The sequence below is a fragment of the Dermacentor silvarum genome, chromosome 1 (assembly GCF_013339745.2).
Source record: "Dermacentor silvarum isolate Dsil-2018 chromosome 1, BIME_Dsil_1.4, whole genome shotgun sequence".
NCBI lineage: Eukaryota > Metazoa > Arthropoda > Arachnida > Ixodida > Ixodidae > Dermacentor > Dermacentor silvarum.
The window spans coordinates 54,661,502-54,733,590 of NC_051154.1; the positions used below are offsets into that span (position 1 = coordinate 54,661,502).

The following is a 72,089-nucleotide window of genomic DNA, read 5'->3' on the forward strand; positions in this document are numbered from 1 at the left end:
ATGTGCGACAGTTTCACGTTTGCCCGGGCACGAGCGGGAGAAGCCTCAACATAAGTTAAATTTAACATTCAGTGGCGTATTTTGTCTTATTTAGCTGTTGTAAATAAGGTGTTTATCTTTTCTCTGCCCCGGTTTAAACTAACGCAGATGAACGAGATGGACTTTTTTTCAGAAGCAGTGTCACTTGCGCACACATTGCCTCTGTAGCTTCCCCTTCATTGCCACAGAAAGTTGTCGGCGAGTATAGCCTCCAGCCTTTATCACGACATCTATAGTGCATTTGCCAGATGCCTAATATAACAAACATATGCTTCTGGCATAAACTTGTCATTACACAGAAACATTTGTACGTAGCAACATATTTGGGCACAATAACTTAGTATGATGGTTTCATATGCCTGATGAAGGCACTTGCTTAATTGCTGTCTGTACATTCTTCACAACAGCAGGCTTGCCATCCCATTAAAGGAAGAAGAAAAAAGGGCTATAACATTATTGCCTAAGCCATCACATAAACTACTGAAAAACATTATACACTAAAAAAAACTATATGCTGAAAGAAACAAGCAAGCTTTCCTGAACATAAAATAGTCACCAAAGCAAACACAAACAGCACTCTTTCGTGTATATAAAACAGCCACTGGAGAAAAAACTACGTGGAAATTGTGTTTTGGGATTAAAAACAAAAAAGTATACGAAATATTATGAAAATAAAACACCAAGCAACAATCAATAATGGGAATGACATTGGCAGCTAAAACAATGCAAGTCACCTGCTTTCCTAAGCTGAAAAATACAACTAGTAGAAGGCCAGCTAGTTGAATCGAATTGAATTCTGTGGTTTTACGTGCCAAAACCACAATTTATGAGGCAGGCGGCATAGTGGGGGGACTCCGAATTAATTTTTACCACCAGGGGATATTAACGTGCCCCCAATGCACGGGACACAGGTGTATTTTTCATATCGGCCCCCACCAAAATGTGGCCACCGCAGCCAGGATTTGATACCGCGACCTCATGCTTAGCAGCACAACACCATAGCTGCTAAGCCACCAGGGTGGGTGCCACCTATTTATACTTGGTTACTCATCTGTCCCATTAAAGTACCTCTGTCTACACACTGGGCGATCTATGCATTAGACCTCTTGTTTGCAATGTCCTACTCAGGTGAGAAAAATATTAAAGCATGCACAAAATTGCAACTGTGAAAAAAAATTGACATGCCATCATAATGTAGCATTTCCACATGATATGCCACAAATATATTCATACCTAGTTATAATGAAATGGGCTATAAGAAACTAATGGACACAATGAAGTAATCACAATTACCTGCTGTATTCCCATAGAAAGTCGTACATTTAATATCGTTTTAACACAGCATCCAATACTTCCGCAAATTGTCAGCTATCTGGAGAACTGGCCTCGCCACTGCACTCTACAGACAGTGCCGACTCCTTCACTCTGTAGCTCCGTCTTGTGGTTGAGAGTCGTGCACTCTTACAAAGGAATGAAACGCAAATAGCGCAGTGTGTGGCTTGTGGCACATGTAGGTAGGGTGCTTTGGTAGATGTTGCATCGTCTAACCTATAATGTTCTGTGGTCTAACCGCAGCCACAATAAACTGCTGCACAGGCACAGTCAAGGCCATTTTTCACATTCTGGGACCATATTTTATAAATATTTATTCGCCACTCGACACAACATACGGTAATAGAAAATGAAATGAATCGTTACAAAAATACAACTTCAGGGGCAGTATTATGTAAGGATACTTTTTATTTTCAATTTTTGTTGCCCTACATTATTGGGTGGCTAGAAGCCAGGTCTTCACTACTGCCAGTATCGGCCACTTGCTGCGACGGGAGGTACAAAATGAATAGAATCAAAGTAAAAGAATCCTTGCATAATATATCCCTTTCTGCTCTAATGTTCTCGATGATAGCTCAGTATATCGACATTTCGTGAATATGCCGGCAATGATGAGCATTATACGAAATCAAATCCTTGCAGAGGCCCACCAACATGCTCACAACATGCTGTACGACTTGTTGCGCCGTTAGTTCTGCACGTACAATGACACCAAAAATGGTTTAACATGTACTGCTGTATTAGAGAAAGCAGTCATGTCACCGATGAAGATGCAGCAGAAAACAACCTCTCGAGGTAAATCAGCGATGCACTACAGACGTTTGCATCGGCTTCTGCTTACCCAGTGGCAGCTCACTGCTGCCCCTGTTATGTATTTTGAGTTCTGCCAATACTATCACATGCAAGAGCAAAAGGAGAGGGTGAGGAGAAAAGGAGCCAGGCACCGTCGAAGGCCTTTCATTTGCTTTTGGCATGCACACGGTCACATTATTATTGTCGGTGGGCTGTCCTCACTAGTGCACGCACCCCCCACTACAAAGTTGTTCCCCCTGGGAGCGGTTATCTACAGGACTTTCCAGAAGGGCCCATCTCTCCCTTCATTCACACTTCTTTCTGGGCATGGAAATCGAGCTGCCAGCGCAAGCCAGTCTCTTCTGCAAGGCCACAAGGGAAGTGAGATTTTTTGCAAGTACTAAGTGCAAACAATGCGTCATTATTTAGTATACTTTGGTGGCACCTCAGGACCCCAAGGAGACAGTGGGGACACCAAAGCTGGAACTTGGAGTGGTCCATAAGTTCAGGGCTTGCCGAGGCCTCCACATGCCAGGGCCGGTATTTTGTAGCAATGCGTTATGCTTTATCCTATACTAGTTTTATCATCCACCGCTCACGGCCGGCTGATCCCGTTGATAACGTGAGCGGATCGTCACTCTGACCACTGACCAAGCACAAAAAGGCATTAGCATCGGAAAGGCATCGCTACAAAATACCGGCCCAGGAGTATATAGGATCGCCTGTCCACTATCGTGGACAGCAAATCTTGTAGGCAAACAGCCCCGGCACCCTCCAGCCTTGGGAGCCCCAATCCACGGACCGCCCTGGTCCCAGCTTTGATCCCCCCCCACTGCCCCTTGGGTGCCCTGGAGATCCTGCACCGCCGGCTTTATTATAATCTTTGGTGCTTTCCCAAGGCCTCTCTTTGCTTGTATTTTTATTTTCACATGCTAAATGATCTCATAGAGCCAAGCCACAAAGTAACCGTAAATTCCTTCGCATAAATGAAGTGCGAAAAAAGGAAGAGACAAGGCTTTCTGAAACGTACTGTAGAGAACTGCTCCCCCTCCTCCCAAAGCGAAGGGCAGTGCACACCATGCTGAAAGCAGACAGTGCGACCCTTCACTGGAACAACATGCACTCGTCCCTGACACCACCTCCCCCAGAGAAGCACCAGCGGTATGGCCAGCGGCGGGCTGGTAATGTGACCACATGCGCGCCAATAGCACTCGAAGCCTCTTGGCAGCGGTCGCCTCCTCCCCTGCTCCTTTCACTCTCATACATGGTACATCGGTAGAATTCAAAATACATATCCCTGCTGCCCCTGCAGGCAATGTCAGCTGTGAGGGCATAAATCTGTTGTAACAAAGTAATGAATATAATGAGGTAATTGCGGCACCACCTTCAATTTCCTTATAACAAGGTTTTACTGTAGTGAAAAAGTATGAAAGATTCAGACAATATTAAGTGCAAAGCTTTGATATAGGGCCTAGAAATCTACTGCACTGGAGTATCACTGCCAATATATAGCTTGTGAGCAACCTAAGAAAATGTCTTGAACTAATTTTCTCTAGCTGAATCTAGTGTTACTGTCTCTCCCTTATAACGCAAAATGTGCTTTCTCATAGGTCACACTTGTTCCAACAATTGCACTAAATGAGCATGAAGAAATTTCGACATTCAAGCTGCAAATGAAATTTTTATCATGTGCAAATTTGCAAATACAGAAGCAGTCAAACAGAGAATTATGCCAGTTCACCAACTCTCTGATGGATGACAGTGCACATAACAATAAATTGAAAGAATTTGAAGAATGGCTGCAGTGCTGCACAGCTGTGCACAAAGCAGTGGACATGTAAGTAGCAGAACTGATTTTTTTTAATTATCGCGTTCAACAATCCAAGACAGCACAAGAGTTATGAGAGACACCATAGTGGAGGGCTCCACATTAATTTTGACCACCTGGGATTCTTCAATGTGCGCCCAAAGCACAGTCCACAAGTGTTTTGTGGGTGAAATGAAAGGTGGGTGCTGTGACGGAGAATCTAACCAGCAACCTTGTGCTCAGCAGCAGAACCCCACAGCTGCAACACAAGTGGTTGGGACACCAGGGACGAGGGCAAGTAAAATGGCACACTTGTACTGGTGGCAAAACGCCTCTTACAAAGAGTGTCATGTCACAGACAGCTTGAGCGCTCACCTAACAGCAAAATGCTGTTAACAACTAGGCAGACATGCTAACAGAAGAGCAATGCAGATGATTCAGCAGGTATATATATATACAGTAATGATGCAACCGTCTGGTCTTGCATGTTTAAAAGGCAACAGCAATTTGCAGGTGGCAGAGATCGCATCAAATACAAGACATGGCGGCCATCACTAAAAACAACAAATGAAACAAGGCCATGGTCTATTCAAGGCCATGAAAAATGCTTATTCATGGACCACTTATAAAAGTTATGCAGCAGTTCTTACAAGCCATGGTACTTGCACCTTGTAGCTTTTAGGCTACTATTCTGAATAACAACACGAATGTGTACTGGACTATATGAAACATGCTGTTCCACACTCTTCGACAGCCAGAGTGAATGTAGGTTGACAATTTGCGGATGTATGATTAATAATGCAGGAAAATATGTATGTAACACATTACAACCAGAAATAAGACATGTTTCCTTCATGATTTGCATGTAAGGTGGCATTGGAAATTGTCCTCGTCTCAATGCACTAAAAGGTGCCTCCAGAACAAAGTTAAAGGCAAAGCTGCATTTTTATATGCACTGGCATTTATGAGGGCCTGCCATCACACATCTCTACTCCTTGACTGCAGTTTTCTTTTTTTTTTTTAATGGTCAAATAATGCAATAAAAGACATGCAACTCACTCACGATTTCAAATCAAACCTACACTGTAGATCTGAAACTACCTCTGCAGCACCCCAATTCCTCAAAAAAAAAAAAAAAGACAAATGCATCTATTTTCAGTTGAAAAAGAAGGCAGGCACATTCATCATCTTAGATACCTGGTGCAGCAGCCTGTAGAAGGCATATATAATAACAAAAAAAAAACTTTAAAACTTTATTAGAGCACACAGGAGCAATATATAGTCACCATTTTTACTGAAAGGAAAAGAAATAAACCTCCTAGACCTAATCCTACATCACCACATTGACTGTTTGGGAATATACTGTGTACTGATATCCAGCACAGAGGCAAGTGTCTGGGGTGAGCACAACTCACTTCAGAGCATCAAAAAACTGTCCACCAAAAAGGCAGTATCTTGTTGCACTAGAGCATGATCTCAAATGGTGCTTATTTGAAGACTTATTTGGCCAAGTTTGTACCATGTGTGACAGGCATGTATAGTAGTGGACAAAAAGATATATTTTGCATTTTGGGTCTTCTGAGCTAAAGTGCTCAGAAAGTCGGTATTGTATTATGCCAGAGCCCTAGCCTTGCACGATAGCCGCTTGAACACTCTCCACCACATTATTTGCACTGCAAAGCCTACCCACCATACACACAACTTGCGTATTTCAAGAACTTATCATAACAGAACCATCCACATCAACCAGTATGTCAGAAAATATGAGCACGCTAGAGAGAGAATGTATAAAGATAAAAGGGAGAAGTTAGCCAAGCGAAAGGCTTGGCATGCTACTGCAGGTTTAATATATATATGACAAGGAAGAAAGAAAGAGAAAAAAACACATACCGTATTTTCGTTCGTATAACCCTACCTTGCATATAACCTGCACCCCTAACTTTGAACTCCACGAAAAAGAAAAAAAATAACCTCGCGTATAACCCGCACGCGTATCCGAAAAACATGAGGACTAGGAAGTTACAACTACGCGCAGTCATCATTTCATTTTCAAAACAAATTTATTTCAAAACGACTGCCGCAACGTTGTCAGTGCTGTCATCAGATTCACTGCTGCCATACGAGGCTTCATCGCCGCTCTCAAAGACGTAATCGTCTTCGGAACCATCTCGCAGCAGCTCTGTTGCCGATTTCTTCAGCAGCGGCTACGATCTTCAGTCAGAAACGGCACCTGACTCATGCGAAAAGCATCTAACCAGACTATGGATGTGGATCTGGCTATAACCTGTGTTGGCCTCTTATTGGCTTAACACACGTCAATGCCGATAGACATGCGGACAACGCGGACTCTGTACGACAGGCCGCGCGTTGCCGTGAAGCCGACCCCCACCCCCTTCCTTCGCGAATCTTCGCAGATAACCCGCACCCCCACTTGTTAAGCAATTTTTTCCAATTTTTGGTGCAGGTTATATGCGAGAAAATACGGTATGCACAAAAACTCATATATGCAGGCAACAGTAAGCACCATTAAATTAACAAAGTGGAAACAAAGTGGAAAATGGACCTATATGGCACCAGCAATTACCAACTTTTTTTCAATCTGCACGTCCCTCTGGCTGCACGTCCCTCTGGCTGCTTGACAATATCAAAAAAACAAGTGACAGCTTAATAACATAGGTACATGCCTGCCAACTTGTAAACATTTGAATTCATAAATATTTTGTGGTGCACATGACAAGGTGTGTGTGTCTGTGTGGAAGGGTGAGGGTGAGGAGGAGTGCGGGGGGGTTCTAGAAGCACAAGTTTTATTAAATTTTGCCCTGAGCGCACACCTTTTATGGGATACATACACACTTTATTAATGATGGTTCATTCACCTTTAGACACAGCACACAAGCAGCTGCAAAGTTGGGACAGCATAGATGACAACAACTTTGCTGTTATCAATATCGCATACTTTAGGAACTTGTCTGAATAAACTTGCTAGAAGCAAGTACCCCTCCGTCATATGGCATCTTGCGCTGCCACAAGAGGACAGCACAAGTACCATTGCAATTTATTTCTTGTACGCATTTTTTGCAATCTTATGCTGCCTAATTATTCAACACCTTAAAATTTTGTTTTTTTGCAAATAGAATCTATCATTTGACAACTTGATGCAACATTCCTAAAATCGTAGAAAGAGGCTAAATTTGTAAACTTTATGAAAAATTTGAGAGTTGAAGAGTTGGCAGGTATGTTGGTATATGTACATATATCTTCTTGGTTCACTACCATAATATGTAGGCATGTGCAATGAGGGTGTGCAATATTAACATAGTGTAACACCAGTTTAAACATGTAAGAAGATCAGGCCAATCTTTCTCCAATTGTGCAAAAAAAAATATTGGTGCAGTCTATGGCCTTAATGTTTAGGTCATTGCTCCCATTGCAAGAGCATTCCAGCCCTACCGTATCAGTCCTATGCTCACCTGTGTTTGCTGACAGTAAGACAGGTCTCTGATCTCGCTGCCAATAAAGTTAAGCAATTTCAGTTCTATTGTGCACAAGATGATAAGCTCTGGGGCAACAGGAAAAGTGTCCTTCAGAATTTTACAACAGGATGTACACACATATTTGAGATAAATTAGTTTGTTGAAAATGAAAAACGTTGCAAGCCATGGCAGGACAAGAAGCAGCTTCTCACTCACAATCACATTTCCAGGTATTACGATGACATTATGCATTAACTGCCTCAAAATATCACAAAGGTTATACCAGACAGCGCACCCTTTCATGTCCTAATGGCAGACAGGTTTTTCTGGTTAATGACATCTGCACAGCCAATACCTTTGGTCATCTGCCAATGTCTTCATTGTGTTTACACACTCTTCTGGAATTCCAGCAAATATTCGGCAGTAATTATTCCAGAATTCATGCAAGTACCGTAACATGCGTACCACAGCTGAGTGGCACAACATTAATTATAGTGGTGAGCATAGCTGCATGAAAGTTACATGTACGAACTGACAATCAAACTTCGTCCTTAATCACATTTTGCAAGTGTAGTGGTATAGTCTCAACCAATGTAAGTTTACCCTACATTTAATACAGCTGAATGGCACAACATTTGCTCCTGTGAGCTAACAAATTTCATGTGCAATTTCAATGTCAGGCAAATCCATCAAACATGCAGCTCAACTAAATTGTAATAATTCATATTGAATTATTTATCTTGGGCCTACTTTTTCACACTATTTTTAAGCACGGAGTACTGACCTGCTGGTGGTCATATGTCAAGTGCATAAACTTGAACCACGGGCAGTGACTCCCTCACATTCACATTGCAAAAAAAACTTAAAAAGGAATAATACACCTTTGCCACCATTTTACCTGTGTGCATTGCTCCAACATTTACATTCGTACATTGTGGTTGCCCTGAACTTCAACTAAATGAAGAATCATTGCACCTGTACCCATAAATTTCCTAACAAAGACCTCATAATTATACAACAAATGCCTTTCAGTGTAGATCAAACATAAACAACAAACAGGCAGTTCGGCAAAACCAGGACGGTAAATCACTTCGGTGGATGTCAGGATGCAGTCTTCGAAAATACCTGCATGCAGCCACGCTTGACCCAGGTTAAGCCAACACTACTAGGCGAGTCCTCCACTGTTTCTTCAGCAGTTTCAACCTGTGTCACCGAAAACACCAAACAAATCACTGTCAAGTAAAAGCTCTTTCCACAGATGTCTATGTTGACACAGAATCCTCTCTCATAGAAGCCGCTTTTTTTTAACAAAGAGAGGCTTCTGGGATCTTGAATGTGGCGAATAACAGTCTTCTGAACTGATTATGGTCACAACTCAGTGTCATAAGGATATCGCAATCTTATAGGGCACCATGCTTCAGAACGCCCACTCATGCTGAGGTTGAGCACCAAAGTTGCTCATGAGATAATGTTGACCAATAAACTTGGCTACTACAGCAGGCAGCAGCAATGTTAGGTGCGATCCTGGTACGCATATGATCGGTACGAGCCGACTGAAAAAGCGTCCTCCATCTAAACCGAGCTAGGAGTAGATTAGGTTTTCTTCTAGTTCCTAAACATATCAATTGTCTTCAAATTGATTAAGTCATGCACAGTCCAGAAGACTCCTCTTATACAAAATCTTTCTTTGTGAACACAAAACCACAGCCATTCACTATTATGGTCAAAATATAATCCTGGTGGCACCACCAAATGGTAACAATATGCATAATGTTGCAGTCAGCAAGCCAACGTATCGATGCCGAGTGATAAAACCAATATTACGGTTGCACTTTTGCAGCGGTGTAGAACATGTGCATGTATTTTACTGTTGTTCCCATGCCTCATATTGGCACGGCAAGATACCAACGGGCCCTCAAAATCTGCAGGAGACCCTTCACTGGCTCATCAGAGGCACCTCACTTGCGTTTCTTTCGCATAGACTTGAAAGCCATTTTTTTCCGCCAATATCCGCGTGTATGCTTATAATGAATATTGGATATAATGAAGGTATTTTCGTGGCCGTTATAACAAGATTTGATTGTATCTGCTAATGCACACGGACCTTGTCAAGAATGTGCCGCTGAGCCACACGTTCCTCCACAGTGGAATCCCATGGTAGAAAGTGTAAGGCATGGCTGTCATCTGTGGCAGGGCTTTCATAAAGACGCTGCTCACAGCTCGCCAGGCTCTCAGCAACCTTGAGCTTGAACTGCTCCAAGTTCTGCTCGTACCTGCATAATAACGCGATTGTCAATACCTCTAAGTAGCCAATACTTGACTGCTAAGCTTTAACGACACAGTTTCAAGCACAGCATAGTTCATTACCAGAGAGCCAAATGAGAAGGAAAAACAAAGGCTGGCCAGCTTTTGTGTTACTGAAATCTGAAAGAACTTCAACATGGCTGCAACTACACATTTACACCACACCGGCACACAAACTAATTAAAATTCATGATCAAGGTAAGGGCTCTTTTCACTTAAATACCACTAAAAAAATTGTCGCACCTGTGCCAGTGCCATTGCAACACCATAGACTTGCAGCAAAATGCAATGACGCTGCACTTGCGCAGTCAGCATAGTAAACATGAGCTGAATGAGTACAGTAATCATCTTGCACAAAAGTGTCTGCTGAAATGACAGAACACAGCTAGACATAACCTCTAGTCTTTTGACAGCAGCAAGAGCAACCAACCGGCAACTGGATGATGCACAATGGCTTGGCAGCCACTCAGCCAGCACTGAATTATAACTATGATTTCTCATTTAATCATAAAACAAAATCCACATCGCTGTAGCAAAATCTGACCTAAGCAAATAAATTTTTTTTCACAATTTCTTTTTTCTATTATTTATAGGCAAAAATGTACTCGTACTGCAAAAGTGTTGTACTTTATACTGGTAAGAACTGAAATTCTTGTGCATATTGATAAAAACAAGTAGCCCCCTTTTTCCGAAAAAATTAATCTGCAACCGGGCCCTAAAAACTTTCAAGTAAACGAAAGCAGGTTAACATGTTAATCTTAAAATTTTCATGCTGAAGGTAACTAAATACTGTTACATAAATAAGTCAAGTCACATATCACTGCCCTCCTAACACACTGTATGCGATGCTTAAAGGAGTAATACTGACACGAAAATTTTGTGTCCAGATTTTTTTCATTTCTCTCTCTCTCTTTTTTTTTTCTTTTACAGGTAGCTGTCACCACCATAAGTACAGTATAGTCTCAATTCCTCTAGAGCAACATAAATAATTAATCACATCACCTTTCACCCGACCCATTAAAAACACAGGCCAAGTGCAGCATGGCTTTGGATGTGAAGCAGGAGGCTAATCACATCGCCAAAACAGGAGCCTGCTGTCACATAGTATAACAAACAAGTCAAGCACACATCAGGTCATTCATGTGCTGTCCATACAATGACTGTATCACCAAGAGCTGCCAAATCGGCCCTTTCAATTGTGTGCTTCTCTTGGAAATGCAGGGGGACTCTGCTCTCTCATCCCATCGAGTGCTGAATGGACTTTGCTTACAGCAGCACAGTCATAGTGTATCAGCATGCGTCAGTGGTATCTGGTACCACAAGACTACCACCTCAAATTTCGGTGATGCGAACAGTCTTCCGCTTCATGCTTTCCAAAACTCGCCACCTGTAGCCCAGCAGCAATGACGTTGCGCTGCTGAGCTCAAAGTAGCTGGTTCGATCCCAGCCGCTGCATCCATATTTCGATGGACGCAAAATGCAAAAACGCTTGTGTACTCGAATTTAGGTGCACGTTAAAGAATCTCCGGTGGTCAAAATTAATCCGGAGTACCCCACTATGGTGTGCCTCATAATCAGCTAGATGATGGTTTTGGCACGTAAAGCCTCTGAATTTGTTTTTTAATGCTGTCCAAAGCCACGCTTCCCTTGACGTGTATTCTGAACTGGGCACATAGAAAGCTAATAATTATCTGTTGCACTCTGGAGAAATTGAGGATCCGTAGCTTAATTACTGGGTCAACAGCTATGAAATAAAAAAATAAGAAAAAAATTTCAGGTCACTACTACTTAAAGAATATAATGAACCATGTTACCTGAGTGAAAATAACTGACCAGCTGAACGGGTTTATACTATTGCCCAATTCCCAGCTTGTACAGCTGTTTTATTATATATATATATATATATATATATATATATATATATATATATATATATACACACTTTTTTCTGTTTTGTTGCAGTCTTATCTGGTTAATATTAAGAAGTGAATAATAATCTAGTTATACCGGTTGAACCTTTCCACTTGAGTAGTAAATGCCCGTGTGAAAACATGACTCACAGTGTGGCCGCCTCAGGATTCAGAGGCGTTTGAGTCTCAATCTTGTAGAAGGCACGTCGTGCACAGAGCAGAACTTGCCATAAGAAATTCACATTTTTCCTGCATAACAAAGCATTGTTCAATATTAGTAGTGTTTCCAACAGTTCTTTTGTTCTCTACAGAATAAAGGCAGGCTTCTTACAGCAAGAAATTAAGCTAACCTGTAACCCTTACTTCTTGGTAACTCGCATCTGTTTACATGCAATTTCTTATTTCAAGCACAAAGGAATGAGTTGGACGTATGATTGAATAGCATATCAATATCAAATGGGCCTTTAACAAAGCTTAGGGCTAGTAGCTTCTGTTTCACCAATTAAAAAAAATGAAGACTTCACCCTTTCAGCGTCACTGACGTACCCCATCCATTCTCCACTCTCTCCAGTCAGATGTGCGCAGTAACACAAAGTTGGCAAGCTTCAAGGTAGTTCGGCCATCAGTTGTATAATCGTAGAACCATATTTTTTCATCTCTCTGGGTTTGCTCAGTGTGTGTTTTTGTTGGCCCGCTGCAGAACGCACCCCTTCGTGGACGTGGCTGCACCACGCTGAGCACGCATCCTCAGTTGGGAGGGTTTTCTCCCGAACTTTGCGCACCGCTACCAGGGCGATTCTCTGTTCAAATATTTGTGCAGTAGCACAAGGCCACCACTCTCGCATGTTTCTACTATCTGTCGTACGTTTTGTAGAATGTCTTTATTTTTGTTTTTATTTTACCTTGACATGGTGGTGCTATCGCGGAAGCGTGCATGTCCGAACAAAACTACGTAGGAGATACAAAACAAAGATAGGAATGTGAGGGTCATGCTAAGAGTGCATTTGCCATTATCCGTGACATTTTTTTCCCTTCTGCATAACCAAAAATAAACAATTGTGTTTGTTTTATAATATCCGAGAAAAAAAACAATGCTATTCCTTGCAACATCAACAGAACGGATTGAAACCCGAGCTATTACACCTGAGTCAAAGTGTCAACAAGCCGTAGCATCACTAGGCACTCTCTCTATGCACCAGTTAAAAGGGCCCTGAACCACCCCTCAGGCTTGGTGAAAAAACACAGTCCGCAGATAGCATACGCTGCTGTGCACATCTCAGCCAAATTTTAGCAGTCGTGCAGGGCACGTGGATCTCGCAAGCAGAGCATGAAGTCACCTTTCTCTCACACACTCTCTTTTCAAACGAAGCCTGCTCCTCACTCTTTTCTGGACGCTTCATTTTGTAATACAGCCGATTCCCATACGCCGCTGCTATGAGCCAATAACTGACATCAATCAAGAAGGGGGTTTGGCTCAGTACGCTTCTTCCTACTGTTACTGTGTACGCAGTTTACTCACGCAGGTTAATAAATAGGCTGAAGTCAGCGAAAATCTGCTTTCGAATTTCGATAATAATTACGTACTTCCAGAACAGCCAACTATCGTTTGCTCGCGCTCGGCTGTGGCTGCCTGCATAAGAATTAAACTTTGGCCACCCTGCTTATCGGTCTCGTAGCTGTCAGGTCTCACTGATTTCAACTAGTTTTGAACACTCAACTAGCCTCGAACCACGCGAAACTAATTGTCAGATCGCATGCATGCTTGCCAGTGCACTCTCTCCTGGCCGCTCATGGTTAAACGCCTTGGCAGACTTCGCTTCGTAATGAGTTACTGATAGCGCTTCAAAATGCGCAAGTTGGATGTGGCTACTATCCTTCGGTCAAGCTGGTGCAGGACAAAGCCGGTCAGAAAAACGTGGCACAGCCAGACAGGAGCATATGAATACGAGTGCACACACGAAGCAAATGCTGCAGTTCCATGTAGCTGCGGTCTGCTATGTAGAGTAGATACCACGGCCGCCGCAGGGTGCAACGACGAGTCCACTGGTTGAGCGCACTGCAGCTCACTGAGGACAACCGCGTTTGGCACGTTTGGCGCATCATAGGTCCCAAAATTGGAAATAGTGGCATCTAAGTGAACAACCGAAATCAAATTTTAACTGCGCGCCAAGGTGGCGTTCAGTAGGCGCAGCATTGCAGGCACACACCGTTCCACCGTAGCCTTCGCAGTGCAAATTCAAGAAGGAGCAGATGCACCACGAATGCTATGTTTGACTGCCAATAACTCCGCTTATGCTGAACGCATTGAAGAACTTTTTACAGCAAAGTATTTCTGAAATAGTCTAATTTAACTTCAAATGCATTTCTTGACTTCGATAAAAAGTGGTTCAGGTCCCCTTTAAGCAAACCATGAGTAACAGAGTTGCATAACTTACTTCCTTTATCAAATTGTTTACTGCATTTTCTTCTTTAAAATGCTGAACTTCGTTGAATTATTGATTGTATGCAGAATCTGCAAATGTATGACAACTCGGCACTTTATTCTACATAATTGCTGACTTAAATAAATTAATAAAAAGAAAATAATTTTGACATCCATACTCTTCAAAACAACCTCAGAGTATTCAGAATGGTAGACCCAAAAGGCTTTGTCTCAGCCAACTGAGCAGTGCGCCACAGCTTCATGTTTCAATTCAGGACATGCCTCTTGAGCAGATAAGCCCAAAGCACTCTATGACTAGCTCTGCTACTGGTTTCGTAAGTAACAAGCATGCTTTTTAGCCTGACATACCTCCATTTAAGAAAGCTACGCTTGATTTCCAATTCCCCTGTAATCGGGTCAATGAGTGGGTGGAAGATGGGCGACTCAAACACCAAATCCTGCACCAACAAGAAAGAGAAAAGGGTAAGCAACTACATGTCAGTGCTTTTAACAACAATCACAAAAGAAACGAAGAAAAACATTCCCAAAATGTGAACCAAGAATGAAACAGGCCACTGAATTAAAGAATGCTTTATCAATACAGGTTAAACACAACACAGCATGGCATATGAACCTTAGCTTGCTATGCAAAACTTCCTCTGAACAAAAAATTCTTTTTAGTATTGCACTTCCTAGCAAAACAAACTCTGCACTCCTGAAGTGAAAATTTACACGTTTAGACTCACTGAACTTAGGTAAAGCGTAATTTGTGCACGGATCAACACAAAGTTAACAAAAAAAAATGATTTGCCAATAGGAAGGTATCGTACAATTCAAAACACAATTTAAGAAACATACTTTGTACATATATGTGCTCATTTGAGCATAAAAGTGCAACACTGAAAAATAACTTGGCAAGGTGTAAAAACATAACTTGCATCCTTCTAAACTGTTACATTCTAAAATATGCGAGAAAGTTCACACATTAGTGGCGCCTGAACTGCAATTATTTAACAGATTTCACCTTGACAATCTTTAGACCAAGTTTACAAATAGTTTCACCTAACAACAAAACTAAATGCAACCTGTCACATATAAGTGCAGCGGATTTCTGTTAATTCATCACTTGTTCGGACGTTTCTCCAAATGTAAACAGTTGCATTTAGTGGAAGGTGTCCAAGCTTTATAAATAAGATTCAGCATTTCTGTTTAAGAAGAAAAGAAAAAAATGCCAAATGTTTGTTTTTTTCTCCCTAATTCGGCTTTAAAGGCTCCCTGAAATGGTTCGGACAAATTTTGTAGACGTGTAGGGTACAGCTACAGTAAAACATTCGCGTCACAGTTTATTTGAAGTGCCTCATATTAAGAGAGCTACAGACGATTACAAGTTACCTTCCTCCCTAGCCACGCTTTTTCTCCTCAACTCGTTCACCGAGTGATCGGGGCTAAGCTCCGTCTTCACTGGCTCTACGTAATGATGTGACGTGGTGTCGTCTACTTCCGGTTGTCTTGGAGCCAGCACGCGAAGGCTCTCCAACCTCTCCGCTAGCTGCCTGGCCGTCGATCCCCAGCGAGAGCGATCCAAGCAGCGTGTGTTGTGAGCGTTCTGTCGCAGCACCGAGCGTGTCCAGTATTCCGGTAACCACAGGCAAGCTGGGCATTTTGATGCATGGGTGGAGGCATAAACTAAAGCCCCTCCATACTACTACCGCTGTGATGAAGGAGCTTTAGCGTAGACGTACGTGAGCAGCCTGATTGGCATGCACGGTCTAGTCACCTAGTGGCGCAGAGCTTAACCAGCCAAACACAGAGCTAATATTGCATTAACCAAGTGTAAAGCATTTTAAACATTTAAAAAGACAATGAGTTCAAGATTACGCTCCTGCCGAAAATTTGCACCTGCAGCAAAGTAGAATACACTTGGTTACTGCTAGGTCTTCCAGGTAAGAGAGAATTCGGGGTAGGATTTCTAGTCCATAAGGACATAGCAGGCAACATTGATGAATTCTACAGCATTAATGAGAGGGGAGCAGTTGTCATAATAAAGCTTAATAGGAGGTGTAGAATGAAGGTAGTACAAGCCTACGCCCCAACCAGCAGTCACAATCATGAAGAAATAGAACAGTTTTATGAAGATGAATTAGCAATGAGGAAGGTGCAAACTCATTATACTGTAGTAATGGCGAGTTCAATGCAAAAGTGGAGAAAAAGCAGGCTGGTGAGCAAGCAACTGGAAACTACGGCATCGATTCTAGGAACACTAGAGGACAGGTGTTGGTAGAATTCGCGGAAAGGAATAGGCTCCGAATAATGAATACCTTCTTCAGGAAGTGCAGCAACAGGAAGTGGACCTGGAAAAGCCCTAATGGAGAGACAAGGAATGAAATAGATTTCATACTCTCTGCCGATCCCAGCATAGTGCAGGATGTAGAAGTGTTAGGTAGAGTAAAGTTGGTGAGGTCTAGGATTTCTCTCAATTTGAAGAGAGAAAGAATAAAATTAGTCAAGAAGAAACAGGCCAACCTAGACGCAGTAAGGGTAAAAGCAAGACCAATTCAGGCTGGTGCTCGCAAACAAATATGCAGCTTTAGAACAGGAAGATGAAGATAACATAGAGGTAATGAATCAAACCGTAACTAGGCTGATCTCAGAAGCAGCCATTGAGGTGGGAGGTAAGGCACCAAGGCAACCAGTAGGTAAGCTCACCCAAGTAACAAAGGACCTAATAAACAAACGACAAAGCATGGAAGTGTCCAAATCAAGAGATCAGATAGAATTCGCTTAACTGTCAGAATTGATCAACAAGAAAAATTTAAGTACGGGATATTCGAAATTATACTGTGGAAACGGTTGAGCAAAAAATGGACGTAGCATGAAATCAGTGAGAAGAAAACTTAGCATAGCACAAGGCAAGATGTATGCACTCAAAGATAAGCAGGGTAATAGCATCAGAAATTTTGATGACATATTAAAAGCAGCGGAATTCTATACTGACCTGTACAGTACCCAGAGCAGCCCAACTACTTTCATTCGAAGTAGTGAAGAACAGGATACAGAGGCTCCTTCTATAACTAGTGATGAAGCTAGAAGGACCTTGCAAGACATGACCCGGGGAAAAGCGGCTGGAGAACATGGAATACGTCTATACGTAACCACGCATAGAAAATGGCAGTGAACCCTTCTCTCTCCTTTATGCTTCCTCTACTTTCTAGTCACGTGTTGACCTTGCATGCTGCGGCTATGGCGCAGAGGGAAGCAGCGGCGCTGTCCCAGGCCGGCCAATGAAACGGCCAACGCCGGCAAACGCTCGCTTCCTAATAACGGTAGAAAACGAAACTTCGTGGAGCTGGCGCCGGGCCGGCTGGAGCGGCGGCGCCTGCACGGCGGCGCGCGCACGGTGACAGTCGAAAGTGAGGGAACTACGAGGGAGGGCGAGGGGAGCCACCGAAGCGGCGGAGTTGCCGAGGCGAAATCCACTTCCCTTTCGCCCTCCTCCCTCACATTCCACGATCTCCGCGTGCGCCCTTCGCCGTGCTGTGCCGGCGCCGCCCGCTCCCAGAAGTTTTGTTTACTGCCGTTATCGTGAAGCGAGCGTTGGCCGGCATTGGCAGTTTTGTGGCCCTCGCTCGCTATGCACGCCGTGATATTTCAAGACTCGCACTCAAGGTTCTGGTTTCAGCCTCACTGGCTGTTCGTTCGCACCACGTGCCCTTCTCCTCCACTTCGTCTCTCTTTCTTTCTCGAACACACCTTGGGGCGCCATTTGAGGGGAGCGTTCGCCATCTCCACTGAGTTCCGTACTCCCAGGCAGCCGCATTGTAACCGGTATTTCGTTTCCCGCAACTGCACTATAAGCGATACGTGTATACATGGAGTGCTATGGGAAAATTAACAGGAGTATGAAAAGACCACACTATATCCAGTCCTGCACTATAAGCGGTTACGTTATAAGTGGTCTATACTGTATATGGCTTTCATAGATTATGAAATTTGAATCAGTAGAGATACCAGCAGTCATAGAGGCACTGCAAAATCAAGGAGTACATGAGGCATACGGAATATCTTGACAAAAATCTACAAGGATTGCACAGCAACCTTGGTTTTCCACAAGAAAAGTAGAAAGATACCTATCAAGAAAAGGGTAAGGCAAGGAGACACAATCTCTCCAATGCTATTCACTGCATGCTTCGAAGAAGTATTCAAGCTCTTAGACCGAACAGGGTAATTGAAACCAAATTTACCAGAGAGCTCAGATAGTGGTTAGCATGCAGCTGCGAGCCTCAATGTGCTCTAGTGAACGAGCCTGTCAAGAGAGAGAAGGGAGGAAGGAAAGGCAGGGAGGTTAACCAGACTTAGTCTAGTTTGTCAAGATTGGGCATCAGCCTGCTCCCTAAGCAATCTTTCTTCTTTTTCTTCTTTGTGTACATTTTGCCTGTGTCTGCGAGAAAAACTAAGAAACCAGGTGGTACACAGAGGGGTTCGAGGAGCGTGACCCGAGTTATTCAGTATTCACATTGCAGCCACTGCGGTGAATGGAGTGGGCAAGTTCACTGACAATAGCGTGGGGTTGTACCTACCTAGTCATTATTTTCTATATATATTTGTGTACGCGCGACTAAGAAATAAAACCAGTGTTCAGGTCGACACCACGGCCTTTCTGTTGCCAGGATCGTCGCCAGGATGAAGCCGACAGGATCAACCTAAGCAGCATCACGAGCACATTCAGAAAGGTGATAAACATCCCTAAGTACACAGGAGCAAAAGATGACGTCCCTATGGACAAATGGCAATGCTTCTTTGACACCAAGGTGACAACCGCAGGATGGCTGGAGCGTGACAAATTAACCAACTTCAGTGATTACCTAGAAGGTGAGGCCTTCTGCTGGTATTTGACTGAGGTTTTCGACACCAATGAATCATGGGAAAGCATCAAAGAAAGCATGCTCAAACAATTCGCTGCGCCAGTCGGGGATCCATTCCGCTGGTTCATACATTGTCGCCTGAAGGGAGGTCAACTAATCAAGCAGTATCACGAAGAGAAAGCACAATCCGCCTGACTGACTTGAAGGATACCCACATCGTTTCAGGCTTGAATAACGATGTGCCTACAGAACTGGAGATGCATCTTGCTGCAAAGACATTCTCAACGCCAGCGAAGTGGCTTGCCGCTGCACTAGAAGCCAAGTCATCTTTGCAACGTGCCGACATTCACCGTTCAGCAAGGCGGGCAATGGTAGTGTGTAATCCTGATGTGAAGCGACAAGACTCAGCAGGACTGCCATGCATGCCCACTGGTGACTGCAGACACTGTGCTTCAGCTAGACTGAGATGACAGCTTCACAGGCACAACAAATGCCTTCGCCGTGAAAGCATTTCCGCCCTTGCCGTCGACCAGGGAAAGGAGGAGAGCGACCCAAAGCTATGCTGATACGGTTTGATGCCCTTGTGAACAGGAATACTGTGAACGCGACTCTAGATACAAGAGCGATCATTACCTGCATCAACGAGAGTGTGTTCAAAGCTCTAAAACTGCAATTACTCAAAGATTCACACATCCCCATTCAGCAAGTCACCTCATCAACAAAAACTTTCAGTAACATGCAAATAGAACTCCAAATTGGAAAATTAAGAAAGATAGTCCAAGCACATGTGTTGCAAGGCATGAAAAAACAACTATTACTTGGCCTGGACAATACCTGCATTCTCAACCACTCACTGAACCTCAACACCATGACTTTGTATCAAGACAACAATATTATCCAATCCACTCCGAAATATCGAAAACAAGTCTTCAGCGTTGACGTTTATTCATTGAAAAGTGTTGACATCCACCTAAGGAGTGTCAAAAGGCAGCATTCAAGGATGTTCTTAAGAAGTATGAAGACATTTTTTTTCGAAATCCCAAATGGACTTTGGGAGCATCACGAGTGAGCAACACCCCATTACACAGACCAATAACGTTCCCATTCACTGACCACCATATCGGTGCTCCCAGGCTGACAAAGCGGAGAATGCAAGACAAGTTGGCTGTCTTCTCGAAAAAGGTGTAGTATGACCATCTTTCTCACCATACGTTGCATCTGTCATCCTAGCGGAAAAGAAAGGCAAAGGCCATACCTGTTTGTGCATTGTCTACCACAACCTTAACACCGTTACAGTACCAGACTATCAGCCTACCCCACGCATCGATGATGTGCTTGATTACGTGGGTACCTCACAATACGTTTCAACTTTAGATATCCCATCAGGATAGATATTACATCAGGTTCAAATGCATGAAGAGGACATTCCAAAAACGGCTTTTGTTACATGGCCATTATAAATTGTTACGTCTATTGGTCTAAAGAACGCCCCCCACCACATTTGAAAGGGCTGTAAAATCAATAATCGTAAAGCATCATTTAAAGAATGTTGTCAACTACTTTGATGACATTGTAGTGTTTTCTAACACATTTCCGCAGCACAAAAGTCCCTTGCAAGCTTTATTGGAAGCCCTGAAGATTGAGAATAATAAGCTGAAGCTCAAGAAGTGTCATATTGCTCAGAATTCTATTGACTATCTTGGGTACAGAGTTTCTCAAGGCATAGTGACACCCAAAAAGACCAACGCTGAAGCAGTGCTGCTGTTTCCAAAACTGACATGTCAGAAAGACCTGCAAAGATTTCTAGGAACCATCAATGTCTACAGGCAGTACATTCCCCCTTTTAGCAATATCATTTATCATCTTACCAAGAATGCTACGCAAGGACACTGAATGGGAATGGGACGTTCAATGTGAAAAGGCTTTTAATGAAATGAAGAAATGGCTAACCAAAGAGCCAATACTGAGAATATGCTACACTGAAAAACCATGCATTGTTTACTGCGATGCCTCAAATGGAGGAATTAGAGCTGTGTTGAAACAACCAGATGACGAAGGAAACAAACACCCTGTGGCTTATTATTCAAGGAAATTGTTGAAGCACAAACAGAATTACGCAATAACAGAACTAAAACGCTTGGCCATAATTGACGCTGTCGACAAGTGGCATTGCAACCTGTATTGAAAGCCTATTACAGTCATAACCAACCATGCTGCCTTACAGTGCCATAAGAACATAAAAAATCCACAGGGGCAACTAATTAGGTGGTCCTTAAAGCTATCTATGTACGATGTCAACATCCGACAGCGATAACATCGAAGCAGACGCGTTTTCTTGCAGACCGCCTTTCCGGGGCAGCCGCTCTACCATCTGAGCTAACCAGGTGGCTAGTGTTGCGAATGTCGACGGTCCGAGCGGCCACGAAGGTTGCATGTATGGTGCCGTGCCAGGTGCCAAGAGGAGGAGATATCCAGGGAGATTAGAAAAACTGTTTTATATACAAACTGTACATTATTTTACAAGAAGGGCTTCATGATATTGGAGCCGTCTACGTGCTAACATCTTTGCATGTGGTAGCGTTTGCACCTCCGAGCGTTCTACATGGTCGAGCGTCCTCTACATGGTCAAACCTCAAGCGTCCCACAACACTCAAGTCCCGCTGTTTTTATCCCTTTCGTTTCCCTCTTTCACTCGACGAGGGAATACACTGTAGTTCTTTAGCCAAACAGCATCTTGAATCAGGTGGCCATATCCCGCAAGTGATGTGTCGTCGTTTCCCGCCGGGCTCCGCCTCCAATCTTGCTAGGTCGCCCCCGAACACAGGCAGCGGTTGACACCTTGGTAACCGAAGGTTGATGTCGTTCCCCCGGGATTGCCAGACACTGGCCCCTTTCAAGATTCGCCTCTCCATAGCGGTCAGTTCGCGGAACCAGGGAGAGCGGTGGCTGTCTCGAAAGGGCGCCAGTTTGGCGCGTCGCAATCGGCGCCGGGCCTCATCGTGGTTCGGGCGGTGCTGGTAATTCACGGAACCGCACCGAAGGGGTGACGCTGCCGTTTAGCGACGCATGAGATAGCCTGGAGACCAACTGCTAATCCCTCAGTCCCAGGTGACAATTCTCGGCCGCGAGAAAGGAGCGCCAGATTGGCGCGTCTGAGTCGGCGCCGGCCTCCTTTTGTCCCGAAGGACCGCCAGACACAACACTAGCAGATGGCAGGGCGAAGTCAAATTTGTCAACAACTCAAAGCAAAGGCAAGTGTATGACGTAATAGTTCAGCGGAAATCCGCTAGGTGGAGATAAGTAATTAAAGGGAAACTGAGACATCCACCCAAATGTAGCAATTTGCTACAATGGAAACCCAACCGGGTTCCTCGAAAGAAAGCCTCGCAGTTGAAGACAAATTCGTCCTGGTCCGGGACTCGAACCCGGGACCCCCGCCTTTCCGGGGCAGCCGCTCTACCATCTGAGCTAACCAGGCGGCTAGCAGATGGCAGGGCGAAGTCGAATTTGTCGACAACTCGAAGCAAAGGCAAGTTTATGACGTAATAGTTCAGCGGAAATCCGCTAGGTGGAGATAAGTAATTAAAGGGAAACTGAGACATCCACCCAAATGTAGCAATTTGCTACAATGGAAACCCAACCGGGTTCCTCGAAAGAAAGCCTCGCAGTTGAAGAAAAATTCGTCCTGGTCCCGGGTTCGAGTCCCGGACCAGGACGAATTTTTCTACAACTGCGAGGCTTTCTTTCGAGGAACCCGGTTGGGTTTCAATTGTAGCAAATTCCTACATTTGGGTGGATGTCTCAGTTTCCCTTTAGTTAACATTGCTGTAGGGCAATGTGTTTGTTAGACTACTTCTTTAAAACTTTGTTATTCGATGTATTGGATGCAACTACAGTGAAAAGCAGGATGTGCATTTATACAGCATGTTTCAGCCTCAAATAATTCATCCACTAGATATTCACAGGCAAAAAAATGGTAAGGGTTGAAACATTTTCAAACGACCTGTCAAATGACCCGACAACACCTGCATAATAATGACAATGGGGACATGCCAATGACAGCATAATGTAAAGGATGGACATCTGAACAGATGCAGAAAACACAGTTTCAAGCTCATGTGTCACAGTAAATGCAGGGGTCATTTCGTTGACTTGCCATTTTTTGTTTCTTTTAACTTCGCTTCAACCATTCAGAACGCCTTGTATGTGAACATTTTCAGACGGACAGCAAGTCCTCTGAGAATGCACAAATGTCATGGTCTTTTGCTACTAGGTTTAACTGACAGTCATACTTTTTAACTTTCATATCAACATTTGAAAGATTAGTGTTAACAAACAACTTTTTCAGAAGATCTTTACTCAAAATGCATATGACTATGTACCATGCTTTTGAAGGACTGATCAAGACAAAAATGTGAGTCCTCCTACCGGGCAGTCTCCATCGGGGTAGTTTTCCGGGATACGGAGAGTGAACCGAAACACACCACCCTGATAGAGGCCTTGTCGGATAAATAACACTCCAAACCACACTGCAGGAAATAAGAAAACGAAAAAGAGAAAGCACGAATATATTAAATCGCAGCTGTAAATGTTTAAACAAAAAATAGACCTAACTGGCAGTTTTTAGTCTTTTAACATTCGTCAAGTGTACAGGCATGGCTACTGCTAGCGGGAACACAGGATCTCATGGCATTGCTTTGCAGAGTGCCCCACCCCTGGCACTTCATGAAGTCTTGTGGCGCAAGCATAATCAAAGCGACTGACGAAAAGCCCGGCGAGTCATCTGCTATGGTGAGTCATCTGCCAAGACTTCACGAGGCGCAGGTAGGAGTGCTCCGCAGAGTGCTGCGATGAGCTCCCATGTTCCCGCTAGCAGTGGCCGCAACCGTACATACACTACAATATTCACTCAACAGTGCATTTTACAAGCACACTTTTATTCCAGTATGTACTGCCTTAAAAGAGTACTGACATCACATCTATTACTTTTCATTTTCTTGTATTATAGGGCCCCTCACCAGGCCACATAGCAAATTTTGCTTATATGCTGGAAGTTGTTACATGCCCTCTAAGGAGTCTTCTACCGCAAGAATTTTTTGAATTAGTTAATTAATAGCAGAGACAGAAATATTTGAAGTGCCACGGACTCATGATTTCAGGAGGCGAGCATCACCACCAAGCCTCCGTAAGCGAAATTCCTTCCCTGCGTTCTCCCATACCGGAGCCGGAGGATCACGTGACGAATACCTCACGGGCCCTGGCTTCTTTTTTTCTTTCTCTCGCGTTGTTTGCCGAGTGCCACACTGCCAGTGATGGTCTTGCGTACGACCTGTTGCGTTTGTATTGTTTTGCACAGCGAACGATTTTGTGTGCTCTGCACAGGAACACCTGATTAGCAGTATAAGTCAGTGCCACAATCACAAGCACAGAGGCAGGTGTGAAAGAATGAAAGAGCATGATCGCGGCGCTGCAACACGGTCAAAAATTACATAGTTTCGCTCTCTGCGTGCGCGACTGCATGACGTGAGAACAAATAGACGAAATGGAAAGTGATCTCTATTGCTATGGTACAAAGTAAAATAAAAACACACAGACATTCGGTTTGTATGTTTTATTATTTGCCTAAACTTTAATTTGTCTATTGAAGCAACAGACTAAACAAATAAGTGATGTTGCCTTGAATAATTCTTCAAGTCATGTGTCACTATGAGCAACGTCACAGCACTTCCATGTACACCCATGAGCAAAACTATACGGACCACAGGGTCGCCGAAAAAAGAGAATTTCTTCGTAATTAATACGCATAAACGGAAACTCGTGAGTGCACTAGAAAATTCATAATGCCAAGTTTGGACGGCAGTCTTTAATTTCAACTTGCATTCATCTCTGGTCCGTATACTTTTGCTCACGGGTGCACGTAAGCACACTTGCACGATAGATGTTGACACTCCGGCTGGGAGCGCGGCACCCGCGAGAAGGGCAAACAGAGTTTGGTTTGAAATTTAAGCTCTTTCCACGTAGGGATGTAATACTTAGCAGACATGATCGTTATCGCGCATTGTATGCACTGTGCTTGTCAGTTCAAGAATGGCCAGACCTGGTGAGGGGCCCAGAAGCAGTTTAGACAAATTTTGTAGACACATAGGGTACAGCTACAGTAAAACATTCGCGCCACAATTTAAGTGAGGTGTCTCATATTAAGAGAGCTACGGACGATTACCAGTTACCCTCCTTCCTAGCCATGCTTTTTCTCAACTCATTTGCCGAGAGATTGGGGCTAATACCGGGCGAGGTTAATGCCATTAAAAGTGTAAGGCTTTAAATTTCTTAATTCCATTCTATTTCAGTCGCTGCTATACGCGCATACTTAATGGCATTAAATGTCGCAATGGCAATAGCTGCAGTGAAACGGTTAAGTTTGCTTGCCAATCGTAATACAATAAAAAAAATTATTTAAGGAGCAAATGCTTAACAGGCTCTAGAAGAGCTATTATATTAAATTATTTACGGTGCTTTCAGGCTTTCTAGAATTTTTGGGGGGGTTTAAAGGTCCAGGACCTTCATTTAACACAAAAACTGAAGAGTGGGAAATATCTTGTCAGTACTCACAGAAGAACGACAGCGACGCTTAAAGAATGCAAAGTAACAGAACAAGTTCTGTGAACACAGGCTCACAAAATGCGCTTTTTAATTTGCAACATTCTGCAACTCAATAACGAGATTTTTACACTTTGTCTCAGTTATGATATTTTCTGTGTGAAACAACAATGTATGTGGGAAAAGTCTCGCTTCCATTATGTGGGAGGGCTTTTCTGCCTAATATGAAAATTTTAGTAAAACAATATTTGGGACCCCTTTTGCGTATGTCCTTATCTGAACACACCCAGCTGACTCCTCCACTGCAGTGGCGTCATCACACTTTCTCAATAGGCCGGTGCATCGGTCATATAAACTGGGAGCATTGCAGATGGCAGGAGTAATTAGAGAGCAGTGCCAGTAGTAGTCTCCCCAGACCTGTCTTATAGAGCTCGCTGTGTGCACTCTCGTGTGTTGCTACCTTAACATACCGTAGGAAAAATCCGGATACAAGAGCCCTGCAAACCCAAGCTCAATTCATTTCGTGGCTCAGAAGAGGCAAAAATGACACATTCTGAGTCACTTTTCTTTACTACCACAAAAATAGTGAGCTCTAAATGTAATATGAATGTAATTTCGATCTTATTATTACTACACAGATCATAAGGATGACTGTACAGGCTTGTAAAAATAGGCAAAATTTTTTTCAGCTTAAAATAAAATAATGCAAGGTGTGTTGGCACTACAAGATTTATCAGTCCTGTGAGGGCATTCTATGAACTTTTAATGAAAATCCGCAAATATAATTTTTTATATGCCCTTAAAATTGGTCAATATTCACTACTTTTGCAATTTTGGCATTTGAGATTTTATTGCGAAATAAAAACATAATGTTGCTGCACATTTTTTTGGGTTAATTTGCAAAAAACTATTTCAAGATTTCTCAATAACTTTTTCAGCTTCGTCACCTTAGCTGAAGTGGCCCCACAAAACCACTGATTTCGGGGTCAGTGAGAGGCACTTGCTCAAAAAGCAAAGTATAGCAATTTGTCAAAAAAAAAAAAAAAGAACACTGTGAGCTGCACAAGTCTAAGTTTCCTTGGGCCAGTAGTCCTAATAGCTTAAAAAAACTTTTCGTGGTGTACAATGTTTTAGTTTGGAGTGACAGGTTTTTAAACTTGTAAAATCTGCAAGTCACAAAATTGGTCTTCTTTTTTTAAAGAAAAAAAAACAAATTAAAAACTTTTTTTCTTGAAATCCGCGCTGCATCTCGCAAAACAAGAGTTGATTCCTTTTTGGAGAGACATTTTGCCCACCTCATATAAAATTTTTGCTGAAAACTAAATATAATCAGTACCACCCAAGTCTATCCTTATCAGAATGCCCCCTGGAGACAAGTGCTTCGAGTACATAACAAGTCATAGCTAGAAAAGCCTCTCCCTTATACCCAAGAAACAGAAGGCCCAGCAGTTTGAAATGTTGCTATGCACTCCAGCACAATAACAGCACATTTACCAAGCAAAATAAGATCTACCTCTGCTGCAATGAAACAATATGAAGAATACCCCAATGAAGAATACCCCCTGAAGAAGCAGCCAAATTGGCTCCGAAATGTCAGGCTAATAAATTCCCTTATTTGGTTGGAGTCACTCTCTAAGTCTTAATGAAACAATGCCTATCAACAACTACATGAAGACTTAACAACATAAGTTAATGTGATATACGCACTTTCTGACACTTACCAAAAGCTGAGCTGGCTGATGGCATCACGTACACTCCAGATAATTGCTGTTTCATCAGCATCAAGCTATAAGTGCAAAAGAAAGGAAAGAAAGCAGAGCAAAAATGTTCACTCGTACCTCTTCTATGACAAGCGCGAGGTTTATTTAACACTACGAAACATTTATTATGCTGCAAAAAATATACATTTATTATGCTGCAAAAAATATGATTTTATGTGAGGCCTGGACATGCAGCTTAGAATTTGAAACCCAACTAGTCTGCGGTAGTGCGTGCAATCAGCAACACAGAGCTTGAGTTCCACAGGCTGCACGCGCAAATGTGCCACAACTTGTGCCACATAAAGCACATGTGCCATGGAGGAAATAAGAGATCATTCCAAATTCAGGGAGATAATTGAACAGCCAATCCTCCAAGCCATGGGGCCCCCTCTAGCAAATGCGTGGAAATTATTGAGACTACCCGCTGCAGTAGCTTAGTGGCTATGGCATTGCACTGCTGAGCTTGAAGTCTCGGGGTTCGATGCTGGCTGCAGCAGCCACATTATGCACGCGAGACCATAGGTTACTAGTGCCGAACTGAAGCAAAGAAGCAATGAGGTCATTCCATCAAGCAGAAGTCATGATAACAGCGCCAATTTCAAGGTATCCATCCTAAATATGAGCAACGAAGTACATTGACATTCCAATCAATGGTTGCCCAGAAGCCTCCCTCATACACTCTGGTAATCTAACAGAAAATCTTGGGAGTGGATCTCGAAACAGGTGCTCATCTCAAGATTTCTTACTGCACAGCTTTTGTTCCCTTTTCCTGACTAGACAGGTTACAAAACTGTAGATCAAAAATTGTAGTAGGTCGTTAATGAAGCACAGTTAATATTTCAGTCAAAGGGCATGTTGCCCTCTGCTCAGCAGAGTCGAGTAGCAGTGTCCAGTTGAAGTATGTTTATGAATGTGGGGGTCTTTGTTTTCTGACCTTTAGTTGTAAAAAAGAGAAAGTGCAAGTCGTCACAAACTGTCAACACAGAAGAGCACAAGACAATACTTACTATTCAGACATGAGTGAGTACTCAAGAAAGACTCGACCATACGCATGACCACCTTGATTGTCACGTTCCAAGGGCTGCAAACATCGACCCCCAACACGCTCAGGCGTGGCTGGCAACATCTTGCGACTCTACACCAAACAGGAAACATATTACTAATATATCCATTCTGGTAAAACAAATACAAATGACAACAAGAACACTAGACAGATGCATATAGACAGGGCTTTCAATTCACAATATTCAGAAATGGAACACAAGCAGCACTTTGCACCTGAATAACAAACAGCATTGAAGCATGACAAGTCAAGGGTTTTTGCACTTTCCAAATTATGCCATCATTTAATTTGTAGAATCATATATACTAGAAAACTTGATGGCAAGTGATGAGCTATGTATGCATTTTAACAGCGAAGCTGTTTCAGCCAGCCGTAATTTGTGGTTTGTGGTTCGTATCAAGAAACTATCAAGAAATAAAAGAAAATAAACTTTCTTGCCGAGACGGGATTCGAACCCGCATACCCACGGTCCCAAGGCGAGCGTCGTAACCACTAGGCTATACAGCCACGCTTGCAGAACATGCATTTATGCGAACTATATGATTGCGTTTGAGCGTCGTCGTCTTCATCCACAGCTGGCGTGTTCGCACACGCTCGTGCCAATGCTCTGCACGGTGAAGAAGAGGTATTGCGCGCTATACTCGGGAGAGAGATAAAGAAAATGACAGCGAGAGAGAGAGAGTCGTATTCAGGAGCGGGTCTGCTGGAATGCGTTGTTGGCATTGCTGACGCTGTGCCGTGCTCCCTATTGGGCAGCAGAAAGTAAGCGTCCTTTTCCTCAATAAACCATTACTACTACTGTCAGCATTGCAACGCGCAGTGACGGCCGTAAGTCCGAGACGCGTGAAAAGAAATTATCATCATCATGAGTACTAAGATTAAAAGTTTGCGCGCACTTCCGGAAAATGCTGGGCTACGATCGCAGCGTTGCGCGGCCAAGTGCAAGGTTAAGTGTTTTTTCCAGGGTAATACATTAAGAACATTCTAAACATGCCTACATTACCGTAAAGTAATGAAGGGCTAACATTATGTGACAAAACCATTTATTTAGCACCTCAGCTGAACTGAGCAATGTGAAAATTAATGCAACAAAATATTAGCTATACAATTCCCTACATACCCAAGCTTTATTATTGCTGTGCAACAGGTTAACCATAGGAATTTGTCCAACATAGGTGACTTAAATACTTGTTTACCTTTAAAACAAAGTATCTTTTCAGAAACTTCACTACACGTTTAGACAACAGAGGCCTTAGGAATGCTGCACCTTACCCTATCAAACACAAGTTGCACAGGCTTGATTGGAATGTTTACGTACAAGTCTCATCCTGTTGATATTATGCAGTTTACTGTGAAAATAGGAACATGCCCATCTAAATTATGCACTCCCTATAGATTTGCCCAAGAAATACTTTCTGGATGCTAGAGATATACTCAAATTATAACCAAACATTATCATGTGATGTCTGCAGCTCAGGTGTCCACCACTTATTCTGTATTACACAGAACTGACCTTAAAAACTTGATTTAAAAAAAACTTGTTTAAAAAAACCCGATCCCCACATACTACACACAGAGAATAAAGAAAGAAGGGACAACACACCGCACTCATGCACAAATGTGTAGTCGGTGTAACCACCAGGTATGATATTTTCCCCGTGCAGTGCAAGCTCAGGATATTACGTCTGCTTCTGATGCACTGTGGAATACCTGTTATAGTGTACAAGAACACTGGGAAGTATGCCGTCTGCGGCGTGACAGAATCAAGCCATGAGGGCCACTTCAGCAATGATAGTTGCAGGTATGCAACTGGCATGTTCCAATATGTTTACTGTGCCATTCCCGCCTTTATGTTTCACGAGAGCTGTCCAGCCTTGGAGACACTTTTAAAATGCACGGTGTTTGTTTTTTATACCATATGGGTTTTGTGCGATTGCAGGAATTGTCATGATATAGCAAAGCGGCCAAAATTACAGAAATACGACAAGACAAGCGAGACAGGTCTTGTTTCCAGTTGCAACAGCTGCTACCGTTCATGCAAAGAAGCATTTATTTACCCCCAGCTGAGTCTGATCACCGATCAGACTCAGCCATAGATGAAGGAATGATGAAGGAACGACTGAAATTGATAATGGCAGAATCATGTGCGAATATCACTTCAAACCTCTATTTTTACAGCATACGTTCCAAAGAGATCAATGGAAGAATCACCGAGATCCCTCATGATTGGCCACTGCTAATAAATGATGCTGGCACTACTGTACATACTTGTAAGTGTGTTTAAGATTAATTTGTGTTGTTCTTCATCATGCAGAAGACCAATGCACAAAGTATGTTTTAGGTTGCAGAATTCTTATAAAGTGTACAACTTTCAAAACTTCGATGTTCCACACATAAATGGAACTACTACTTATATTACTGTAATGTTGTACGTGCTCCTTCAATATTGCTTTATTGCAAAGTCATTAAGTCAAGAAAGTAAAGCTAAGAGACAACACGCCAAGCACCTAAAGATGAAAAAGCACAATTATAATAGCACTTGTATAAAATAATTCTAAAGTTCATTTGAATGGAGCTTCGAAGTGGGCCTTGAAACGCCCTTCCCTGCCCCTGTTCGTGTTCCTGGCTTATAATTTTGTTACACTTCTTTAGCACCAAGACTTACACAGCAACGTCTATGAAAGTGTGTGCCACAGTCAGACAGTCTGCTTACATGTGGGAGCGGCACCGCGACCTGGCTGTAAGCGGCAAACCGAGTACCGCAGTAGCTTCTAGTGTATTAAATTACCAAAATGAACTCATTTGCTATGAGAGAGCCAATGAGATGCAGGCTGAAAGCAAACCAAGTTAACAAAGCAAACAGCATTCATTGGCTATCATGCCCATTTTATTGGACCCAGTATCTTGCCTAGGGGAGAGAGCAATGCCAGATCGCTGGCGACAGCCCTCCTTCTCTCCCACCCGCTGCCACTCTCTCCGACTCGGTCAGAAGAGGGCTCTGGTGGCACCGGCAGAGGATGAGGGCTGTCGCCTTCCACGCTGCTGCTCATGCCACTGGAGACGACACACATATAACGAATCGGCTTATACACACTTATACTACCACTACAGATGTGCTGGTGACTCGCTCTGTTCTCTACAGAATTATGCAATGAAGCTACAAATGCTTGCCGTTCACTTTGCCATTCTTTTACCAGTGCTTTATTGCTTATAAATATAAAACAAAAAGTTTAATTGCTTTAAAAGCTTTGCCATTCACCTTGCTGGTCGCTTCGCCAGCCCTTTATCACTTAATAAAGAACAAGCGCAAGATTTTGAAACTTGCTGTAACGGAAATCCAAATCCAAACTTGCTGTAACGGAAATCCCTCCAAATGCGTCCTCACCCAAGGGGAGTTGGAAAAGCAACAAAGGCACCTTGCCAAGCAAGAACGCCTCTGGTATGCTTTAAAACATCGGTCCTAAATGCGAACGTTTGTATTTGCATTCAGCTATTCGCTTACATCGACTATCTTCTTTGATGGTTTCAGCACAGTGTTTTCTTATATGTTGTTTTGACGTTACCGGCCATTACCGTTATCGGTGCACATTACCGTTATCGGTGCACATTACAGAACCCCAGGTGGTCAAAATTAATCTGGACTTGGACCACAATTCAATTTTTTTTGAACATTTACATACAAAAATATGCAAAGAAAAAACTTTTTCCCCTTCTACTGCAGGTATTTACGCTCGCTTTGTTCTAAGCTGTGTACAAGTGCACAAATTCATGTTTACTTCTGCTGCTGCTTCTTTGAAATTTCCATTTATTGCAGCACCGTGTGAATGAACAATTTAACAATCTGGATTTTTGCATCTGGCTTGTATATCTTGCTGCACTTGCCAACGTTATCTGCCTGTACATGCAAACCTGTGCAATGTGACTTACCAAAAAAGTACCAAGCAAATGTACAAATGGTAGGATAAACTAGTAACGCAACATATCCATCCATATTTGCATTCGTATCGCCTCTGGGCAAGGCACTAGACATGCCAACAAGCACGCTGTTAGTTTCCAATTATGTATTATGAGCACGCCTGCAACGTACAGCAGTACCTGGTGATGTCATCCCAGAAAGGTCCCACTCTCTGTCCTGCCGTGGCACACTTCCCAGTATTTTGGTACACTATATACCTGTCATGTGATGTTTGTATTACATGATAGATGTGGATCGGCAAAGAGCCTAGCCAAGAGTGGCACCATCTGGCAGCTGGGTCTGCAAGATGTCACTAATAAGTGAACAATTTTTTTTTTTTCGCTTTTTCTTTTCATACCATTGCATGAATCCACAACTAGCCTCTGGTAAAGGAACCAGACATTTACTAACGATCATGCTGTAAAATCAAAAAACTGAAATGCCCAAGTTGACCAAAGACCTATCAGTTCCTCTTTGCTGTAAATTAGAGCACTAGACCAGTGTCTCTGCCTATATTTAAGGCTGAAGGACCATGCCATAGGTCTTGCAAGGCTTACTGCATTAAAGGGACACTAAGAAAAAAATATGTTAGGGCTGTATTAGCAAATTACACTTTCACAATACCACAAAAAAAAAAAAACACTCTCGCCATGAGAGGAGGCTTGTTAAGCCAGAAAGGATGGCAAAATGAAAGACAGGTGGCTCTGCTTTCAAGTTGGCACACCAACGTTTCCACAGCTTCTGCTCGAGCCTAGTTAATTTTAAAGCGAAGCTTTCTTTGTGAACCCTCCCGGACTTTCCTGACCGTGGCTTGGTGGTGCTGTTGCTGCTGCAGTCTTGCCGAATAGCTCACACGCAGGACAGCACCACCATCTTTACTACCCTCATAGGTGTCCAGGCTGCTGGTCATGTTTTCTACAGAATTCCTGAGTGATAAAACAAATGATACCTAAATATCCTCACTGCAACAAATATACGACATCAAGAACCCAATTCCTTTAATAAAGCAAACTTTCCTAAACTTTCTATGCCTTCTTTCCCAACCATTAGGCCACAATCCCACGCATACATTTATCCCGCCAACACCAACGACCTGTTTGAGATAATCGCCACATGTTGATGATGATTTGCATACTATGGCACATAAGCGTGCGCAATGGGGGATTGGCAATGAAGCGGGCGGTACATTTAAAATAAATAAAAAGAAATGAAGAAATACAAGGCAATCAAACAGTTGTCCCATTGTGTAGCATGGGTGCACACGAGCCCATGCTCCCGCGCCAGTTTCCTTTACATCAGAGATGCAGGAATGAAATGGGCGAACTTATAGCATTTCATTAACTGCTTCATGAAAGCTTCACTATACATAGATTTCAATATGTGCATTGGATCTGCGTAATTTGCTTCATTGGTAAAAATGGACTACGTTGTATTCTAACAGGTGCCAAAGGCTGAACTTGGCAAGTTTCAAGAACCTTTACTGCACCACAATAGCCCAAATACAAGAAAATGCACCAAAATCCATGTCGTCACACTGATGTACCAGCATAGGGTTTCGGCTCAAAATTCAAGAAATGGAAGCTTGGCCTTCATTTTCGTTTTTAATAATCAACCTCTCACCATGAAATTAACAAAAATAGTGTTTTGAAATAATATTTTATCAGTCTAGACCAATTTGATGTTTCACTTTAATTATGTCCCTTTAATACAGTACCTGGACCGTGACACTTGAACAGCTTGGTCTGGCAATATAGGCATCGCATCTCTCTCCAAGATCCTGCAATACATCCTTGACAGTTGCTAATTCCCTTCGTCTATTTTGAATGCACATATTGGAAGGATTAAGTTACTAGATGCATAATGCTCTACAATGTACAAAAGTGCTATCTATGTTACTTCTTTATGTGTTCTTGGCATACACTTTGCAATGGCCAGAAAGTCAGTCCATTAGAGATATAATCTGGGTGTCCTGAATGCCCAATTAACATTTCCCATCAAAATTCAGGGGATACAGGTGGTTCACTAGATAGCAGCCATAGTATTTAAATTTAAAGTGCCACTATGTGACTGCCCCTCTCATCTTGATACAGCTAAGTGCGAATGTCCATGACAATGCAGCAAGCATTTGCCAGAAGTTGAATGTTTAAAGTGTGTATACACTAGCAATGCAGACTAGCAAATAGTTGTAGTGGCGTATATTGGAGCCAATATCAAGCAAAACACTTAAAAAATATTCAGAACAGCACACTTGCATATGCAAATTGCATGTGCAGACTGCCATATTGCCAAATTGCCAAGGTTTCACATCCCAAGCAATATGCTGGAAAACGGTAGTGGAGGGCCATGGAATAATTTTGACCATCTGAGGTTCATTTATTGCACAGCAGAACTCTCAGCACATCAGTATTTTTGTCCTCCACCGTCATAACACAACTGCTGCAGCCACAAGCTGAACCCATGGCATCATGTAGGCTGCTGCAGTTGGTGTAAAGGTGCATGCAGCACCAAGGAAGTGCTGCAACTTTTACTGATTCTGCACTCACATTTCAATACTTGTAAATAGTGGCAACGCCTAAACAATGTCTACACGGCACAAATGTCAAGTTGAAAAATGATGGGATCAAAACTCAAGTGCATCTGTGTGGAAAGATTTCAGAGCTAGTATGGTAAACATCTCTAGTTTTGATTAGTTACTATGAAAATGGAAAGTCTGTCATTGCACATGCACTAGAATATGAGTGGCTTTCCTACTTCAAAACATTGATGCTGTACATGTCTACAAATGAAAGTTTGTAACACATCAAACATCAAAAACCACACAAGGTGTGTACAACTGTAACTCACGGTGCGAATGGACATGGCACTTCAGCAATACAGCCCTTGGCTCCTTATGTATTCAGTTTATAACCTGCAAACAAAAAGCACAAGTTTGCACATTTATTTTCGCGTGTAAAAGCTTGTAGTCGCCTCTAATCACAGTTCAACCACACTTTCCGATCCGCTTTTAGTCTTCCAAGTCATTTCAAGAAATCATACACTAATTAGTAGTTTTGTTAGTTTGGTCTTCCGACCTAACGGAGCTACTTATCCAATAAGTAGCTCCGTTGGAAGTAGCTCCGTTGGATAAGTAGCTCCGTTAGGTAGACGTAGAGCCCAGATGTTAATGGCACATACCCACTCTAGGGGATTGGCCAAGAATCGGGTAGTTCAGCCTAGGTTGAGCGCACGTCTTTTCTTTCGTCTTGTCTTCGTTCCCTTTTTGCGCTCTTTACATTCATTATTAACGGAAACCAACTCGCCAATCTTGCTGTATTACTTTGTTAGATTAGTTAGGTGAAAATTAGGTTAGGTGAGCAACGACCATCACAGCCACAGCGCTGCGCATGCAAGCACGTGCTGATCGCCACAAAAAGTGAAACATGCCAAAACCAAATATACGTCAAACCCAAACAGCATCTACAACAAGAACAGTTTAACAACAGAGCTGATAAATTCTCACCGAGCTCGCAAAGTCGCATTGGTTTCGGAACCTCAGGAACAGCTGATCATCTGTCCCTTTCCTTTCCGTTTAAAGGCCGAACAAAACGGTTCGTAACAGTAAGTCGCATTATAAAAGCAGTACGCACTACAGATGTTCCAAGCTAAAAAAACAGCATAACTCGCCCAAGCGGCTACGTATCGGCTAGGGCAGCTAGGCATAAGCTAGGGGTCTTGAGGTTTAGGAGTCTGCGACCGCTGCGACAAGCAAGCAACGCTTGCGGCGCTACTTAGCTCGTACGAATGGGCAAAGTGGACATCGCTACAAGCATGAAATGCGCAAAAGCCTGTTCATTTCGTTAAACCCCAGCGCCAAGTATTGCCGTATTGCTACAGACAGAGGGCGCGAGAGGTGTACCGCGACGTGAGTATTTGGGGTATTTGTTGCTATAATTGGTTGGGTGTAGCCATGACTATAGCAATATAATAAAGTTTCCTGCAAAAATAGGCTAGTCATATCTTAAAGCCTTATTCTATGGTAAAGTCATTGTGGGAAAACTTGTGTTTATCAAAAAGCTAAACAGACGACATAATATTTCGCGTAGTTTAATGTCCTATTAAGTGCGACTTTGCATAAAAGCCAAGAAGTGTAGAGTCAACGTTGGTAGAGTTCGCCTTGTTTCTAATCTCATCTCAACATAAACCATAAACCTATGAGCTGGGCCCAGCTACGAAGGGGGTCAAAACCATTCCTCCATGACCAAAATAAACATGAGCGAAGGGAACAAACCAAAGCAAAGAAACAAAATTATGGTGCTTGTGGCGCTATCTGTTGGATAGCGTTGGCGACGGCGGCCTGTGCTGCGCTGCTGTGACTAACAAAGTGTTCCGTGAAGCGTGTTTTCTGTTGCTTAACCCTGGTAACTAGGTCGTCTGTTCATCTTGAAGTTCCTGAAGAGTACCATGTGTAACAGCGATTTTATGGACGGCACTTCGTTGATTTACCATGTGAGTACGCGATATGAACCGCTGATCTTCCGGCACAGAGGCAGTCGAAACAACCGTGAAGTGAAAATCATGATATAGCAGCAGCGTACAGTCAAAATCGTTTGAAATGGTAGAGCTGAGAATCTTAGTCCTCTTCTGTGTTTGTTCGGGGCTGACGTTCGCGTGGGCACAGAAACCACCGAAACTGAGCCCCCTGCAACTACCCAAAGACCTTGTCGCTGGCACGGATGTCCGCCTTACGTGCAATGTAGTTGTTGGTGACACTCCCTTGGAGATCCTGTGGTACCAGAATGAGAAGCGACTTACTTCTTTGTCTTCTATTGAGGAAGAGACTGGCACTCACTTGTCTACTTTGTCCTTTAAGCCGCTGAGTGAGGACCATGGTGGAACATACAAATGCATGGCTAGAAACGCTGCGGGTGTGGACAGTGCATCAGTGGAGCTTGTAGTGAATGTGGCGCCCCGATGGATAGTGGAACCATCTGACGTGAAAGCTGCTGAAGGAAGCACAATCATTGTTAATTGCCACGTGAAAGGTACCCCCGCACCGCGGATCGCATGGTCGCATGACAATGGAGGAAGAGTCACTCAGTTACAGGCAGCACCAGCTGGTGAAAATTCTTCTGATCGCCACAAACTTCTATCAAATGGCACGCTTCTAATGCGGGATGTCCAGAAGTCCGACTCTGGGATGTACACATGTAACGTGAACAATGGAATTGGTCCGGTGCTTAAGAAAGCCGTGGCTGTTACCGTGTACACAGTAGCTCAAGCACAAGTTTTGATGCAACATCTCACTGTGCAGTCCGGTCATACTGCCAACCTCACTTGCATTGCTACAGGTGATCACCCATTAGTGGTCACTTGGCTAAAGGGTGATAATTCAGTAACAGCCAACAGTCAACTTTATGACAGAGTCCTTGTGTCCAATGACACTCAGAAAGAACGACTGGTATCTTCACTGATACTAAAACATGTAACAGCTGGCGATGCAGGTCGTTACACGTGCAAAGTAAAAAATGACTATGCAGAAGACACCAAGGCAATTCGACTAAATGTCCAACAGCCGCCCTCTAACCCCACCGAGGTTGAAGTATCGGATGTGTGGAGTCGTAGTGCCAGAATCCGCTGGAAGAGCCCTTCTAGTTCATCTGTTTTGTCATACCAAGTGCGCTTTTGGTCGCACCGAGACGACGAAATGTTGAACCACACTGTCCGTGGTGGTGTCACCACGGCTCTTGTCCGAGACCTCCATCCTGCAACTGAATATAGAGTAGCTGTTGTAGCAGTGAATTCTGCAGGTACTAGTGAATCTTCCCCTGTCATTCGATTTAACACAACGCAAGAAGAGCCATCTGGTGCCCCGGTCAATGTTCGTATTGAAAAGTCTGGGGCGACTTTTGTACTCATCACGTGGAGTCCTCCTCCAGAAAGTGATTGGAACGGAAAGCTTCTTGGCTATTACGTGGGGTACAGCAGCACATCTGAGTCCTCCAGAAAGAGCCCTTTTTCTTACCACACTGTTGATCCAGACCAAGGCAGCTTTACTCTGCGAGGTCTTGCAAAGGCCACACCTTATGTGGTTGTGGTAAAAGCATTTAATGCAGTTGGAAGTGGTCCTCCATCACCCCCCCTACCTGTGACCACCTTGGATGGTGACTTTCCCCCAGCACCCATACTCAGTGTCTCAGCTGTTGATCAGACGTCTGTGCAAGTTACCTGGATGTTCAGTGTACCAGTGCCGCAGAGGATCACCGGGTACACTCTGCACTACCGACAGCCTGGCGATTCCTGGAAAGAAGTATTCGTAGCCTCAGGGAAGCAGTCCTCTTACCTTCTGTCAGGCCTCGAGCCTTCCCTGCCATGCCAGGTGTATTTGATAGCCCACAGCCGGCAGGGCAACAGTGAGCCTAGTGATGTGCTAAATGTGCCGTTGACAGTAACATCAGTTGCACAGCAGCCAGGCACGTCAGCTTCATCAGACGCAGAGCTGCGAGAAGTGCTCTACGTAGTTGTGCCCATTGTGACAGCCACAGCGCTGGCAGTAGTTCTGGTAGTATCTGTCTGCTTCTGCTTGTATGTGCGCAAGACGCGCCAACCGCCCCCACCCCCAGCCTATGCAGATTTTCCCCGAGACTCAGACTTTACTTTTGCAGTTCATGGCATGCCTCCTCCCCCTGGTAAGGCTACCCCTTACTCAACAATGCAGAGGTCCACAGACAACGAGGGCATTTATGAATCCATTGTTGACATGCGGACCTTGTCCTTACGCCGGAAACAGGCTGCCCAAAATTCCCTAAGGAAAGGGTCTATGGACTTGGTTGACGTGTGTGTTGTGTGAACAATCAATATCTTTGAGAGATGTATTGCATAGACTGTGTCAGCAGAACTTGCTATGTTCAAATTTTTTTAGGCAGGCCAACAATATGCAGTCCACAACTTATGTGATGTGTTTTGTGGTGTATGCTTGAAATGTTAATTTTAATTATCTATGCTTCACATACAAAGCAAGCACTGGTCATTCTGTTATAATTTGTGTGTGTATATGTGTGTGTGCGCATGTATATTTTGGTGTGTGGTGTGAATGGAAGGAATACAATATGCTGTCACAGATGAAATTATGTTAGTGCTAATATTTTCCACTAGCTGACGCTATCAATAGCTGACAGAGCAAACCTGTCACAGCATTCTCCTTTTCAGGTAAAGATGGGAATTGAAGTTTATCGAACACAGGAACACTTGCCACATTGTATTGCTGTGCTGTCTAATGGCGTGCTATTTTGGCAGCAAATGTGCTGCCATCCAACCCGCCGCGGTAACACACCGGCTACAGCTTTATGCTGCTGAGCTCGAGGTTGCGGATTCCATCCTGGCCGCAACAGCCGTATTTCGATGGGGGAGAAATGCAAGAATGCTTGTGTACTGGTGTATTGTGTGCACGTTAAAGAACCTAAGGTGGTCAAAATTAACTTGGAGCCCCCCGCTACAGCATGCATCATAATCAGATTGTGGTTTTGGCATGTAAAACCCCAGAATTCATTAAATTTTGCTGACATCCTGATCAGCAGTACGGTGACTGGAAAATGGCGACTGTAATCACACATGGATGCAGTTCAGCCATCTGTTGTTCACTTAAAAGCAACAATTTTTATTCTTGCTGCCATCATGTGTTCTTTCAAGTGCTTCTAATCTGTATGGGTTAGCAGCAGGACTTCCTATATGGCAACATACATGTGTTGCACTTTGTGGAATTATAGAGCTTAGAAGCAAGCTGTGAGTTCTTGACATAAAGAATATAAAGCGAGCAATTTATGATCAATATCTTGATAAAGAGCGCACCCTCTTCTTGACACGGCTTTTCAAGATGACTACTTTTTCTTGCGTGACTAAATCCTTGTTCATGCTACACATACTTGAAGTGCTCCACTTTTTATGTGACTGGCAGCCCACATTTCAGGTCAGTGATTTAACAGAATGTGTTATATGTTGGCTCTCATCTCTAGTCCATTTCATACTTGGTGTGCAACGCTGTGGAAGCTACGCTGAAAGTTCAGCTATAAAAATATATCACTCTTCGCGTTTCATGGGGAAGTATCGTGGTCACACATGCTTGCATGAGCTGCGCGAGCCCACACATGAGGCTGGCGCAAAGGCCTGCTAATGAAAAACCCGAAAAAACTAAGGAAAAAAGCAAAATGATAAAACAACGCATTAACAGCCATATAACACAGTTTGTTCTTTTTTAAGGATTGAAGCTTTCTTCATTGAGAACTGAGCCGAAATAACTGCTGGCAATAAACACCAAACTATTTCTTGTTGCAAGCGCAGCTACTGCAAGAAGTCTTCCTAGCCTCCACAGCGTTGCACACTATGTATGAAACGGTGTATAGGCCATCTCGTGACGAAGCACCGTGCTGCCATATGGCTAGCGATGCTATTTGGCAATGCTCTTCTTTGAACCTTAAATACTCTTCCCATCAGTACTAAAGAAATGCGACTGAAAGTGTCATTCTACAGCAAGCTTTGGCCAGATTTTATTTTTATTTTTCTTGCTGTTCCGCACTCTTTTTACAATCTACAATCGCTAATGCTTAAATAGCACTTGGTCCTCGCAGTAAATGCAGCATGCATTATCATGCTGGGAATGTGACTGGAACTGATTCGACGCGACTTAACATCGCATCAGAAGGCCATGCAAGCGCTACTGCGCTTCTTGAAATCAACCGGCCTGTGTGAACGTCTGTGATCGGAACGCCTTTTCTGTTACCTATTCCTGTGTGTTTTTGTTTTTTTCACTCTCTCTCTCTCTCTCTCTCTATGCCCTCTTTCTAACCCCTATATCCCCCACCCCAGTGCAGGGTAGCAAACCAGAAACTCGCTTTTGGTTAACCTTCCTGCCTTTCTCTCTGACTGGAACTGATTGTGTTCTATAGTATTCATGGACTGAAATTGTTCTGTGCTATTCATTGATAGTCATGGGGGGCTTGGTGTGCTTCACATAATTTTTATGCAACATGCAAGATAGGCAATTTTTTTTTCTTTTGGAACTCATTGCACAACAAAGGTTTTTATCTGCTGCAGTAATGAAGCCTTCAATGAGCTTACATCAAGGTGTAACATTTTGGGTTGACTTTTTTTAGGCATTCCATTGAATGGTGTACTCTGGAGAAATTTTTTTTTTCTTTTTTTTACAGACCAAATATCTGTTATATCACACACATGTCCATATACTGTCATGTGATTGTTCAAACCAAAGAAAAGAAAGTGTGTTGTGAATTGTGCCCAAAATGCGGGCTTGCTCGTTTTAAAGAAATGTGAAATGCTTAAATGAAATTTTGTTGGATGACCAATAACGTCTTGAAAAGAAAATCGCTTGGAGCATAACGCTTTACTTAACTGGGTGTTTACTTGAACTGCAGAATTCACATTGCTGTCTGTGTTGATAAAGGTGGCAGTTTGGGCAATGGTAATCCGTGCTGTTCTTGAAAAATTGTAAAAACTGCAAAGGGACTTGGAAAGGAGACAAAAAGTTTGTGTGTGCCTCCTTTCCTCGACCCTCTTTAGTTGCATTATTCTATGTTCAATGTGTCAGCATTTTTGTTATCTTGCAGTAGATAAGGTTCTCAGTAGTACCTTCTAGCTGTGCAGATTTATATTTAATTAGTCATACCCTGGGTGATTGTTATGCTTTTTAATCTTGCTACGGAAATATTACATGAGCTCTAATTCATATTTTGTTAACTCTTAAGTTTTCACATATACACAAGCTGATTCTTGCAGGTTTCAGAATTTCACAGCTAATGTAGCGAGTGCGCCTTGCAAACAATGAAAGGCCTCTGCAATGTGATTAGATTATGTCTAGTACGACTGGACTGGGGCTCACAAGATAACGAAGAAGACAGAGACATGGCACTGTCATCTTATGTCTTGCAAATGTCGTCTTGTGTGCCCATACTTAAGGGTACAATTGACAAATGTGATGAGTGGCATGTTATTCACATTTATCCCTAGTTACTCAGATTATGCTTTCTTTTATTTTGTGAGCATGCACTTAGCTAATTAAGATCAGATAAATTTTCAAACATTGTTAGGGCATAAGTTGTCATTGAAAAAGCTGTAGAGCATCTTCGGAAACACCCCATAAAATCTCCATGAGGCTCTTTCTTAAGTGGTACCTTTTGCTGGGTGCTGAAGAAAAGCCATGAGACGTGAAAAGATTGTCTCTACTCATTAACATCCCTGGAATGCAGCAAGTGTATTTTCAAAAAAGTATGCCCACACATTGGCCACCAAAAAATGCATAGCAGGGTGTTTTGATCAGCTTTCAGTGCTGGCCCACCACTTATCATTTGCAAAAATGGTGGCAGCTTTTTGTTTTCACAATAAAGATGGTGACATGGCTCACACTGAGTGCCAGGGCCGATAGCTCTTTTGTGATGAGCATGCATGCTTCGGTTTTGGGAAACATGATTGAGAGCACTGCAATCCATGCATGTAAGTGCATAGCGAGATCATTTTATCATATTTTGCTGGCTTTCTTCAGAGCCTAGGAAAAAGACTACATAAAAGAAAACATAGTGGAAGCAACTTCATTGGGTGTTTCTGACCGTGTTGAGAACTTTTGCACAAAATTAATACTTAAAAGTTTACGTAATTGATTTTACTTAAGCAACTAAGCTCACTACAAAAAAATATTTAGAGTAACTCAAGACGGCTGCAAATTATATGTAATTGCTCATAGTCACCCACGGTGTAACACATTTTTTTTTTTTTCTTTGGTTCAGGTGGCATGAAACACCCAGCATATTTCACAAAGTGCTTCATTATCGTAAAATGATTATTTATTTGTAAGGGTTGCATTGAGACACACTGAAATTATGACGATTCTAGTGCAGTAATGCAGTGTTGAAATTCTTTAAATGTTGAGCAAAAGCTAATGAGAAGTTTTGGCTGTTTCACTGCTTTAGAAATAACTTGGAGAACTTCTCTTTTATTTGGAACATAAATTTTTTTACAATAGTTTTAGAAGTACGATACTGTACTGTGCGTTCACAAGTAATAGTTCAGAGAACACAGGTGCCATGAAAAAAAAAAAAAAAACAATTTTCTTGCAGTCTAAGCATGCAACATGAAATGTAGCAGTACAACTCGCATGGACAGGTCGAGAACTGTAGTGCATGTCTCAATTCCAGTTTTCATAGCGAATTAAAGTTTTTGTTCTCCTGTGTTCTCAAAACTTTTGCTCGTGATGGTGCCTTGTTAGGACATTCTTCATCTAGCCATTTCTTGTTGCATTGCATTAATATTTATGAGTGAAATATGAAAAAGAAAAATCACCACTGTTATGTGAGTGCTTGCATGCTGTCACCTACTGCCTTTAGATTTTTTCTCCCTTTTCGCTGGGGATGGAATCACATTCCTCATTTTACTACCACTTTACTAGGGGCATATTGGATGAGATCTACTCTCAGCACCAGAAACTTTGGAGGAGGGAGGGGGGGGGGGAGCACAAGAGCCTCAGAAAAACTTAATTTTCCCACAACCTGGCCACAAAGCTTGGGATTTAAACGTTATGTCTGTGTTAGTATGTCTGACTTAACAAAGTGCACCTCAAGGTTCCTGGCATTCTGCTCAGGCTGTAAGAAAATATTTTTCTGCCTCCCGTGCCCCATTTTGGTGCCAGTAGCAAATTATCTGACAATCCATAAATTTTCAGTTATCTTATAGTGCTGCTGACACCACTGCTCAAAGTGTGAGCTATGGTTAAGTGCTCTTTTGTTGCTTCTTTGCCTCTCTGGGACTAACTTTCGCATTAACAGTATGAACAAAAATTGGATCGTTAAGGAAGCTTGGCATTATTAACATTTCTTACAGGCTCTACTAGAAGATTTGGCATCACTTTTCAAAGCCACGGCTAGCTGTGGTAAAAAGATGTTGGATAAACATGAACGTAATGTGGGAAGGATTTCTTCGGGAAGGAAGAAGCAGTACGATTATCTGAAAATTACCTGTTTCATTATGTTTGAGCTTCTCTGACTTGCTACAGAGCTGGAAATATCTTGAACTATCATCACTTACGGGCTGTCAGAAAGATCTCGTGGAAAATTGAAGGCTGCTGCAAGTGATCTTTCTTTATTATCCTGTAATTCATAACAAATAAGGACACATGAATAAAGTATCTATTGTCTTGCATGGGAGAATTTGAGATCTTGCATTGAAAACTTAAATGATTCCTATTTACAGCACACTTGCACTAATACACCGAGTGACCTACATTCAGCAAATTTTAAATTTAGTTACAGAACACTGGTATCATATACATAAGCAAAAGAAACGTGAAAAATTGGCCCAGCCGTCGTAGCTCAGCGGCTGTGGCGTTCTGCTTCTGAGTATGAGGTCATTGGTTCAATTCCCGGGCACAGTGACTGGATATCAATGTAAACGAAAGGCAAAAACATTCGTGCAGTTAGATTTATGTGCACATTTAAGAACTTCAGATGATTGAAATTAATACGGAGCCCTCCACTACAACTTCTCTTATAACCCCACTGTTGCTTTGGCACATTAAACCCCATGAATAAATCCACCAAATATTTGAATGCTGCTATAACATGCTGTCAAATCGCAAATTATGTATTGTCCCAGCTTTCAAAATTTATCTAGAAGTTCAGTCCTGGGTACAGTGGTACGTGGCCACACGTGCCATACACAGTAGGCAAGCAGTTTTTTCACCTCTAAGAGCACAAGCAGCCACACATAGCTGAGCATAATTTGGGTGGTTAATATTGTGAAGCACTTGTTTCGAAGTGTGAAGAGTAATAATGACCATTTGACACATTTGAAAATTTTACAGCGGCATTTTTTTTTTATTGTGCACCCATGGTTATAGAAGTAACTGTGATGAATGATACATTTAGATAGGCAAGAGGATTAGCCACATGCTAGTGACCGCTTTTATAAAGTGCAACTTGAGCCGCGTGTATGTGTGTAATCTCACTTGCTCAACATGAATGAAAGGTGATGGTCATGCCTTTGGTCTCGACGTAGTCTCAACAATCACTTAGTTATTGGAGCTTACTGAAACTTCTGTGAAAGTGTTTATATTTCTCACATGCTTACAGAGACAGTGATGACTTGCATTTTACAAGTGTATCTGAGTGCCAACTTGTCAGTGTGGCCTTGCACACCTTCAACACCTGCCAGCATTAGAATTTTCTTGTGTATTAAAAATGCATGCTGCTGAAGCTTCTAGTTCAAGGGTCACGAACTCGCATCAGGCATCAGACCGTGCACATGACAAATAGCTTCCCATAGGCTGCCATATGACATTTGGCAGAGGAGTTGTGAAGCTAAGGTAACTTTGTGTGGGGTTAAACGAACACTCAGAAAAGCGACATAGGCTGCAAACAAGTTTTCTACGAGCCTCATGCAACCTTGCAGGCCCCATATTTTGAGACCCCTATCAAGGTGGTTTTGCATTCAATCATTATGTACTACGACAGTATGGTTTGCATTCATGAATTATATTTTGACACAGTTGTAGGTAAATATTGGGATTTATGTCAACTGCAAGTTAAAAATATCTCGACTGAAGCCACCTCATAGCTGCAGGCTAGTCTGGAGGGGTTCCAGTCGTGAATGGTATAACATAACTGTTGTGCTGAAATACAGCCACAGCAGTGGTATTGGAGCAGCACTTACCCTGAAATCGTATAAGCCGTTACTCAGTATAGACAAGCAGCATAATGTGACACTGAATGTGCGGTGACATTGCCTTCAGGTTTGGCATGACCTTTTGTCAATGTAGACAAAGATGACTGTTCCCATTGAGTAATGTGCATACATAAGCTTCAAGATCTATTTAATGCGTTTACCACTAACTTCTATTTGTATTCATTTTCTCAGAGATCACATTCCAAGTGACTGATAGCAAAGAAGTAGATCAGTGTGAGTATTACATTCTTTTGTCTACACCCCTGCCATACCTAACCAGGCAATCTTCTTTCTGCATACATACTAGCATGCATATTGGCTGCAAGTTGTGATACAGTGAAGGAATGTCAGTTGGGTCCATATTGTTGCTGGTTTTGTATGTGCCTGCTTAATATTTTATGAACGTAAGCTGTAGCAGCGCACTTATTTTTGGAAGGCGAAGATGGATGTAGGGAATGGGAAGAATCATCTGAACTGTGAGTCTCAGTGTAAAATTTACATATATGGGCAAAATTTTGTAGATCATATTTATGAACACAGTTTACAAGCACAAAATTTATTACTACTATGTGACAGCCTTTAGGCAACAGATTTAGGCAGGCAATTGTAAAGTATAGTACTGACATTCTTGAATGCTTTAGTGGAGTATATGCTCAAAATTTTTGTTTCTTGCTTCCCCCTTTATTAGGTAGTTTCCAAGTGTAATAATGATGTGCGGCCTCGATTCCTATAGTCTAAAACAAATGTGTTAAATGTTATTGCAATGAGTTCAAAACATGCGCTATGTATAATGCGGCTTTGAGACTAAAGCAGGCTTTAGGACTAGTTTATTACATAGCTGGTGCTTCGAACATGGAGTGAACCCTTGCATCATCTGTCCCTTCTGGTGGCCATTCTCGATCTGCATGAAATATCAGGTATCTTGAATTGAGGCATGTGGGAAGAAATGGCTTGGCACCACAGGAGGTGGCTTAATGCATAAAGCTTTCAGCAACATGGTGTCGCCTGATGCCATTACACACGGTTGTTTACAAGAAGGCTGCCACGTTTTGTATACATTAGCGATTTGGGCTGTCATAAGGTCTGTACATGAACTGTGATGTCGGTGGAGGGGGCAGGCGCGGATCATGGGAATCTTGGTGTTAAAGAGTTGGACATTTGTCACATGCTGAAGCAACTCGAATGGTAATTAATAGCCTGGACGGCAATTTTGTGTCTGTATGCCTTTAGTGACCGATATCTTATGATGTTGGACCTTCTTGCTGCTATGAAATAGACACCTTTAAGTCAAGCTAACTCACTGGTGTAGCTGTATGCTAGTGGAATGGCAGAACAGCCAATTTGAGCCCCATATGTGTACATGCCTTGTTCATTTTATAACATGGGCCATATTGATTTGGTTTTGATGATGGAATTCAACTGTGGAGGACTAGCTTTTGCATTCAGAACTTTAGTATAATCTGAAAAATGGCCAAAGCTGCCAGTAGAAATATTTTGGCATAAGAGCAGTTTGAGGGAGCTTAATTATAATTGTGTAAAGAATTCATTACATACAAAATATATTTATGCAGAGTTTGTCAGTAGGTCACTATAGTTATGTAAATATAGGGACGTTAAACTGCACTTTATGAAGGTGTGCTTAGCCACATTAAGATTACACAATGAGTGGAAGCAATTAAGCTTCAGTATATAGCATTCTAGTTGCACTGTAGTACTCTGTCAAGTGCATAGTATATATTTAGGCATTGAAAACAACTGAAACCTTTGATGGTTTTTCAGTGAATGTGTGCATCTAATGTGTTTTGCTGTGTATTTATCACAGTTTTGTTGAAAACTACTGAGTTTATGTGTGGGGTGACAATAGTTAAGTGAGAATTTAATAGAAATATTACTATTAGGCACTAATTGTCAGGCTTCACATTTTTGCGTGGTTTTCTTTATAGTGCTTTATAATTTGGCAGTTTTAACACATTCCTATCTGTTGCTGCACAGGTTGCGTAACATTTAGAAGGGAATTCAGCAAAAAAATATTAGCCAAGATTATGCGATTTGCTTAGCTCTTTGATTCCTTGACCTATAATGGATCAGCTTAACAAACAGATGTACAATTCGTTTGAGGACTATAAGTAGGGTTCAGCGTTATCGTTCTGATTTTTTTTTTCAGATGAACTTTTACTAGCTTTCTTTCATTTAATAATTTTTTGCATTGAGAATCATTTTTTTTTTCTTTGGGGAGTAATTGGTTTACTAATTTTCTTGACACTGAAACCAGATCCTGCTCTTCAACACTGTAGTTGTATCCTGTATACAGAATAACCAAGTTTTCAAGAAGCAATCCTGCAAGGACACAATGTCATATGACAATGTGACTATGTAGGAACTGAGAGTGAGTGCAGTTGGTGTTCGAGCACAAATGAAATGAGACTTTCTTCATAGTATTCGTAGCACCAAACAATGCTACAGAAAAAAATTACTAGGTAGATAAGACCCCACATTACCATCGGTGAAGTTGCCGACTTCATCCACCGCAGTGGCCGCAGCGCAAAGACTGCAGCCACCCAGGCCAGGGTTCTCACCTCCCCACTTCTTGTTTTTGTTGCAGCAGCAAGCATAATTGATGCAAATACAATAAAAAAGTAAATATTGCTTAGGTGGCGAGCTGACACATGACCTTGAATTCGCCAGGCTCCTTGTATAGGAGTCCATGTAGGCTCACAGCTGCTTGCTGATCAGCATCTTAGCTCTCTGGTAAATTTGCATTTGCTGATGCTTTTTGGTTAAATTCAGAAAAAAATTTGGCACAATATTTTTCAGCTTAATGTGAAAATGCTGAACCCTGCTTATAAGCAGTCAAACTTAGAGCTATGTGGCTTTTCACTTGTGTGTTGTGCTTCATGCAGTTTTATGTCATGTTCAGTTGTGTGACTGCTTGTTGACGCCTATTCTAGCATTTTGTTACTGTAACTTTATTTAGATTTTAGCAAATTTCATATCAGAGTGAACAAAGCAAATATTTGACTGCAAACGTGTTGTTCTTTATCACCTAACTCACAAGTACTCAATTCAGATAATTCATAGCATATGTTGCAGCCATCTACATATATTTGTTTCTGAATACTATGATTTACACAGCCCTGGTAACATATATTGCACACTGCTATAAAGTAATAATTTGGAAAGTTGCATACATAAAAATTGTCATAATTGCTTTTTTATTGCTTTATTTTAGTTCTGTGAGATACTGCTGTTTTGTCACTTGCTTTCAGATTCTATCGCTTGTGTAATGGAAATGTGAAGCTTTCTTATACATTTGTACATAGTAGTGATCAGAAGCCCAAACTGACATAGTGTTGTTGTCACACATTACAACATCCAAACGGTTCAAGCCTGTACGTCTGTACGTCATCTGTCTAAGGCAATGCAGCAATTTGCTACAGGGCACAGAAGGCATACCTTGTTGGAAGCAGCTGCATTTTAACAGTTGTACTTGGGATTATAGTGATTGCTGTTCATGCCGCACATAAAGCATTTTACCACTGCCTGGAATAAAATACCACTTTCCTTGCTCCATAGCACACCCCTCAGCTGCTCTAAATAGGTGATGGCAGCCATACACTGCACATGTGCTATAGCACCAGCTTCGTTATGATTTTGCAGAAGCCCTACACATTACAGGTTTGTTGACTATGCTACTCTGACCAACTCGTCAACCTAATGTTAGATTGTTTAAATTGAAGGCAAGCATGAGTCAAATTCAAAGGTTCGCACAGGTTTACAAAGTCCTTCGAGACAGCTGGAAGAAAGTTCAACCTATCCTATTCATGCCTGTCAAAAAAGGTGTGGCATGCAGTCACACAGATTGTGCTGTATGTAGAAAACCTGGAGCGATAATTGTTATTTGGCACAAGCTAGGAAGCATCAAACCATACTGATAGGTTCTCAGGATTAAGATGACTAGGCAATGCATCTGCAAGGCTGGCATTGTGCAGTTAAAATTTTATTGGAAACTATGCTAATGATTGTCACTGTTTATGCATTATTTTATAAAATAATATAAATACTCCCACCCCAGCAATTTTTCATACTTGCCAGTTTATTATATCTGTGCTTCCCATACATATTTTCTCAATAGACCATTAGCAATGTCGGAATGGAATTGTTAAAAATCAGTCAACTGTGCATGTGATGACTATGTGTCACTCTTGCTGTGTACTTGTGGCTGGTGTCAGAGGAATATATGCTTTATACTATGCAAGTTCAGCTTTGTGTGCTATTGCATACAGTGGTGTACCTTTAATCTTGAGATTTTAAGAACTACAATTGGAATACTTCTCTCTATTTATGTAGTTTTTACAAGCAGTCTGCTTTCTCTGTGTGCGTGTATGTCTGTGTGACTTGTCATTTCTCTACAGATATTCATATGCACTTGCTGATATATGCCACTGAGTCACAATAAAGTGGCTCTGGACACATCCTTTCAATTAATCCAGGAGAAAAGCGTGGTTTTTTAGCATTGGTTGTTTATGGGAAGTTTTCTTCGCTGCTCATGTGAAATTGCCCTAAGAGACAGTGAATGAAGATGGCTTGAAGAAGAAAGAGCAAATGAAAGACAAGTGCGAAGGTGGTTCCGCTGGTTGGCCAGATAACTTGACTGCGTTAGGGTGGCTAGAATGGGTCTAGCCACTCTAACTGCATACCTAACATGGCTGCTCCATTGGGTCAACATTGGCTGAAATAGACTTGTCTAAAAATCTCCGTAAGTTGCCAAGCAGTTGTCAATAATTTTCTTCCACAGAAGTACCCTACTTCCTACTCTCGTTCAGCACTGCGTGTGTACAAAACTGTGAGGGGGCTATATTGTAGCGATGCCTTTTTCGATGCTATGCCTTTTTGCACTTCGTCGCTGGTCAGAGTGGCGCTCTACCTGCGTTATCGAGGGTATCAGCCGGCCATGATCAGTGGACAATAAATGTGGCGTGCGAGGGCGAATCAGAAAGTCCTTGCCTCTATTTTTTTTTTTAAGCCAAGTTCCAGCTGTAAATGCGAAATCAACATATTCATTCCCAGCGGTGGATCTTGGACCGGCCCGGCCTTATCTGCTGGTAGCTCTGCGACACGGCACTGCTGTCAGTTGTTAAATATGGTGGTTGTGCTTGACACGTTCACAGCGTATGAGCAACGAAATGTGATTAGTTTTCTATGGAACAAGAGACGAACGCCCATTCGAAATTCACAGGGAAATGCAGCCCACGTATGGGGAAAGGTGTCTCCCCTTGAGAACCTTGAGAAGTGTGAGGTAGTGGTGTTGTGAGTTCGCAAAAGGCCATGAAGACTTGCATGACAATGAGCGGTGGTTCCACAGTCAGCTGGACAAATTCTGCCGCAGGGGCATCTCAAAATTAGCACTGCGATGGGACAGATGTCTGAACCGGTGTGGGGACTATGTGGAAAAATAGTGCAAGTTATGTAGAATAGTACATATCTTTGTAAGTACCTGCATGTACCATATTTTGGCTAATAAAAAATAGGGGCAAGGACTCTGATTTGCCCTTGTAGAATCGAACGGAAGGCATCGCTACAAAATCGTGGCCCACAGTGGCGTAGCCAGAATTTATTTCGGGAGGGGGGGTTCTCCCCGACAATTACCACTCCTCCCCTCTTTCACCTCTCTCTCTCTCTCTCTCTATATATATATATATATATATATATATATATATATATATATATGGAGGTTGTCGACCACGCAAAGACAAACTCCTAGCACTCCCCAGACAAGAACGCTGTAACAACGAGGATGCAAGTCTGCGTTGCAGAAGCAACACTTTGCATAACTTCTGACAAAAGTTTTTCATTGCTAAAGCATGCAGCCACTAATCAAATTATGTTATCATTCTTCTGCTATTTAAAAAAATTGATATTAAAAGAAACTAAAATTTCATTTACGAGTTGATGCATTTATATAATGTGTATGTCGATGACCTATAGCTGGTACATGACTTGGAAAAACGAACAGTGCTAAGAACGGGTCCAAGCAAAAACAAGACAGCACACTATCGTTTGTCTTGCTTGCATTTTGCAGCCCAGGTAACAGTGGAGATAACTGTTGTTTTCCAGCCAGATCTTCTAATGAGTGGTACATCCACGGCTACATACGGAAGAGGGCGGGCACTATTCTTCAAGTCGCCTATCAAGCGCGCTTTCGGAGTTGTGGGCATGCTATATTCTAGATTTCAAAATACAGAAATGAAGCTTTGCGCTTGAACTTCCGATAGTGTCATATGATGCATGTTTCACTCACTTTCGGTGACCTGCTGTCCGACTTGTTTGAAGAGATGTTTAGAAGTAACTTACAATCATGGTATTGTAGTCGTAACGCGACGCATATTGTTATTTGATCCCACTCGGGAATTGATGAGGCAGACAGTCGAAGCAGGGCTGCTTCCTGTTTAGAAGCGTTTGTGAAAATTACGGCATCCGTAGTTCACAGTAAAATAAGGGCCAGTAGCTCCGAGACATTCGAAAGTGTCGTGTCTCCTGACACCTGGCTATTCTGAAAATTGCCGAGATGTTTGGTTAAGATGGGCTCTCCACAGCAAGCAGCATGTGTTACGACGGAGTAGGTGAGCCTTGGCTTGTCGACTGGCCATGGATATATGAAGTTAAGAGATCGGGCAGTGACCAGACGCTCTCGCAATGTCCATAATTATCCGCCGTCATTTTTGACGCCTTCTGTTTGCCCCCCCCCCCCACCTCCTATCCATCACCCCACTCCTCTTAAAATTTGTGTCCGTTAGTCACTGTCGCACTCTTTAACATTCACCGGGTTGTTGAACGGTGCTGCGGCCCCTAACATTCCTATATTTCTGTTTCTATGTGGTCTTCGAGGCTATTCACCTACCTGCCCTTCCACCTGTTTGTTGTGGCTGTTTCTTGGCTTCCCTGGCCCAGCACCCCCATCCTTGATATATTTTGCCGTGCGCCAATCAGCGTTGTGTAGGTCTTTCCTCCTTGTCCCATTTTTTGTGCTGTTTTCATTCTTAACAGCATGTACAAACCAGCCTAACAGCAAGCTCTTCTCAAGTTTATCAACATAATAAAAGCCAGAGGCAAGGGAAAGCAAAAGAAGGGGAAAGGGGGGGAAGGGGTGCTTATTATGCATTTCTATAGACAAGCAAGTCGCAATGTTTTTGGAATGCTTTCTTCCACGTAGCGTGGTCGACGATTTGGTCAAGTACCAGAAATGAGAAGCTCTTCGATGACACAAATGCCTGGTGGGGAGCAACTATGTCTCCAAGTTTTATACACGCACTCGTCCCATCTTTACCTGTGTGTGGAATTTTTAGCGCTGATCCCCCCCCCCCCCCCCACCAGTTATGCTTAACACGATCTTTAATGAGGTAGAGGCGCGCCATGAGTGGGGCCACAATGTTCTGTGCATGGGAGAGATCGCCCCATGACAACCCCCCCCCCCCAGCCCCCTCCCTCCCTTCGGACTGCCACTGGCCCTCGCCTTGCTTTCACACATTCAAGCTTTCCCTTTCGTCCATGTCGCTCTTTCTGAACCCGCCTCCTGAAACCTGTTCTGTGGGAAAGAGGGGAAGGGGGGTTCGACTACCCAACCCCCTTTAGCTACGCCCATGGTGGTCCAGGTATTATACTACAGTCAAATCCACTCCGCATTTGTGCCCTCAGCTGCTAGGGGGATGACCCAAAGAGAGACGTCCCGGCTGGCACCCATACATTTACATGAATCAAAATTATCGTTATTTCGATTTTGAAATTGGCCCTCGCCGGATTGTTCTAACTTGCCTTGTTGGCACTTCCCCGTCTGTTTTCAGTGAATGAGCTGAAGAATAAAAATTCGCAGTTTCGCCCGAAAGGCGAAGCATCAATTGCAATAGCAAATTAGTAGAGAGCTATACGGAGTAAGGACAGCAGTTTTATCGGCTGTATAGACTTGGACACATTCGCTTACTAACTGAATTAACAAGCATGGTGTCAGCGCGCACAATCAAACATGAATAGATCACACTCGATGACCGCACACAACCGCTGTCAAAACGCTGGCGTGAACAAGCGCGCCAGCAGCAGCGAACGAAGGTTCGTGCGGTCTATCGCTTCAACGGAAAATGAGCGGCGAAAGCACAGCGCATACAAAGGTAGGAGCCGTGTTGCAGATTGCTTTCGATATACGGTACGCGCGACCGGCCGCCGCCTCGCAAAGTACAAGTACGCAGTTGCTCGTAGAGCCGACGCCGCACCCGCTCCATCCCGCGCTGCCTTCCCGCTTTCCTCCTTTCGCCTGCGAGATTCCAGTTCCCCTTGCGCCCGGTCGCACGATACACATTTGGTGCCGCAGCACAATGTCGCCCCTCCCTCCCATCCCCCCGCGGCCTATCGCGCAACGCAAGACGTCGCGTTTGCTCTCCGTGAAAGCACGCGTCCCTCGCTCGCGTGCTTTCACGCTCGCATACAGCTTAGAGCGCGCGGCGACGATTTTATCGCCCTTGGACTTTATACGGAACCTCACGGCGCTGACGACGCCGACGGCATAAATTCGCTTGGAGTGCCCATATAATTGCTATCGCAACAAAAGTTATCTCTCGCCGAAAACGCCGATTGTCAGCAGATTTAGAAGCGAAAACGGCATCTAGCAATGAATGCACGAGTGCTGTGTTCGTGCGACTTTGGTGCGCACCCATATACAAAAAAAAAATGTTCCAAAACCCAGATTACACAAAAAGTCTCATGGACGCCCAAGAAAGATACACACGTTTATCCAGCTTGATCTAGCTAAGGCCACGGCTAATAGCCGTCTTTTGTAAGCTGTACTCTAGCCCTAGACCTCTACAAGTCATAGCTCAGCTTGCGGCTAGTAGCAGTCTTGAGAAGCACTGCAGTAGCTGCTGTGTAGACATTCAACGTTGAGGCTTGTTTCAACATCGCAGGTGCTATAGTTAGGCATAGACATCGCGAAGTTATATTCTCGGGAAAAAATTATTCATCATGTGATGAACGATTAAATTTTATTTGAGGGGGTGAAACTACCGATATAAATATAAATAAAAAATTAATGTTTCAAGTACACGCATGCAAGAGAATCTTACCCGCCGAGGTGGCTCAGTCAGCTAAGGCGTTGCGCTGCTGAGCACGAGGTCGTGGTATCGATCGAATCCCGGCCGCGGCGGCCGCATTTCGATGGAGGCGAAATGCAAAAACGCCCATGTGCTAGCGTTCTAGTGCACGTTAAAGAACCCCAGGTGGTCAAAGTTAACCCGGAGCCCTTCATTACGGCGTGCCTCATAATCAGAACTGGTTTTGGCACGTAAAACCCCAGAAAGAAGAATGCAAGAATATCTTTTGCGTGATCTACGAATTTAGTTCGTTAATACTTGCGTGGCCTGTTTTGGATCTGCAGTTTTCATTGCCTTTTCTAAAACGCTAAAATAGGCCATATTTACAAATGGATGTTTAAACATGTATAATTATCTATAGAGCGAGCGCGCAATCTGTGACCGCACGGACTATTAAACACGGAATAAAAGGCCGTATGTTCTAACTATCAATTTCATTATCCATTCTTTTATACATTGGCTCGGACACCATCATCCCTAAGATTGGCCACTCGGCGTGACCGCGTCTGAGTACCGTACGTCGACGTACGGGAACGAGGAAACGTGAAAAAAAAAAGAGAAAAAAAGGGTCAAGGGACACTTATAGTCATCCCTACGTGGATGAACATTGCGACCACCAAATGTCGTGGGTTCGAGTGGCGAAACGGCACCTAACGTCTGTAGCAGCGAAACGGCACGTAAACTCGCATTGCCATTCTGTGCGACGCCACGTCACGAGCTGAGCCTCGACAGAGCAGGGCGGGAGAAACGGGACACTTGCTGCTTCGATAGCGCGCCCGGTGTTGCGTGAGGGCATCTACGCGACGCCACGTCACCCTCGCTCTCGGCGCGTACGAGCGCTCCTCGACGGAGCAGAGCCAAGGCCTCCTAGATAGCAGGCCTTTGCACTCTGCTTTATGACGTCATGCTACTTGGACCGAAATTTCCACTGTCAAGCCCGGCGTGGCGAAGCGGTGACGCCAAAATCACCGCGGCCTACTCGGGAGCATCCCTATTAGATTCTATATGGCAGTCGGGCAAGGTATCATGGCGTCATGGTTCGAAGTGCACAGGCCTATCTCGGAGGCGTTGGCAGAGCGGGCGAAAGGGAACACCTGCTGCAGCGCTAGCGCGCCAGGTGTTGCGTGAGAGGAGAGGGCATCGCCGCGTCGGTGGCATGCGGCGTTGGTACCGCAGGATACTGCTGCTGCTTGCTGGCTCGGGCAGCACGTACCGCTATGGTATATTACTTGCTGCGCAAAACTCGAAGGACCGCTCAGCGGCGTGCAGTTGAACATTATTGCTTTCGCATTCACAACTCTTAAGCAGTGCTTAGGTGTCCTCGGATTATTATTATTATTATTATTATTATTATTATTATTATTATTATTATTATTATTATTATTATTAAAGTGAAGAAAAATGGCTGGCGAAACAAGGTGCCTGTACCTCGCCGTCTCCGTGGTCTAGCCGTTATTGTGCTGCGTGATGACAGTTTTAGTGCAACATTTAAATTAATCGTATACAGTTTCTTTCATTGTGCTGGATTAGCAGTTGCGTGCTACCTCATGGCGTGTATATGTGCAGACAATAGGCCATAGAAAGCTAGGTCCATAATTTTATACATTTATTGGAAAAGAACTGTGCGCCCAAAAGTACGGCTATAAATATACTCGTCGGGCTGCTCTCAAAGACGTGTCGCGTAGTAGCTTTTTTGTTTAAAGTGTCATGTTGAAGACACGTAATAATTTTTTTCTCTCGTTTATCGTTTGATCTGGTATATTCCTTTTATAGCGAAGCCGTTATAGGCTAGGTTCCATGGGAGATCGCGTCCGTGTACGCCGGAAGTAGGCAACAATTTTGTGGCGTCTAGTTTTGTGGTGTCTGTTCACTTGGTATATACCAAAATTGGCATGGAAGGGTACGAATGTATGACTAACATGGCTGATAGGTCATGACATCAATAACATTGCCTGCTCGTCAGTTACGTCACGATTAACGATAATAAAATCACGTGTGGCGCATACCCGCACTCGATATGCGTGTGTGAGCCAGGGACAAGAAAGAAGGAAGGAAGGAAATAGCGAAAGAGAGGAAGAAAGAAGGAAGGTAAGAAAGAAATCACGTGTGGATCATACCAGCGTTAGATATGTGGGCATGAGCCGCCGAGAAGAGGAGCGGGAGAGATCTCGTCGGCGTCGCGCCAACGCCTATGACGATGGGGCGGACTTGGCGCAGCAAACGCACTACTTGGTCATCGCGCCGGTCGAAAACAAGATGGCGCGGTGTCCTTGCTCTTTGACGAACATGCCGAAGACGCTCAATATAGTCAATAATGATAATATATAAATTCACTATAGCAATATTCACTACAGCAGAGCCACCATAGTCACAGCTTCGCTGGCTTCCATCTTCACGGTAGTGGAAGGGCTTTGAATTTTTGTATACAGTGTTCTTACCCGCAGCTGAACTTTCCTAGCACGACTATGCGTAAGGTACTTTTATTTATTTATTTATTTATTTATTTATTTATTTATTTATTTATTTATTTATTTATTTATTTATTTATTTATTTATTTATTTATTTATTTATTTATTTATTTATTTATTTATTTTGCTACGGGGAATTATTGGCGTTTAGCGGGAATCCCACTCACGTCAGGTCCAGCGCAGAGAGCAGCCGAGCAGTTTCAGCCAAGCGCCAGCGCTTGGTTTGGTGCCTATATGTACAGCAAAACCCGCTACGGTGGATTGGCCATGAATCGCGCGGCAGTGGGTAAAAAAGGGAAGAATACTCAAATAGGATTTGATTATTTAAGAGTGAGATATTAAATTAATTTTAATCGTTAATATCAATTTTCATGCTATATTATCTTAAAATTTGAGTCAATATTTTTGTTTTCTTGTTGTTTGAAGTTTGTTTATTGAACAATAAAATTAACATGGGAGTCTCATTGTTTCCCTTACAAAATTAAATATGGCATCACATACGTTCCTATTGCAGAGTCCTAGTGCCGACGCCATCAAAGACAGTATGAAAGGTAGCATAATGGCCAATCCAAGTTGGCGGAGGGGACCTTCGATCTGAGGTCGTTTTCTATGCACGGTGAACCTATGACACTCTAGAAATGATCCGTAGTTTCGGGTTCATTGCAATAAAAACATTGAGGGGAAGGTGCCAGACTAGACCTACGGGAATAAAAACTAAGTCTTGGTATTCCGGGCCTTTAAGATATGCCGCTGCTAGTGCGTCTGCTGACTCGTTTAAAGTGAGTCCCACAGGAGGCGCCAGGGCAAGGAAAGCAGCGACACCGATTGTTTGATCTTTATCTTCCTCACTTCAGGAGCCATGAGGCCGCAGCGACGCTTGTGTTATCTTCATCATTACAATTTATTTATTTATTTATTTATTTATTTATTTATTTATTTATTTATTTATTTATTTATTTATTTATTTCGTATGGCTAGCCTCAATATCAGGCCTTAATAAGGAGTGGGCACACGTACATGTGGGCACGTGGTGGCCCCCACCAGGCGACACACGTGACCACGCGATCGCGAATTACGCTGCCCCCTCCGGGGTCAGCCCACACTGCACAATAACTTACCTCCTTAAAAAACAAGGGTGTAAATAAGTCGATAGCTCACACCCTTTGGGTGTAATGGTGTGAGATATGGATTGATTTACACCCCTTTTCACTTTTAAGGGTGTGAATTATTTTATAATGCACCTTTCAGTACACCATCTCGGATTTTGCAACGTTTTCTAATTCACTGTCCGCGCCAAACTCCGGGGAAAGAAATGTATATGGAGCTTCGCTTTGTTAAAGCAATTATGCGCTTGAAGGCGTTTAGTTGCTGCAGTCAGGATAGTTATGTTCCTAAAGTGGTGTCACTGCGTAATGCAGCAGAGAACAGAGTCGGACACCGGCATATGTGTAGGGATAGTACAGATGGGGCTACGTCATTCGTTATATGAGCGCTGTCCCGTGTGTGAGCTATGCGACAAGACAGCAGCAGCCATGGTCTGCAATGTCCGGGGAGGTTCGCAAAGAAAGCCCCCCCCCCCCCCCCCCCCCCCCCTTCTTCGCTCTAAAACGTATATGAAACATACAGCACCACAATGGCATATACAGAGTGTTTCAGTTAGCTTGAGCCAAACTTTTTTTTTTTTTTTTTTTTTTAATTCACCGCCCAAGCACTCCGTACAGATGGCTAACCAGCGAAGCTGAAACATGCGGCCCCGGTGTTTATCACTGGGTTAATGCCGACGGTTCATTAAACGACGGCTTGGTAGGCTGCCGGATCCTCGGTACGCAGTTGCTGCTTGCGCTTAGCCACCCGGGCCTGTTCTTGTGCCCGGACTGCAGCATCGGCACGGCGAACACGAGCTCTCTCGCTGTCGGCGTTCTTCTCCGTAAGCTGCCTGTTGTTCGGGAGTTCGTACGAAGCGTGGTCTACCCATGTGTCAATGAGAAAATTGTAGAGCAACATGAAAAACTCCCGATACAGCTTTCTGTTGCTCAACACGTGCTACATAAATGTGTTTTTCCGAGTGTGAAAGATTGCCGCACGACTGGCCGCTCGAGGCACTTTGCGTGTATTCGCGGGCATCTTTCACGCTCGGAAAAACACATTTATGTAGCACGTATTGAGCAACGGTACGCTGTATCGGAAGTTTTTCATGTTGCTCTACAATTTGACACTTTGATAATTAGGGCAGTACATCTCGAGTTATATAATTAATTACAATTAACTAATTAAATGCCAGTAATGAAAAAATTACTGGTGGCTACTCCACTGCACTGGAACCAATGCGCACTAGGTTTGCTTCGCGGAACGCTGTTCCTCTTTTTTTTTTTTTAAATCGTGCTGCGTGATAGCTGGGGCACCCTGTATACAGCCATAGTAAGGAATTAAGGAAATATGGTGAAGAATAGGAGAGGCAATAAAAAAAATGTAAACAGAATTGCTGGAACGTAGGATTAATATGCACAGCTTTCCCAATTTCTCAAACAAAACACAAAGGCAAAGCAAGATAATCAAACGCAAGCACAATACACATATATTCCATTTCACTTGTAACAAAGCTTTCGCAACAAGAAAACGTAGAAAAGTGCCCTTTGCACTGAGAATATTCGTCACAAATATGTCTCGTAGCTCTTTTATCGGTATCGCTGTTATGTCAATACCCTTATTGTGAAATTCATTTAGCAACATATAACAAGCCGATAACGTAGCATCTGCCTTCTAGTAATTCGTACAGCAACGACTGACAGCCATTCAGTATTGCGGGTAACATACGTTATATAACTAATTTAAATTGCCTTACAATGGTTTCTAATGAGTTATTTTTCTTTTTTGCATTTAGTGCATAGGAGCGAGATGGTTTAAAATCATAAAGTGAAACCGCACTTACAATATGTGCATTTTCTTGGACAGGTCAGCCAGTATGAGATAAATAAGGCATTTTACACACTAAGCGAATGACACGATTTTGCAAAATTAAGAGCTTATTTATGTTTTCAGCGGCTTTCGTCGCCCAGACAAGTGCGCCGTAACTAAGAATGGAGCAGAACAACGAGTTGTACAATGCAACGTTGACTGAAATTGGAAAATCCCGGCATATACGCTGCTTATAAATCATGGTGGAATTATTGTTACCATTCGATTGTGCAGATTGGAGCCTCTAGATAAGGAGTAATTTGTACGTAACCACTCAAATTACTCCTTATTCTGGGCACTTGCCAGCTTGCTCTTTCACCCTGTAGCTGTGATCATTTTTATGTATACAACAAAAACAGCATCGCTGTACAATCAATTAAAAAAAACAGAGCAACTGGTTACGACCGATTCAGCAACGCATTTATAAATGACTAAGCTATTGAAAATTCTGTAATTTCGGCTGATGATTCATATATTGTTCTGGGGAAATATTAGTTTTCGAAGGTATCGGTGCGATTTATGAAGTGTACAACTTTTCTTTTTTCAATTTTTTTCTCCTTTTTTCTTTTTGGAATGAACGTCAGCGCATAAGATTTTCGGAAGCTGGTCTAACATACAAACGTTCAACTTTATCTTGATAAAGTAAATAAAAAATCTGATACTTGCCGTATATTTCTTCTCGGTGCTAAGTTCTCGAGTTTCACTCTTTGTAAAAGAAGCCATATTGACGATGTCTGCCAGCTGAACAAATATAGACGAATGAATGAATTCTAGGGTTTTACGTGCCACAACCACGATTTTATTATGAGGCACGCCCCACTACGGCGTGTCTCACAATCCGGATAATCCGGGGGACTCCGGATTAATTATGACCACCCGGGGATCTTAATAACGTGTCCCCAATGCACGGGACACGGGCGTTCTTGCATTTCGCCCCCATCGAAATGCGGCCGTCGCGGCCGGGATTTGATCCCGCGACCTCGTGCTTATAGCAGCGTGTAGCACCATAGCCGATAAGCCACCGCGGCGGGTAACAATTACAGAAAATCCTAACACATTTTCATTTAACGTTTTCTTCTTTGAATGTCACGGTATAGAGGTCCCATAGAACTGCAGCGCGTACGTATACTCCCACAAAAAAAAAAAAAAAAAATGATGAAAATCTTATATGCGAGGATTTGTATGTCGGGTGTGGCTTTTCCAAACATCCATGTCGGGTAACGAAGTTCTTTCAAAGCCCTTTTTAAAAATTTCTTGTGACATGTTCGTTCCATTCTAGGTCAGCTGCGATTATGATTTTCAAATATTTGTGTTTGAACCCTCTGGCAAAGCATGCCCATTGAAATGGTAAGTAAATACTAATGTTTATTATATTCTTTTTCTGGTGACTCTCATTTCATTGCGACGGTTTTTGTGTAGTTGTCGTCTGCCGTTTTATACACCACATTTGTAGTGTGGCTGGTGAGCTTCTAAAAATTCCTGATCAGTGGGACTGCGAATATATATTTGTATTATACAATCATGCCCGAAATTATTTTTATAAGTAAATTTCGGTAAAAATCACCACCACAAAAAAAAAAAAAAAACAGCCCTATATGACAGAGCTCGTGGAACGCCCGATTGCACGGTAGCGGAGCTTACACCATCAATTGTTATACACTGGCCCCTCATGGTAATGTATGCTGTAATCCGCGTAAGTTTAACTAGCCGCATTTTTTTTTTTTTTTGAAAATTGGTTATATGTAATCAGCAATGTCTGATGACTTACATGATTGAAAGTCGTGGACTGTTTCAATGAGCTGCGTAATTGCTAAGAAAAGTTTCCGGAAACCGTGTTGGTGTGGAGTATTAACGTTGTTGATTTCAACGAAAACAGGGATATACTTAAATATTGTACGTTCAATAATGTTTGCACTTGTACAAAACGAAGAGATGAGCCTAAATGAGTAGACAAATGAATGATCATTGTTTTTCGCGTGGGAGTGATTTTCGAATAGCTCCAGTCGTAGAAAGGGAGGCTTTCAAAATCAAGCATACGTATTTCGGGCACCATTCAGCGTACCGAATGAGGAAGCCGCTTGCTATAGCATCGATTCCTGGCGATTTCTCAGGATCTGACACCAAGAGAAGAAATAAAAGTAAGTCTTCTTCGGCGATACAAAAATTGTTGATAGGCGGTACTTGGCCATTAAAGTATAGTCATCACACAGGAAAACTGAGCAGAAAGAATTCATTGCTCGTGCGATTTCTCTCTGATGATGATGATGATGATTTAATGGCAATAACTTTGAAACGGGGCGGGGACAAATATTGTCACCTAGCCTGCTTGATTTAATCAGGTATACTATACAAGTTCCTTATCTAGCATTTTTGTATACCTTTTTCTTTTTTCCCCAAAAAAACTACCTTGTACCGCTACCTATTATTTTAACAAATCAGGTCGTATCAATCTCTTCCCTGCTTTTTTTTTTCACCAGTACTCTAACGTCTCTTGCTTATCTCTACGGCTGATCGGTTGATGTTTCCTTCCACTTTAAACCCAAGCGCTTCTGGAAGTTGCACGTTACCTACGGTTCTCGCTGGGTGGATCCCGTCGCATTCCATCAGGATGTGCTGAGTGGTCTCTGGATCTTTACTGCAGCATACACATGTCTCATCTAGTTCCGAATATTTGTTCCGATATGTTTTCGTCCTTAGGCAACCGGCTCGAGCCTCAAATAGCAAGGCACTGCCCTTTGTGTTATCGTACCGATTTTCCCTTCTAATTTCTTTCTTCTCTTGTAAATCTCCATTGTCCTTTTCGTTTCCATTCTCTGCATCCAATTCACGGTCTCTATTTCTCTCACTTTCTTTCTGATGACCCCTGGTTGTCTATTTACAGTTTCGATTATCCTGTACTTGGTTGCCAACTTCCTTGACCTCTTCCTCCATTCTGTGTCCACGCTTTTCATGTAGAGATACCTGTGCACTTTAGCCGCCCATTTATTTTCATCCATGTTCCTGAGCCTTTCTTCAAAACTAATTTTTTTCTGCGCTTCTCTGACTTCAAAAAGAGGTCCGACCCATGTCACCCTGCACTGTCTCATTTGTGGTTTTACCGTGGGCTCCCAAAGCCAACCGGCCTACTGATCTTTGGTTAACTTCCAACCCCGCCAATATATCCGATTTTAAGCATATAATGGCATTTGCGAATGTTAGCGCTGGCACCATTACTCCTTTCCAGATTCCACGCACCACCTCATACTTATTGTGGCCCCGCAGTGCTCTGTGTTTCATTATTGCTGCATTCCGCTTCCCCTTTATTTTCATATTATCTTGGTGGTTACTTGAGTGGTTGCTTATTGCTCCTCTGTCCCAACAGCGCCATCTATCGAAATACTTGAAACTAGATTCTTTTTTTGGGAGAAAAGAATTGTCAGATATTATCTGGTGACGTCAGAAGAAAGTTCGTAAAATGTATTCTTTGATAGCGTTCTTTCACTTTCTTTAAACCATATCTTTCAGAATTAGAGGCGTTCCAGTTATCTCGTCTATGCTAGATACCAACGACAGAATTTTCTGCTGCTTTCTGGCCTTTTTCAGTTTACGTCCTAGGCGTATGATTTATTTCGTGACCCATGGGGTTCGAGCGGCGATAAAAATGTCGTCGCTTGGTGGTACTTTATTATCGGTGGAGAAATATGGGGTAAGAGTGTCATCACACGTGAAAACCTTTCGCAAAGAATTTACTGATACGTTTAAGAACTCGGTCTTTGAAAAAGTGACACAACTGGTCAACAGAGCACTTACTTTGTTCACAAAGTGTTGCAAAATAAAAATTGTTGGTCGAAGTGTCTGAAATGTCTGTATTACTCACTCGCACGTGGAAATACGGGTAGTACGATGCATTAGTTAAGGAAGAAAGCTACACGCTAGTTGGTTTGAATAGTCTTACTCACCTAGAGCACTGACAAACGGAAGCACGTAACATGAAGCGTCCAGTTATCTTCATGCTGTCAGATGTCATGTTGTCAAATGTCAGAATACAATACATGCATTTTTTTAGCGAAACTCATTTGCATGGTTTGATGCATAATTTTATTGCCTGAAATGCCATCGTAAACCTGCACATCTGGAATACGCCCCCCCCCCCCCCCTCCCCATATGCCTCTGCGAGCAAGAACGTTATATAAAATTGTCCCTGTGTTATTGCCATCCGAGTTTGCGCGTTTACCAACCACGTACTATGGAACAGTAAAACATGAATGAAAGGTACAGAATTTCTAGACAGGGAATCTGGGAACTCTTCTGCCCACGTTTTCAAGGGGGAATTGAAATGATAACGTAGTAAATATGTTGAAAGAATTACTGTTATTCATACATAAAAATTCGTTCAGTTTCTTCACAAACTCATTACCACAATCTGGAGGTCGGTAAACGCCTCCAGTGAAAATATGTATTGAGCTCATCTAGTAATACTTTGCCGATAACACATTTGATTCTCTTCATGTTAGGTAACCGTACTTCACGTATAGCTACTCTTAAAACATAATTACGACGCCACCACCATGGGCGTCTTTGTTTACGACATGTCCCACAGCCAGATGTTGTTTCATAATTGTTAAGGGCAGCCAACTTTCTGTAATTTTCGTACGTGAGGCCTGTGTGCTATCCCTAAACAGCTTTGTTCACTATATGCTCCGGGCGTTTATGTTCAGACGCCGAAACGGGGCCTGTATTCACAAAAATGTTCTTATGCTAAAGCTGCTACTAAGAGCAGAATCCCCTGTTTTGTTTCTTGGCGTTTACGTCACGATAATAGTGTAATGCATATGACGTAGAAAACGCAATACGTTATTCTCGTTTCTAATTTCTTGCTTTCTACTGCGTATAAATGTGTTTTTTCGGAATAGCCAGCGATATCATTATGCCCGTGGAAGCTTATGCACAGCTGATAATGATAATGCGGCTGCGTTGTATTGTAACGGTATACGTGTCGGAGTTAGCAAGTGAACCCCGTCGGTATATATTTTCTAGTCAGCAGACTTTACTAACACTACCATTATGTTGCCAACACGTTTGTAACAAATGCGACAAGCTGTTTCAAACTTTAAATTTGAGATTGCTCCTACAATGGCCTATTGTTGGCAATATTGGCCGATGTAACTGGCTCTACATTGGTGGTCGATAGTTGTCCAACGTTAGGACAGTGTTAGCCGGTGTCAATCCCCAAATGTGGGCCTCTCCTGGCAGCAGACTTCAGGCTGACCTAAGGAAGGTGCGTAGGATCGGCGTCGCGCCCGACATATTTGTCCCATTGGACAGGCTCCTTATCATGGCTCATTTCATTACTGTGTTTACTAGCTCTACGTAATACAGTCACAGTGCCTGCAAAAAAATAGTAACTGGTGAATTGTGGTTCTATATATATATATATATATATATATATATATATATATATATATATATATATATATATATTGTGGTACCTCTACACCAAGCGTTTTTTTTTTTTTCCTGCCGTTTTTGTCTTTAAGGCGTTTTTACATATCGCCTGCGGCAGGAAGCGCGATAAGAGGTGGGGATTATTCGCGGGACAAATCGCAACGTTCTGGGTGGGTATTCTGCGTATATGTCCGGCCGCCGCTGGTTGGCTGGAGCTGATATAGCAAGAAGGAAACTAGCTGTGGGCGCCTGTTTCCTTCTCGCCCAGCCAATCAGCACTTCAGCAAAATGGACATGTCCATTAGGTGGACATTTATAAAATCCCCCCCCCCCCCCCCCCCCAAGCCCTGCTATCTAAGAAGCAGAATTTCCCTAACGAGCCTGTGAATTATTTACTTTAGACGACTGTCGTATCAGTTGTGGAATTGCATGAAGGCCGTAATTAAGCGCAGGATCGAGACATGTTCATGTCGTAGGAACATCGACGAACTAGAAAGGCTTGCGCACTGCGGGGCAACGTAGCTAAACTATACACGAAACGCTAATACAGTTTGTAGCACATTTTGGCGACTGCTCTCTCTAAACTGGTGTTACGCTCAGGATTCCAATTAAATGGACATGCTTCGATCACTTAGCGGCTTCAGTTATGTTACTGCTTTTGTTAGCCCCTCCTCCCATCATTCAATGATACACACATAGAGCTCGTCAGGTCTGTAAATAAGCAAATTCTGAAATTGCTAGACGTGCCAGAAGGAATTAATTAAAAATATACATTAGTGGAACTTTGTTCATTAGCTAATTGCGAAGTGTTGTGGAAGTATACATTACATTCTGGAGTTTTAGGTGCCAAAACCACGATCCGCTTAAGAGGCACGCCGCAGTGGGGGACTCCAGATTAATTTGCCTTGCGCCCCTATCGAAATGCGGCAGCTGCAGCCGGGATTTGATCCCGCGACCTCGTGTTTAGCAGGTCAACACCATGGCCGTTAAGCCATCACGGCGCGTGTTGTGCAAGTAGGTCTCTTCAGGTCATCCAGGAAGTGGCAGAACTACGTGTTATCTACCGTGGGCTATTCTAAGAGAAAGTTCAGTTCGTTACCTAAAAAAAGAAACGCGGTATATTATCCACTTCTCAAGAAGTATGCCTACGAATGTTTCCAAAATGTCAATTATCGAAAGCGCCACAAAATTTGAATCGTGCGTGCGTTGTTCGAGCTTTCGGCAGCCGCAGACGGCAGGATATGCGATAACTTAAGCGTTGGTTCGCTGGTTCAATTCCGGCGCCGACGTGTATTTTTACCGACTAGTCCACCGTTTGGCTGCACACACCTTATGTATCATAATGTGTCATGGTGATATTGTTGAATTTTATATGCTGCATATGGTGGTCCGAGTGTCTCATTCCTGGGTATTGAAAGAGAAGGGAAACCGAGGGGCCCATTTTTTGTTAGTCACAACCATATGAGGCCAACAGTTATGAAGCCAAGGAAAGCATAGCGGAAATTATAAGTTTTATTATTATTATTATTATTATTATTATTATTATTATTATTATTATTATTATTATTATTATTATTATTATTATTATTATTATTATTATTATTATTATTATGGTTCCATATTATCTTCCTTACTTTTTAATGTGTACGTTAAGGACATGTGCAACACGCTATCCACTTGCAAATTATTTCAATATGCAGATGATACTACACTTGAAGCCACACGTGAATTTTTCAAATGTTTTCTCAATGCTTCATTATGACGTTGAAAAATTAATGGACTGGTTTGATATAAATGTGATCGACATTAACCATTCTAAATCAAGCTTGGTTTTCTTCCATAGCCCACTCAAGAGTGTCTCACTTTCTAACTCGCTTTATTTGCACACCTCTCGATGTGTCAATTGTTTTTGTCCTCCAATAAATTTTTCTGATTCAGTAAAGTATTTGGGCATATGGTTTGATTCCGGTCTTCTTTTTTCGATTCACTTATCTTACATATGCGCCGAATTCCGCAAAATCGTCTGTTTATTTTATCGTATAAAAGTGTTTTTCCCTCTGTCTGTGAGGAAACTTTTGGTTCACTCGTTAGCCTATACAGTGTACTCAGGTATGAAATTACAATACTTGTTCATTGTTCTGGTATTTGGCATAAACGTGCAAATAAGGTATTAAAATGTGTGTTAAAAAGTGTTATAACTTATGACGTATGCAGCCCACAAGATGTGAACCTTTTTCAGCTAATAAGATTGCCGAATTTACAATCACTTTTTGTTCACACTGTTGTACTCAAACATTTCTAGACCGATGCATTTAAAGTCCCCGCTGTGATTTGCCGTCATTTACGTCATACATCCAATTTTGCAGTTCCTCACACACGTACCAGATTTGGTAGATATACTCGAGCATATTATGTTCCCGACATATTCAACGCTCTTCCCGCTGAAATTACGTCCTGTGAATCTATACGCGATATTCGCAAGAATTATACGTGGAATTATTATGGGCGTCATATTTTCCTATCTGCGTCATTATGAAATGTGTCTTCGGTTTCTACTTGTTTTTGTTCCTTGTATCTTATTGTCTGCAAATAGCCTAGATTTCAGTGTTACTCTTGTTCTTTTTTTTTTTTTTTCTAAAATAGTCAGTTTTTGTGGCTGAGTCTTGTTGCTGACTGGTTTCGCGTGACAAGCCACTCTGATGGCTTAGAACCTGATTTCCGTAATTGTACTTGAAATATTTGTTAATAAGATTATTATTATTATTATTATTATTATTGTTGTTGTTGTTGTTGTTGTTGTTGTTGTTGTTGTTGTTGTTGTTGTTGTTGTTGTTGTTGTTGTTGTTGTTGTTGTTGTTGTTGTTGTTGTTGTTGTTGTTGTTGTTGTTGTTGTTGTTGTTGTTGTTGTTGTTTGAAGTGTACAAATTATAAGGCAAAGGGAAATGAAAGTGGACGAAAAAAAAACTATTTGCGGCCGGTGGGAGCCGAACCCACAACTTCCCGGGTATCTGCCATGAAGCGAGGGATAGATTCGGAACGCTTCGAAGATAGTTTGGAAGTCAGCGAGACTGCGTTTTCAGTGGCTATACCCAAGCAGTGCGGCGCCGAGGCCAACGAGGAAGACAGGCGGGCGCAGCATTGCGCTGCCTGAATGTATATAACGTGACAGCGAACACTGCGCGAGCTACCACCTATACATGCGCGCATCTGCATACCCAGGCGCTCGCGTTACCGCTGGGAACCCGCGCCGCCTCCTACCCGCGCTCGTTGGCTCACATGGTTACAGATTTTGGACAGCGTGCACCACTCTGCTATATCCTATTCGCACAGGAATTGCGCGCGAACGATGGCTCGTCGCCATAAATATACGGTTTTACATCTTCGAGCGCGTGCCCCGACTGCCAGAGAGAAGGACACACTCGATCAAGTGTACACACACCGCGGCGCGCAGAGGTCCTGGCCCCTGCGCAAGCTGGGGCTCGTGGCGGACACATGCGACGGCACTTCCACAGGCGCAGTCAAATGCGAGGCTCGCGCGCATGAAAAAGCCTGGTGGCCTTCCTCGATGGCCATGAAATTGCTCATCGCCTGACACACATTCTATACGGAGCGTGACCACGGCGACCTCGCGCGGATTAGGTCTATATGTCCACAGAGAACTTTCTTTATCTTGCTGACACTTGCCGCCACATCTCGGACAGCGAAAGCTTATAAGCTGAGCTGAAGTCTGCGCAAATAGCAATCAGCGAAGCCCAGCTGGGAAAATGCCTTGAAGTTGGGAGTCGTAACTGAAGCTTAGAGGGCGGATTTTTATACGTTACAAAGCGCGCAGCGACGACTGCACGATTGCGATAATCGTCACCGTTCACTGGCCGGCATTCGGACTGGAACACTGTGGTCTGAGCACGCCGTAACGCCACGGCTTTGAGCTTCGAGACTTTTGTGATCTCTACAATAATAATAAACAAATACCGGGTGTTTCAGCGAACACTTTCAAAAATTTTAAATATTGCCTGTGGCAGAGAGAGAGAGAGAGAGAGAAACGTGGTGGGAAAGGCAGGGAGGTTACCAGAAAAGATTCTGGTTTGCTACCCTGCACTAGGGGAAGGGGAAATGAAAGGCGGAAAGAACAGGGAAGAGAAAAAGCAGTCACGAAAAAAAAATCAAGGAATACAAAAATAAAAAAGAGGTTGGAAACGTCTGTGAGAACTATAGTCTGTCAGATAGTCCACTCGATCGCAAAAACTTCAAGAGTGCCTTGACTGTCTTGTGTGGCGACTGTATAGGCCGGCGTTCCAGGACTGTCTGCTCCGAAAGCGGCCGGTCAAGACGCGCCAGCGCGGTCGCGGTCGCCTGTGGCAGATAGCACAATTCTAGTCTATGAGCTGGTCCACTTGAAGAGGCGGACATTACATGTACAAACAAGTTGAAATGCGTAATCGAATAATTAACAGGAATTCACTGATGAAGCTTTTTAACTAATTACGGTACCTTATGGCACATATTGCAATTTACAAATTCCAGCCGGGGACTTCGCTAGGCGGATCCACTTGGAACGAATTCTCAGGATGACACCAGTATCGAGATATTAATTCTCCAAGTTTGCAGAGAAATGCATTGGCGTTCCAGTTACATTCGTGCTTCAATGCATAAAACGACGCTTTTTTAAGAACGTAAGTGGAACGACAGAGCATTTTTACCGCAAGTTTGACGGCAAGCTAGTCGACGAGTTCCTCGAGCGTCTGCATTTCCGGAAGAAGTTCCTTCTTCGAGATTTGCCTCGAGCTACGCCGAGATCGTCCGGCTCAAGACCAGCACGGGTGAATACGATTGAACACTACGTGTTCCTATTCATTTTGTACTTTACGTGTTGGACTCTTAGTGCTTGTCGTTAATTATTTTCCGGTGTTTTGTGAATACCCGTCTGAATTGTATTGTGATGCGTCTAGCCTAAGTGTGCACGTGTGTGTGTAACTGCCTTGTGTGAAGAATATATTTTGTTGTGTTGTGACAACTCTGGGCTCTGACTCGGTCTTTGGACAGCAACCGGCGTTCGCTGGCGCACCCTCTAGAGGGCCCCTTACTAATTGTCCTTGCTTTCGTGGGATTATTTTCGGAAGCTGATAAGTCGGTTTTGGAATTTGGTCCGGCGTTGGCGCCTCGTTCACGGAGTGTGTGACAGTTTCCTTTGTAGCTTCGTGGTACATTCGAGTGGACGGCAATTTTTTCCCCTTTCGTGCCACTTCCTCCACATAACTATTAATCCAACGCAATGATAGAAACCATAGTTCATCTAAACATCGCATTAAGATCGCATTACACGGCATAATAGACCACGGTTGAGACAAGGTATTACCTTGTGCTAACTGGTCTGTGAAACCTAGTAACTGCTCAGTGAAGACAGCCCTTTACTAAGTCTGAATTTTGGAAAGTAGTAAACAGCTAGTAAATAAATATTAATGGGTGGTGAAGTCAGTAACTGCTCCCGTTACCACCTTTTTACAGACTATTATTTTTTCCAAGAGTGTGATATTCGAGTTGACGCTTGCAAATTGATATTACTGCGAGTTTGATTATATCTAGGTGATCTATCATTGTCTTGTGTACTCTTGGTTCCTAAATGTGGATTTGCTATAATATGGATGGTCTGCAGGATTACTGGCCACAAGGAAGGCACAACCACACAGCCAGAAAAACTTGGACGTTCTTGTGCCGCACTCTGCACTGCACTTTTCTGAATGTCCATTATCTGTATTTTTTTTTTTCACCAACGACAACTCGTCGCCAGGGCCAAGAGGGCAGTCGAAGCCAGAGGGTTCCTGGACCTGGACTAAGGAACCTTCCCTCCTCAGGGTGATACCTGGCCTCGCTCGGGACACTGCTTCATCAATAAACGTTTCTTTCGCTCTCTTTCTACTGCATAAACCGTTTTCTTTATTATTTGGGTTATTGGCATTTTTGCTTAAGGCGCAGTCAAATCATAGTCTATGCTATTCTCACCAACCAGAACTGAGCTGCCGAGGCCCGTGTCATAAACAGTACCTAAATATCCATGAAAGCTACTGATGGCGAATGCACGGCTCTATTTCCTTT

General features: G+C 42.9%; 2 protein-coding genes and 1 long non-coding RNA gene across 3 annotated transcripts; 2 read left to right on the forward strand and 1 right to left on the reverse strand.

Annotated features, from left to right (window-relative positions):
- Window positions 1-3,816: 3,816 nt before the first annotated feature.
- On the reverse strand, window positions 3,817-36,183 carry LOC119463492 (AKT-interacting protein). Its single transcript, XM_037724335.2, has 9 exons — window positions 35,816-36,183; window positions 35,161-35,224; window positions 28,306-28,433; window positions 27,260-27,324; window positions 23,370-23,470; window positions 14,449-14,537; window positions 11,808-11,906; window positions 9,548-9,716; window positions 3,817-8,646 (listed from the first exon to the last, which is right to left on the reverse strand). The coding sequence occupies exons 2-9, from the start codon at window positions 35,173-35,175 to the stop codon at window positions 8,545-8,547; spliced, it is 768 nt and encodes a 255-aa protein (XP_037580263.1). The 5' UTR covers window positions 35,176-35,224; window positions 35,816-36,183; the 3' UTR covers window positions 3,817-8,544.
- LOC125945885 (uncharacterized) lies at window positions 29,293-34,063 on the forward strand. Its single transcript, XR_007467181.1, has 3 exons — window positions 29,293-30,162; window positions 30,540-30,631; window positions 33,758-34,063. It is a non-coding gene; the product is annotated as an uncharacterized LOC125945885 (long non-coding RNA).
- A 358-nt stretch (window positions 36,184-36,541) lies between the features above and the next one.
- On the forward strand, window positions 36,542-50,499 carry LOC119463484 (Down syndrome cell adhesion molecule-like protein 1 homolog). The gene is made up of 2 exons (XM_037724328.2): window positions 36,542-46,502; window positions 46,656-50,499. The coding sequence occupies exon 1, from the start codon at window positions 36,908-36,910 to the stop codon at window positions 39,140-39,142; it is 2,235 nt and encodes a 744-aa protein (XP_037580256.1). The 5' UTR covers window positions 36,542-36,907; the 3' UTR covers window positions 39,143-46,502; window positions 46,656-50,499.
- The last annotated feature ends 21,590 nt before the right edge of the window (window positions 50,500-72,089 follow it).

Bases quoted from the DNA above. Each gene is read 5' to 3' on its own strand.
- LOC119463492 (XM_037724335.2), bottom strand. The intron at 23,471-27,259 runs GTAAGTGTCAGA...TATTTCCTGCAG, and splicing joins ATCAGCCAGCTCAGCTTTTG to TGTGGTTTGGAGTGTTATTT. The intron at 9,717-11,807 runs GTGAGTCATGTT...GTTATTATGCAG, and splicing joins AATCCTGAGGCGGCCACACT to GTACGAGCAGAACTTGGAGC.
- LOC119463484 (XM_037724328.2), top strand. From the start codon at position 36,908: ATGGTAGAGCTGAGAATCTTAGTCCTCTTCTGTGTTTGTTCGGGGCTG.